This window comes from Callorhinchus milii, unplaced genomic scaffold, assembly GCF_018977255.1.
Source record: "Callorhinchus milii isolate IMCB2004 unplaced genomic scaffold, IMCB_Cmil_1.0 Scaffold15, whole genome shotgun sequence".
In the NCBI taxonomy this organism is placed as follows: domain Eukaryota; kingdom Metazoa; phylum Chordata; class Chondrichthyes; order Chimaeriformes; family Callorhinchidae; genus Callorhinchus; species Callorhinchus milii.
Genome location: NW_024704756.1, coordinates 2,105,407 through 2,166,354, shown reverse-complemented (window position 1 = coordinate 2,166,354; position 60,948 = coordinate 2,105,407). Strand labels below are relative to the sequence as shown.

The following is a 60,948-nucleotide window of genomic DNA, read 5'->3' as shown; positions in this document are numbered from 1 at the left end:
ATTATTACATCTGGAAAGTGATCCACCAATCACCGAGCAACCGAGCCAGTCCTCTGTCGTGGTCTTGGTAGGTTCCTGGTTCCTGAGCCAGGCAGGTCCACAGTATTCCCAGGCACTGCTGATGACAGCACAGCACAACCTGGATCATCAGCAGGACCTGGAATGGCAAACCAGTCACTGTGGGCAGGGATTCCTCCCACTCAGCTCCTGTTAACCCTGCAAGCCAAAGCCCTAACAGGTAGGGCTGTCCTAACTGGACAAGCAGCAGGAAAACTTGGCAAACAGTGGTATCGATGGCAAGCTCTGTAGTTTTAGATAGTGAGACTCAAGAAGTACCCCAATGCACGCTCTGAGGTCCCCAAACCTTGGCTCTTGCCAACCTGCGCCTAATACTTCCTGGGATTAGGGAAGCGGGATGCGTCCCTCTAGGGAGAGAGTGTGCATTCCTTTCCAAAAGTCTACCTCTGGAATCTCCATGTGTAGGTGGGATGTATTGCTCGGCTTCACTGGCTCCTCATCCTTCAGAGATTCGAGTACAACACACTCGTTCTCACCTTCAAAGCCCTCTTGCTCCTCCCTACCTCTCCGATCTCCTAACCCCATATCAGCCTGTCTGCTCCCTCCGCTCAGTGGCCACCGGCCTGCTTCCGGTCACCTACACTTCCCGCCTCACCATTGCATTCAGCATCTCCACACTCTGGAGCTCTATCCCGCAAAAAAGCCCTCTGCCTCACCCCCTCACTTGCCTCTTTCAAGTCCCTTCTAAAGACCTTCCTCTTCAACCCTGCCTTCGGCCACCCTCCCACCTCCAGCCCCTTGCCCTCCACCCTTCCTGACCCCAAATCCCAGCTTGTGTCCAAAATACCCTGACTGTCCAGCACCATGGGATGTCTTTCCGATGTGAAAGGGCGTCATAAAGTGTTGTTGTGTGGAATTCTCAGTTTGGTTTGGATGCTGTTAAGCATGGTAATGGGCTTCCTTCCGCGTCTGTGTCAGACACCCGACTCACCAAAATCGCAGAAAGGTTGTGGGTTCAAGCCTCACATCGGGACTTAGAATCACATAGTCTAAACTGACACTCCACTCTACAGCCCCATCCAAGCTATCTGTTTAATATTTTACATCCTTTTGTCCCAGCTCACACTCAGCAGCACAGAATATTCCCACCAGCCTGACTTCTCACCTTTAATCCAGGAACACATCCAAACACAGTACCTCTTCAACCTGTTACTCTCAGTTTCAATCTTTTTTCCAACAGCTGATTCTAATGGATAATTCCACTACTAAGCTTAGTATAGAAAAGATTTGCTGCCCTCCCTTCTTGCCTCTGACCTCTGATTTTCTTTAATGTACGCTAATGTCGGCTATCACGTTGTACTGTATTTACTTAACAGAAAGGAGGTTTCTGACGACAACATTAAAATTGTAAGCACGTTTAATCAATAAACATTGGCACATGCCTACTGCACATCAGGTCATTGTTTTGTCGGGTATTTAAATGTATTATTAAATATAAATCTCATTGTCTTCGTTCATGAAAGAAACATATCCGATGGTTTAAAAGCTGCAAAGAGGAGGCTGAGACAGCATCCAGTAGAGCTCCGGAAAAAGCAAGCAGATAAAGGGTCACAGGAGTAACAGGGAGAAGATTAAAATGAATGCCACTCTTATTAAGTGCCTGTAACATCACTGGATATTGAGTTTGCAGGACATCTTCATCATGAAATATTTTGAAATTGGATGTTTAGTAATAATCTTTCCATTTGATATAGCGCCTCATTATATCATTGAGACATCTCAAAGTGTTTCACAGAATATACTGTGAAGTGTAGTGTCTGCGAATTTCGTGGGCGAAACCCACACGATATTTTGTGGTACGGTCAGTTATTTCCTTGCTTCTGTATCCGGTCTTTGCATCATTCAATCTCAGTTCAGTTACAGGCGATGATCAGGTCAGTTACAAGTGAATTGCTCGTGTATTGTGGGTGAAACATAAGAGAAATAGAAAGAGGGAAAAGAGGAAGAAAGCCAAGGAAACAAATCGGGAAGGGCAATGGAACAGCATAAGGATCAAAGTGGAAGAGTGTGCCACTGAACTGCTGGGTGGTTATAAATGCTGTAAACAAGCAGCTCAGAACCTGAACAGTCACTACACAACAAAGTAACTCGGTTTGTGAGGCTCTTAAATATTGCCAGCATCAGAAACTATTATTGGTGTAGTATAATATAGTAGTATTCCTCTGCGGTGACATTGTAAATGGGATGTATATTGAACAGCGAATCAAGCAATTTCTACACAAATTGGTGGAGAATTCAGGTGTGGTCAGTGAAGTGGTGTCCAGGGTTCCAGACTCCTGTAGAATCAGAGGACAGGTTCCTCACAGTTCCTGGCCACCACTCTACATAATTTACGAATATTTCCTTGGGATACCATGCTAAAAGGATAGCTCAGGGCATTGCCTGAATAGCTTGCAATCCAACTCAGTCTCCCTCAAATACAGACATGTTGCAGTTCTGGAAAACAGGCCTCATACCAGAGCCCACCAATCACTAGGTATGGTCCTCAACAACCTGCCAGTGTAAACAGGGCCTGATTTGAAGCGACTTGGTGTGTTGGTGAACGTTTGACACAAGACATCTAGACGTTTGCTCGTGGTCTGGTCTTCAGTGCAAGGAGTGCTTTCCTATAGAGATCTACAGAACACAGGAGGAAACAGATTAGATAAAGTGCCTACCACAATCCTAGCACAGTTCCTGTTTATGAGGCTGAACTAATTCATTCACTTCATTCATGCTAACTAAAATAGCCACAAAGACAGCACTGCATAATACATCAACATTTCAGCAGAATGTGCACTGAACACCCTGGGACGAAGTCGAGGACACTGGGTATATAAGAACATAAGAATTGCTAGACAAAAGAAGAATAAGGTCCATCCAGTTCACCTTCCACCATCCTGGCAATCACATGCATCTGTCATGTCCCAAATTATACAATAAGATTATACATATAAGGATCAGCTTTTGATCTCTTGGGTTTGATAATCAACGTTGCATTTGATATAGTGCCTTATCACGTCATAGAGACGTCTAAAAGCGCTTCACAGAATATACTGTAAAGTGAATTGACTGTATATTTTGTGGGTGAAACACAGCAACCAATTGCGCACGGCAGCGTCCCACAAACAGTCATGCATGGATTGAGTGACCAAATTATTATCATTATTATATATTTTTTGAGGGGTTATTACCCCTGGAAAGCGATGCGCTATATGGACTAATAGTCATGTGCTTACCCAGAGGGGCAGTTAAATCCACGTTTCTGGAGAACATATCTGTGGAATCTGCCGAATTGATTTTATTTTTATATGCCACTTTCTTCTTTTTCTTCTTCTTTTGGTCAGAAGATGCTTTGTTCAGAAGATTGGAAGGAAACACATTGATAAGATCAATGGAGAAATTAGATCTCGCCACAAATGCTGGTCTTGAAGGGACCACATTGTTTTATTATCTTTGCCTTGGATTTCTCACAGGCAACATGATTTTAGAGATTAAAATTGACAGTTTAGAAATCCTGGTTAAAAAAACCCAACTAATGGGATTTGTATGGACAGATTTTGAATGAGCCAAGGTTATTAGGCTTGAAATACCATCTATAACATGCATTGGTTTTTGCTTTAACCTTTTCCTTGTTCATTGGAGAGAGGTACCAGCAAAGGCACCTGAGGTGGAATAATAACAATAATAATGCTCAAATGTGATATAGACCTTATCACGTTGTTGAGGCATCTCAAAGTGCTTCACAGAATATATTGTAAAGTGAATTGGACTGTATAAAATATATTGACTGTATAATTTGTCCTTTCAATATGAGTCTTCCTCCCAAATTGAAAGGTGTTATATCAAATATAATGATTATTGTTACTATTGAATCAAACCACTTCCCACTCACTGCCAGCACAGTTCTAAAACTTTAACCCCCTTCCCATTAAACAAAATTCAACACATTTCAATGGACTGAATTCTTTTCTGTTCCTTCCAATTATGCAATCTTCCAGTGGAGTTTCTTGGAACCCTTTGCTTTCCAATGGATGGATTGCTAGACAAAAGAAGATCAAGGTTCATCCAGTTCACCTTCCACCACCCTGGCAATCACATACACATTCCATGTCCCAAACTATATAATAAGGTTATAAATGTAAGGTTCAGTTTCTGATCTCTTGAATTAAAAGTGGCAAAGAGACAGCTTATGCGGTTATTACGGCTAAACCTGAACGACTACGCTGACAAACTGTACAAAATTATAAATAGCCCCTGTAATCCTCTCCGCTATGATCCTGTGAATCCTGTCACAAAAGCTTCCAATGAACCAAATCCATTCCCATTTGTTCTCATCACACAGAGCATTGCAACCTTTCCTGCTTAATGTTGAGAATTCCTTTGGACTAATAGCTTCCCATTCACTTAATTGCCTAGAACTTAGCTTTTGGGATGAGCAGAGGACGCCAAGTGTACCTGCATTGGATTCTAGATCCACAGTACTCGAGAGAAGCATTTTACTTTCTCTCGATGGGCTCTCCAGCAGAGCATTGCCTTCTGCCCGCTTGCTCTTTCTTTTCCAGGCTGTGGAGGAATTGCCCCTTGTGTCCACTCTGGAGCCCAGAATGGGGCTGTTCGCAGCAGAAAGCTTCCTCGTCTCCACCGTGGTCAGTGAACTGGTCCCAAACCTCAGCTTCATTTTCTTCTTCCTCCTCATCACCAACTTCTTGATTTTTTCTTCATTCTGTTGAATGAAAGAATGAAAGAACTTTCGCTGTTGGAGCTCCTCCCCACATCCAAAGGTCACTTTTTATAAGGAAACACAGCAGCCATTTCAGACACTGCAAGGTTCCACGAGAAATTATCTGAAGCATTATTGTCCAGGACACCGGGGGAAACTCCTTTCACTTTTCCAATAATGCCAACCCCAAAATTACATTGGTATCGTGCCTTTCACATCGGGAGGACGTCCCAAGTTAATGTCTCCTTGAACAATAACTACAGGAACTTGGTTTACCATTTCATATGAAGATCTGCATTTCCTTTAGCCAAAGTGTGAGCAAAGGTCCCAATATAGGCTTAACCTTCTGAACCAGAGGCAAGAGTGCAACCAACTGAATCATGCTGATGCAATGAAGAATTGTTTAACCTTGCGTTAGTGCACACAGCCTCTGTGGTTTAGTGTGTGAGGCATGGGGTGAGGGAGGGGTGGGGGTGCGGGCACACACACAATTTAGCTCAGTTTCCTGCATAGAATTTCCTGTAACCAGCATTGATGGAACCAACACAAACTCCGAAAAAGAAAACATGAAGATGTCCACCAAACCAAAATAAAATGTTGTCTCCTTTTTGGAAGGTTATTGGTGCTCGTCGACAAAGGTCGAGTCAGGATAAGCGGTTAGAAAGGGATTGCCATTGGAGAAGGGAAGGAACATACCTGTGCATTGATAACATTATTTATGTTCCTGGAAGTGCTAAGCTTTGAGCGAGGTAAAGTTTCAGGTTCTGTTGGCTGTTGTTTCTGCTGTGCTACTTTGGCTTTCCTCTTCCTGTGAAAGGTAAACAACACTTTTTTTCATGGAGACGCCTTACACGTGTGATCAGAATCTGAGCTGCAGGTTTCCTGGATTAAGTTTGAGATCCACCCACAATAAGTACTTGCACAAAGTTTCCACACTGTTTTGATCTAATATGGATTTGATACGTAGTAGAGCTCCCTTGACACTGACCATCCACACTCCCAGGTCAGTGATAGCACCGGTTAGAGACAGAGTAAAGTTCCCTCTATACTGTCCGTCCACACTCCCAGGTCAGTGACAGCAGATTATGTACAGAGTGAAGATCCCTCTACACTATCCCTAGCATTCTCAGACCAGCTATAGCACAGATTACAGAATAAACCTTTCTCTACACTGGTCTGGTCCAAAGTTATCTTTGAGTGTTTGTTAAGTGAATGCTCCAGAATAAAACAAAGCCCAAGAATAGGCCATAAGCTTGAATTCTTATGCAGAACTAAAATCAATGACTGATACTGGTGTAGGGATGCCCTTGTGTAAATGTTGTCCTCTGGCAGCTTATCCAAGTGGTTGTACATTGTATTCCTGTGAGAGCCTGGACTGTTTGACATTGATGGTGGTCTTGCTTGATCCTGTCTTCACAGGTAATATTTTCAGTGAGCGTTAGCAGATACCAATCATAGAAGGAGTCTTTCTCCTGCCCAGGGCTGGAATGCTAATCCCAATATTAGCAGCTTTTCTCTCATTGTTCCCAGAGCCTTGATTACCTAATTCAGCGCAGCTCGGGATTTGAACCCAGGACCTTGCTGGGTTGTATGCCTCAGAGATTTCCCGCTCCCCATAACTGTGAACCATGAGGTCTAAGCACCCAACTGCACTGTCATAGCGACAGACAGGTCACAGACACTGGATGGTGCCCAGCTGTCATGTGAAAAGAATTAAAACATTATCCTAAACTTGGAAATAAGTATTGCCAAAGAACACCAAATACCAAAGGCCTTCACATCCAGTGGATGTTCATCAGCAGCAAAATAAATCAACAGTGGAACACACACCAGGTTCCCATCTTCCCGTCATTCTCTCTAATAATAATTACAATCCTTACATTTTATATAGATATAGTGCCTTATCACATTGTTGAGACGTCTCAAAGACACTCAAAGCAGTGTCCCACAAAGAATCATGGATTAAGTGCCCAAATTATTATAATTTTAAGGGATTATTACCCAGGAGAGCGATCTACCAATTGACTAGCAATTGGGTTCCTACTTACTGCTAGGTAAGCAGAGACATGCGGAGTAAGGAAACTTGCCTAAGATTTCGCCCCACCCGGGAATCAAACCGCTCACCTCTCTCTCTGGATTTTCTTTGTTAGCGACGCTCCCTCCACTCTCTCCGGCTGCTGTCCTCGACCCTTCTCCCCCGTGCTGTCCTGGATCAGGCGAGTGCTCAGATGGGCGTAATCCCTGGCGATGGTCCAAAGGAGCCACCTCAGCCCCCGCAGCACCGTCCTGTCCAGCTTCTTCTCAGCGTAGTCCAGAGTCCCCGAACACGGCTCCTACACACAGAGAGGACAGATTGCCTGAGTTAGCGTTTACACAATCGCATTTGATAATAGCACCTTATCATGTCTTTGAGACGTCTCAAAGCGTTGGGCAGGTCATTGCAAGTCAAATGTTAACGGGAAGAAACGAGACGGTGAAAGCGTTTACAGAGGAAGCCTTCGCAACTTACAATGCGGCACATGGATTTGTTTTCATTGGCCAGTTTCCCCAGAGATATCTGCTCCACGATGTCCGACTCTGACAGGGCCTCAGCCTTGTCTTGTTTGTTCGCAAGCCTGAGCGACGAAGAGAAAAGAAGTTACTAGTCAGGCTGTGGAACATCGCTGCCAACTGACTACGTTTTCCTTCCTTGAGTAGCAAGCCCCATATCTGCACTGTTTGGGACCAGCCCTGTTGTATTCCGTACAATATCCATCCACACTCCCAGGTCAGAAACAGCACGGTTTAGCGACAGAGTAAAGTTCACAAAACATACCTCACCTGCAGCCTTGCTAAGGAAATTGTGGAAAAATAACTTTGTGCAGTTAATGGATATCTGCCTCTGGGTATCTGTGCATCAGACTCTAACTCTGGGTGTATGTGTGGACCTGTGTGTGTATTTCTGCCTCTTGCATGGATATCACACAAAATATTGCAGGTTAATGTAGAGTCAGAGGCACAGACAGTCTTTGTGCGGATACGCAGCATTGGACAATACTTTGAAAAGGCTCTGCAGATCCCAAACCCATCCTGTATTTCTGTAAATTCTCCTGTAGTGAGTGTTGCTCGTGTGTGGGCCCAGTGATTACAGCACTCCCACCTTGTCCTTACCAGGACCTGAAATTCTTCACGTTCATAGGCTCAATGTCCTTACAGGTTAAGGTTATGTGGAATTTGGAAACCAATTTGGGATCTGTGTTTCTGTAGTTATGCCAAATATTAGGCTGAATTTAAGAATCCTCCCAATTTTATGCCCATGACCTTAATAAGAACATCAGAAATCTTGCGGTCCTTGCGACAACAACAGCTACTTGCATTTATATAACGCCCCTCACACAGGGTAGCATCCCAGAGCACTTGCACCCCAATCAGCCACTACCAACTGGCTCGCTCCAGCCACACAACTAGATGTTTTTTAACAAGTCCGTCCGCCCTGCCCCGTACACTGGGCTGTTACCATGCTTACACCAGCACAGGCTTCCCCGAAATCTTGGGATGCTTCAGAACCTCTGAGAGGACATTCCCGGCTTCCGCTGTCCGTTTGACATCCGTAGAGTCAACGACAAAGACAACACCGTGCGTCTCCGCGTAAAAGTTCCTCCAGGAGGTTCGGAACTTCTCCCCTCCACCCAAGTCAAAGAGTGTCACCTCAAACCGGTCCAGCATAAGCTTACTCCTGGCAAATCCCAGAGTGGGAGTCGTGCAAAAGGGGGACTCTGATGGAGGCAAGAAGATGATTGTTTAGAAATGTATTCAGCTCCTTCATAGCTTGCTATTTTTATTTTAATGACGTTTAGTGTCAGTGATCAAGAATAGAAAACTCTTTCCATTTTTCTTACCTAATGTCATCATCAAACACTCGCTGGTCAGGTATAACATGAACCCAGAGCAGAGATTCCTGTACATCGTCCGTCCACACTCCCAGGTCAGTGACAACACGGGTTAGAGACAGAGTAAAGCTCCCTCTACACTGTCCATCCACATTCCCGGGTCAGCTACACCATGTGTTTACAGAGAGCAAAGTTCCCATTATTTCACTGTAATGAAATTGTGGGAAAATAACTTTTTTCGTTTATCTTGGAATTCCACATTCCCACCACTCACCAAAATACTGTTTCTAATGAGAATTGTAACAGTGAATATCTGTGATCCAGTCTGTAATAAGCAGGTTGACCTCTATCTGGCTCTGTGGCCAACCATTGCAGCAGCCCTAAACAGCTTGCTGATCGGATCAGTATTGGTTGGGATTTAATGGATTAAGGATGTTACGATGTGTGCTCTGCTTCCTCTTTGTGCATTGTTAAGACGGGTCTCCAAGGTGACCTGCTTGCAACGGGATGTTGGAATCAAGCCACCCTTCTGTGGCGGTCTCAGCAGTCTTGTTCCTGATCCAGGTGGGTCTGCAGTATTCCAGGGCACTGTTGATGACAGCACAGCCTGGACCATCGGCGGGACCGGGAAGGGCAAACCAGATACTGGGGGCAGGGAGCCATCCCACTCAGCTCCTGTTTATCCTGCAAGCCAAAGCCCTAACGGGTAGAGTGGTCCTGGCTGGGAAAGCTTGCCAGACAGAGCTCTCAATGTGGTTGTAGCTGGTTAGACTCCAGCAGTCACTCCAACAACACACTCTGCACCAAGATCATCGCTGGCGGGTTCACTCCCCGTACACTGGGCTGTTACCAATGGCCAACATCAGTTCACCACTGACATCACTTCCGACGTGTCCAAAGCAAGAAATGACATAGTTTTCAACCCGATGACCTGGAAGTCGGCCATTTTGTAATGCGCGGGAAGCTAAAATGGCCGAATGCCAAGTCATTAGATCTCTACCGACATCACTTCCGGTGCATGGAATGCACACAGGAAGTGATGTCGGCAGAGATCCAATGACCCAGAATAGCTTAATGCCTGGCTATCAACCATTTTAGTGCAAGAACCTCACTTGATTTAAGAAAAAAGTCAAAATTGCAGCATTCCTAAAGATATTCCTTTAATTAATTTAGGAATATTATTAAAATGTGGTTGGAAATCCCCCCCTCCCCTCTCCCCCGACCTCTCTGAATAGCCCCCAAAGAAGATGCTGGTTCCCTGCTTCTTGGATTCCAAAACCACTGCAATAAAAAGAGGGTTTGAGTGTAACTAAGTAACTTGCTGAGGGGATTCCAACCTGTTCACACAGTCTCGATTCTAATCTATTAATAATTTCGGACAGGAATAGATCAGCCTGTCTACCAATCCATCGGTTTCCCACTAGATCCCTTTGATGTCTCCGTCTCGAAACCAAATCAACCACAATCGTCTTAGGTGGCAGAAACTGGTTCATTTCCTATTTTTAAAACATTTGTAGCTTCTTGTTCCATATAGAACTGAACAACAACAACAAATTGCATTTGTACACCGCCTTTCACGTCAAGGGGCTGTCCCATAGTAATGGACAGTCAAGGATTTGCACCCGAGCTGGGGGTTGGGATCAGGAGGCGTGGAGGGCGGGGAGGGTAGGGGTAGGAGGGTGACTGAAGGCGCGGCCGAAGAGGATTCACACTGATACAGTTAAAAAATACAGGTGTCCTCCAGTTTCTATTCTCTTTTGTTCAAGCCACTATAACAATAAAAATAATAATCCTTGCATTTGATATTGCAGTTTAACACCAGGAGGATGTTCAAAGCGCTTCACAGCATTTACTGGAAAGTGTAGTGACTGTGTTTTGTAGGCAAATAGCAGTGTTTCACTTACCTTTCCTAATTCCTTTAAAGATTGTGGTTTTCCCTGCGTTGCCCAATCCTAGGATCAGCAGAGTAACGCTCCTGCAAGAGAGACAGAAAAAAAATGGACTCAGATCTGGGAGAAAGCCAGCCACGTACAAAGTTGTGGTCTGCAACTAAGGCGTTGGTGATCAGTTTAACATCAACCACACCTCTCAATTAAAGCTATAATAATCCTTACATTCAATATAACTTCATTCACGTCTGCAGGACGAGGCAAAGTGCTTCACAGGATGTACTATGACGAGTAGTGAGTCTATTTTGTAGTCGAATGCGGTAGCCAATGTCCCACAAACAGCCATGAACTCAAAAACAATTTTATCTGGGGGACTGTTGTCCAGGACACTGGGACTGGGATCTTTTTGAGTATCACAACAGGATCTTTTAAAATCCATCACAACAGGCAGATAGCACATCATCCACAGACGGATCCTCCGACATTGCAGCACATCCCCAGCGCTGTACTGGAGTGTCCGCCTGGACTGTGAGATCAAAGGCCTGACATGGGGGCTCGAGCCCCAAACCCCCTGACTGGGAGACAAGAGACTCCCACTTGAGCCAGGCTGACACGTAATTTATCCCAGTAATGGATTCCAATGAATGTGATTCACACGTCAATGAATACGGATATGTTCTGATTTCTCCCCGTTGTAATGGCGGAACAATTTCACTTTGAATAGGGCAGCTGAGCACCATCCATGGCAACCCCTGCCATTGCCTTCGCTGGGAGCTAATAAGTGTTAGCAATGCTGTTACAGCTATGGTCCTCTCCATCAGGTATGGCTGCCTGACATTGTTCGGATAAGAATTATTTATTCAGAATTATTTATCGATGATCAGTGAACAAGTTGAATCCAGGTTACATATTCAGCAAAGCTACACTGTCTAGCCAGCACTCCCAGATAAGCTGCAACACAAATTACATTTGCACAGCGTCTTTCACGTCGGGAGGACGTCCCAAGGTGCTGCACAGTTAGAGATTTGGACCCGAATTGGGGTTGGGATCGGGGAGAGTGGAGGGCAGGGAGAAGGGTGGCCGAAGGCTCGGTCGAAGAGGAGGGTTTTGAGATGTGCCTTGAAGGAGGCAAGGGAGGGAGCAAGGCCAAGAGAATGCGAGATGGAGTTCCATAGGGTGGGGCAGAAAGGCTGAAGGCCAGGCTGCTGATGGAGGAGTGGGCCGGGCGGGTGACGTAAAGCAGGTCACAGCCTGCATGGATTAGATAATATAATAATAATAATCCTTGACCATATCACGCCTTCGAGACGTCTCAAAGCGCTTCACCTCATATATTGTAAAGTGAATTGACGAAACAGAGAAACAAAATAAAGCTCCCTCTACACTGTCCATCCACACTCCCAGATTAGCTGCAGCACAGTTTAGATACAGAGTAAATCTTCCTCTACACTGTCTGTCCAGCACTCCCAAGTCCAGGGCTAATTTGCAGTGTGGATCTTTATACCAAAGTTTTCCACATATTCAAAACTAACAGGAAATTATTCTCTTCAGCAAAATCAATTGCATTCTGACTCATCTAAGCACAGACCTATCAATTCTTATAAGCTACTGTCTGTCTCTTAGGAACATAGGAATAGGAGAAGGCCATTCAGCCCCTTGAGCCTCCGCCATTCTATTAGATCAAGGCCCCACCATTAGCAGTTGGGCCTTCAGCCTCTCTGCCCCCATCCCACATTCCCTTTGCCTCGCGCCCTCCCTTACCTGTTTCAAGGCACATCTCATGACACTCCTCTTCGAATGCGCCACAGGCCACCCTCCTGTCCACCCTCCCTGATCCCCTCCCCACTTGCTCGGGTCCAAATCCCTGACTGTCCAGTGCCTTGGGACATCCTCCCGATCAGAAAGCCATTGTGTAAATGTAAGTTTATATTCTGTATCTCAACTCCAAATGCCCGTCTTTGCCCCATATCCCTTGATATCCTGACATAATAAACATCTATCCACCTCAGTCTTGAAATTTGAATGGATCTACTTAAAGGTGTGATATATGGCCAGACCCACCTGAGAGGCTCGTGAACCTTGCGAGCCCAGCTACAGCAGTTTGTGATGAGGCTGAACATGGCGGTGAGTGGGCAGGTGGTGCTGGAGGTGACAGAGAACTTCACACCTGGAACATCAGGGGACGTCACAAGGGAGAAGAGGAATTTGTATTTTTAGAGCATCTGTAACAACAACAACTTGCATTTACGAAAATAATAATGTAATCATAATATAACAATCCTTGCATTTGATATAGCACCTTGTTGAGAGGTCTCAAAGCGCTTCACATATTATACTGTAAAGTGGATTGACTGTGTATTTTGTGGGTGAAACGCAGCAGCCAATTGTGCCAATCGGTTTCCCACAAACAATCGTGGATTGAGTAACCAATTTTATTTATTTGGAGGGATTATTACCCCCGAAAAGTGATCCGACAATCGACTAACAACCGGGTTCCCACTTACTGTGAGGTAAACAGAGGCGTGTGGAGTAAGGAAACTTGCCTATGGTTTCGCGCTGCCGGGAATCAAACCCTGGTTCTCTCGCTTGTGAGGCGAGTGCTCTAACCACTACACTACAGGACAATTTATACGCATAATTTATATAGCGCTTTTCACAACAGTGGCATCTCAAAGTGCTTAAAGTTAAAGTTGAAACGATAAAATTAAAACATCTCAAAAGAACTTCACTGCTATTGAGTGTTGTTCCAGTTTTTGCTGTTGGCAAACATGGCGGTTACTTTGCACATATCAAGGTCCCACACACAGCGGTGAGGGGAATGAACAATTTATCTGCAGAGTTGTTGGCCAGGAAACTGGTAGCAGCTCCCTTCGCTGTGACACAAGTGTCAAGAGATATTTAAGGTCCACTCTACCCAGTAGGGGAATGCTTGTGACAGTAAATGAGCGCAGGCTCACAGATCCCTGTAAATATGGTGCCTTTAGCTCAGTGGTCAGAGCACTAGCTTCGCTAGTGGGTTTGATTCCCGGGGCGAAACATTGGGCAAGTTTCCTTACTCCACACGCCACTGTTCACCCAGCAGTAAGTAGGAACCCGGTTTTTAATCGATTGGCGGATCACTTTCCAGTGGGTAATAATCCCTTCAAAAATAAATAATAATAAATAAATAATAATAATTTGGTCACTTAATCCACGACTGTTTGTGGGACACTGCTGTGTGCAGTCGGGTGCTACATTTCGCCCGCAAAATTCACAGTTAATTCACTTTACAGTATATTCCGTGAAGCACTTGGAGACGTCTCAAAGATGTGATGAGGCGCTGTATCAAATGCAAGAATTGTTAATATAATTATTCATTTGAAAGCAGGCAGGTGACTTACCACACAGGTGAATCATCACTTACCATGGGGGCCTGTTTGCGTGGATCTCTAACACTGCTCAGGGTGGACATTGCAAGCTCGTCCTGTGTTGGGGTTGGGGACTTTACACCCACAACATCAGCAGTGTTCGTGCATGAGAGGCTGACAAGGTGATGTGCCCTCTCTTTAGCAAGCAATTCCTGTAATAGATGGGAAGATTGGTTACAATCATCCCTGCTTCTCCATTTGGCAACAGATACACCAGGGGGTGACCATCTCACTAACAACAACAGCATAAACAACTTGCATTTATATAGCGCCCTTCACGTGAGGTAGCGTTCAGCAATGCTTGATAGTGGCAGAGTCTGCCCCCGAGCCAGGGAGGTGACTGTAAACACAATCAAAAAGGAAGGTCTTTACGCGGGATCTGAAGGAGGGGGCAAGGCGGAGAGATTGAGGGAAAGAGTTTCGGGGAATAGTGGCTGAAGACACAGCCACCAATGGTGGAGCGGAGGAGACGAGGGACAAACAGGAGGCCGGAGCCGGCCAAGTGGAGGCAGTGGGTGGTGGAGTGGGGTGTAAGCAGGTCGGAGAGGTAGGGAGGTGCAAGGGCATGAAGGGATTTGAAAACAAGTGAGAGGATCTTAAATCGATCCGTTCGATAATTGTAGCCAGTGCAGCCTGGCAAGAGCTGGTGTGTCAAGGACCACATACTCTCTTCTCTTCACCAACTCCTTTTCAACCTCAACAACTACTGCCATTTCTCATTCTTTTTCTTTCTTAGTCACAACCAGCTCCATTCCTTCACTGACTCACTGGGTCTTTACTTCACTGACCCCAGGCCTCTCTCTGACTGTCTACCTCATTGGACGCCACTCATTCAAACATGGCAACAGAGAAGTTAAAGGAAGACATGAACTGCTTCAGTCTCTCTTCTCCATCACACTGGACTGCTAGATAAGAAAACTTCACCTTTAGAACATTAATAATAATAATCATCCTTGCACCTTATTATGTCATTGAGACATCTCAAAACGCTTCACAGAATATATTACAAGGTGGAGTGACTGTGTATTTTGTAGGAGAAACATTATCGAACCATAGAGATTCCAGTACTGGGGAAGCCATTCAGTCCTTCAAGCCTAAACTGGTGCTGATAGTCGACATCCCAATTCCCTGCTCTGGCGCAGCCCCTTTCCTACAATTTCTTTTTAACTTATATAAAATATTGTAAAAGGGTGAAATTTAAATTCCCAATTATTTGACATTGTTCCTCCACCTCACTCCTTCCCCTTTGGAACTCCATCCCACAGTCCCTTCACCTCACCACCTCTCTTGCCTCTTTCAAGACCCGTCACAAGAGCCTTCGGTCATACTCCTAGCCCTGCCCTCCACCCTCGTGATCCAAACCCCTAGCTCGGGAGCAAATGTGGTAACTATTATCTGCTGCTGTTAATGCACAATGGCATTTTAATATCTTTATTCCTTACACTGGAATGTGAAGTCTTATAGGGTATTGGTTAGCACACCTGCCCTGCAAGAGAGAGGACCCGGGTTCGATTCACGGACAGGGCGAAACCTGAGTCAAGTTTCCTTACTCCACCTACCTCTCCAACAGGTAAGTAGGAACCTAGCTGTTAGTCGATTGGTGGATTGCTTTCCGGGTTTTAATAACCCCTCTAATAACAATTGTGGTCACTCAAATCCACAAATATTTGCAAATCTGATCCCCATCGTTTCAATGAGTGCGATTAATGCCAACATAGTGAGGGAGAACAGGCAGGCGAGAGGGCAACATGCAGTAGCAATAAGAGTTTAATTGAGTTAAAGGACACAGAGTACTCACACAAAAAACAGTCCCAAAGTGACTGGGTGAATCGCTCTCTCCCCACACAACAGCCCAGATGTAACCACATTCAGAGTAAAGATGTTGAATGTTGGAGTACGGTGTTCAATTCAGTGGATGTAATAGTTCAGATCTCACAGATCTCAGTCGTTAAAGCTTATCTGTTGCAGAGAGTCACAGGCGATCCTCAGCCTGACAGCGACCCACACATCTACAGGAATACCATCCTGGCTCCATGACCCAACTGTGCAGCGCCTTGGGACATCCTCCTGACGTGAAAGGCGCTTTATAAATGGAATCTTGTTGTTGTTGTTGTTGTTGATGTGTTACTCGGGAGTTTGGGGATATTTCAGGTGGAATCTGATTCTCTCCAAACACTGCAATTCCTTACTCTCCGGATCGTTTTCTGCAGCCCTGCGTGCAATCTAATCTGGATTTGGATAATTCCTTGCTCTAACTCTGACCAGGTTAATCCTTTTAGGGGGAGAGGGAGAAGGGCAATGCACAGAAACAGCAGTGCAGTTTGGGAGCCGTAGTCTCTTTTGTCTCTGTGTGTCTCCTCCGAGTCCTTTGTGATTTGCCTGAGCAACTAGCCGCCATCAATTAAATTTTTACGTGAACTGATGTGTCAAGCATCACAGTGTAGAGGGAACTTTACTTTGTCTCTAACCCGTGCTGTCATTGTGTGGAGTGTGGACGGACAGTGTAGAAGGAGCTTTACTGAACTTTACTATGTCGTAACTGACTGGATAGTTGAGCCAGTGTAGAGGAAACTCTATCTTTGAAAAGGTACAATACAGTGTTTACTACACACATAGAAGAAACAATGGATAAAATGATAGCAAATTTATTGACTTCCAAATATAAAAATGAACAAAGCTACAATATCATCTTAAAAGCACAAACCTGGGAACATACTGTTCAAATATGTCAGTGTTTTACAAGCCAGAACAGCAGACCTCAAGTGCTTTATAAACACCAGAAGTGCTTTGGTTTCCTCTTCCACAGTGTTTATCTCTGGGCTGTGTAGAGTGCACTCTCCTCCTTCTGTACATATTTCTACTTGCCAATTGAGTTCGGATGAATTAGCAATGATTTTGTGGACAATATTAATAATCCTTGTGTTTGATATAGCGCCTTGCGATGTCTCAAGGCCCTCGACAGGTTATATTGTAAAGTGAATTGATTGTATATTTTGCAGGCGTAATGTGGCAGCCAATTGCACACAGCATCGTCCCACAAACAGTCGTGGATTGAGTGACCAAATCACCCTTCTCTGTACTAAAATGAGATTACACAAGGTATATTTAGACTGAGACGCCTGCAGGTCCAGAGTTATCACACGTGAGAGACACTGAGCCGATGAATAACTGGACGCGCCAGATCCAAATCAGTTTGCAATGCTTATAAATGTGATCTCATTGACATCTCTCTTTACAGTCAGACTGTACTAACGTCACTATTCAATTTAAACATGTATGGGACAAACCAGTTACTGAATACGGTGTGGATGATGTGTGACAGTCTACCACAACTTGTGCCATTGGATTGGGCAAAAGATCACTTCTCATCATCCACCTCAGCCATTGTCTGAGACACAGGTGTCCATCACCATCACCACAGTCTGTATAACCCCTGAGACAGTGCTCCAGGGCACCTCTTGTTAGCTCAGGGTATCCAGGGATATGGATCAAAGGCAGGTAATTTGAGTTGAGGTACAGATCAGCCATGATCTAATAGAATGGCGGAACAGGCTCGAGGGGCTGAATGGCCTCCTCCTGCTCCTATGTTTCCTATGCTTTCACAGCGCAGCCAACGCAGACCCTCACAGCCCCAGCAAAGGCACGAGTTGCATTTGAAACTAACAGAAGGGCACTTCGTTCTCTATTTAAGCCCAGTTTACAAATTACACACAACATACACGCACGTTTACATGAACATATCACTCTCCAGCTCAAAACAACAGAAACTTTTTCACATGGAGAGATTCGGGAATGAGAGAGCTTCGATTCCACTAAGGGAATAGAATTCCCAACATGTCCTCAGATCAGTGCTTAGAGAATCCCGGGATTTTGAGGTAGTTCCGCAGTTTGCTTGCAACAAAGGAATGGTTATCGTTTAACCTCTTAAATCCTACGAGTGGCTAAAGACACCAGGAGGAGTTCGCAGTTGAGGATCGCAACAAACTTTTACAATACATTACATGTTTAATTACATACATCACACAAGTCCTATCATAACAGTTAATATGACTCACACGACTTACTCGAAGTCCGAGTTACAGGCAAAGTGTATAAACCGTATAAAATCTGATTTAATCAATAATCTACACTGCGCCTGTGCAATTCAATGCAGCCAGTAAGCGCACATGCGGTGATTACATTTTGTGTGATTCAATTCAGCTGATCGATAAGTGTGCACAGGTCGATGGGTCTGGATGTCATTTTTCATGATTCAATGCAGCCGGTAAGTGTGGGAGTCGTGGAGGGTAGGGGAGGGGGTTATGAGTATGGAGAGATGATTAATGCAAAATAGAGCAAAGACATCGAACTGGTTTTTGATATGAAATAGGACTCGGGTGAATGTACAACTTCGGTGATTATACGATTTATAAAGATAAGACGTAAGCGAGTTTTACTGAATAGAATCAGATTACTGTTGATAGTAAGTTCACAGTGACAAATTCACAGATTTTTGCGATAAAAACAGAATTCCCTACAATTCCCTACTACAATGGGCAAGGACTTGGGATTCCTACATGCACATACACGCACACACACACATGTGCACACACAACACGCGTGCACACACACACACACATGCGCACACACACACACACACAAGCGCGTACACACACGTGCGCACATACACACACTCGTTGACGTAAGAGCTTCTCATTCTTCACATTCACTTGATTAAGGCTGTAAATGTGCTTGTTTTGGGTTCAGAATGTAGGAAACCCCTGAGAAGATCCAGTTCAGTTCGAATCATCGCTCCGCACCTCAGTGGTTGTTGCCCCCCCTTAATAGCTCATAAATGGCGGTGGTGATGCCCCAGGAGAGGCAGGAGCGCAGCACGATCAGAGAGCTTCCCCGGTAAACGTACAGCAGCTTCCCGCTACGAGAGGCCCACAGGTTCTGAGCGGAGGTGCGGAGGCTCTGAGTCCCGGCTCCCACTTGAGACTGGACGTTGGCGACCAGTACACTCAGTGGGTACAGAGCCAGGCAGATGGCCACCCCGTTCACACTGCCCGAGACGAAAGCCGAGATGCCAACGGGGAGACCCTGGTCCGACAGAGAATTCTTGATGGGATCTTTAAAGGTGAAATAAAGGGCACTGCCTGTGGAGTTCCTCAACAGGACGGGGAGGAAGCCTCGATAGTACCCGAGCTGGAGCGACCCCTTCAAACCGTATGAATAGAACTCCTTCAGGATACTCTGCACGTGGGGGAGTTTGGCCACTTTCCTGTGGTCCTGAAGAACGTTCTGGATGCGTTCAAACGGCGTGAGGACCAGGGCCTCGATGGCTCCAGCCAGACACCCTGCAGTGCTGCGCTGGTAGGACACAGGCTCCTGAGGGAACAGGACGGGCATGAGGCTGTCATAGCTGCCGTACAGTAAGGTGCCCTGGATGGTTTTGGACAGGAGAGGAGGGAGGATCCCGCGGTAAAACTGGAGCAGGCCTTCCTGGTAGAGCTGCGACACCGCCTGCCGGATGACGAAGCCGTGGATTTGCTGTCGGAATATGGTCTTGTGGACAGGGAAGGTCAGCAGTGTGGCCAGCCAGCTGGAGGCAGCTCCCAGTGCGCTGTTCCTCAACCACGTTCCCTCGGAGACGCCGGGCTCCACTTCCGTATTCGGGGGCATTTCCCAATCAATCTGCAAGAGGCCAGAATTAGGGAAAGTGCGTAAAAATAATAATACTATTAATAATCCTTCCATTTGATAGGGCTCCTTATCACGTCGTTGAGTCGTCTCAAAGTGCTTCACAGGGTTTACTGTAAAGTGAATTGACTGTATATTTTGTGGGCGAAACGGGATTTAAGATTAAATTGTCCGAGGTATAAAAGCTAATGGCATTCCTGGATTTATAACCAGGCAGATACACTACCAATGCAAAGAGGCAATACTAAACCTGTCTTGATTAGGGCAGAGGACTATGGAGTATTGTATACGGAACCCTATAGTGTAGTGGTTAGAGCACTCGCCTCGAAAGTGAGAGGAACCAGTTTCGATTCCCAGGCAGTGCGGGACTTTAGGCAGGTTTCCTTAACCGCACACCTCTGTTTACCGGACAACAAGCAGAAACCCAGTTGTTAGTTGCTTAGTGGTTCACTTTTCCAGGGGTAATTACGCGTCTAAAAAAAAATGATAATTTATTCACTCAATCCACGACTGTTTGTGGGACACTGCTGTGCGCAAATGGCTGCCGTGTTTCACCCACAAATATACGGTCAATTCACTTTACAGTATATTCTGCGATGCGTTTTGAGACGTCTTGAAGATTATTATTAAAAGACAGGGGAAGCATTAATATTTCATCTGAATATAATGGAAATCTCTGGGCACATACACTCTGCCCTGACCGGCAACAACAAACCTAACACTGTCCATGGATGGATCCTCGACCAACCTGGGTTGTGATGATCCAGTTCCGCACTGTGGCTCTTTGTCTGGTGCATGTTGCAGGGAGTGAAATTGTATATTGCTGTATTTCCATCCAGCCCCACATCTCACCGATCAACAGAAAAAACACCACAGGAATGCTCCCCAATGCACCGTAATAATAATAACCCTTGCATTTGATAAACTTTCGATCTCCCTGCTTCCCCCCCTGCCCTCCACCCACCCCGACCCTCAGCTCGGATCCATAACTCTGTCTGTCCAGCACCTTGGGATGTCCTCCCGACGTTAAAGGCGCTAAACACATGTAATTTTGTTGTCGTTGTAGTGTCTTATCAGTTTGTTGAGACGTCGCAAAGTGCTTCACAGAATATATACTGTAAAGTGGATTGACTGTATATTTGTAGGCAAAACATGGCAGGCAATTGTACACGGCAGTGTCCCACAAATAATTGTGGATTGAATGACCACATTTTTTTGGAGGGACTATTACCCTAAAATAAAGAAACTTGCCTAAGGTTTGGCCCTGCCCGGGAATCGAACCAGGGTCTTCTCTCTTGTGAAGCAAGTGCTCTAACCACTACACTACAGGTCTCCACTATAAAAATTATGTACTGTAAAAAGCATCAGAATCTGTAAAATAGTATGTTTTAAACAGATCTCAGATAGATCGGAGGGCAAAGGTGTGTGTCCACAGAGATAACAGCCTAGATATCTGAGGGGGGGGGGGCTATGTTCTTGCCAATTTATGGTACTTTTCTGCGTGTGTATGGGGGTTGGGTGGGGAAGATAACGATATACAAAGCATCACAAATAAGGGGTATTATTTTCCCCAACACAAGCGGGATCTGAAAGAAAGATTTCTGCATTGCAATGTTAATTTGAGATTAACACACAGATTAAAACACACACACACACAGGGATCTATCCTCTTTTAAAACCAATAAAAGTACAATTTCAAAAACATTACTCATTCAACCGGCCTCTGTTACAGGATGTGGCTCCATTTAACCTTTCAATTTGCACATGCAAACGATTATATAAAAAAAGTGACCCCACCTGTTAATTTCTCTGCTTTCAACTGGCAAATTGGCTTCACTGCAATTTATCTGAAATTAAAAAAAAATTGCAGATTTAGTCCCTATATTTCCCAGCCTTTGTTAGGTTTATAGCTCTCGCTCTCTCGCACACACAATCACACACATACACACACACACAAAGACATCTCATCATTAAAACGATTGGCAGCAACTCCCCATGTCATCTTCCATCTCATTCCCCACTTCGTCTGTGATTTGCATTGACTGACACAGCAGTGGCTCTCCTGGTTGGGTTGAGCGGCTGTCAGTCAGTCAGTCAGTCAGTCCAGACCGTCACACAAAGGCAGCTACACTCGATCCATTCTGCTTCTGTGAATCTTTTCTCTTCTGCATAATGTTTGTGGGTATTTCGGTTCAATCGTCAAACAACACAGGAAACCAACTTCAGCTTCACAGTGACAGAATCCTTACAGAATTGCAAGAGCAATTACTGATTGATTACAAGAGTGATTACTGATTTGGCTCTCCCCAAAATTAAATAAGTGAGAGAGAGAGGGAGAGAGAGAAAGAGAAAGAGTGCTAACTTCATTCCAGGGAAACGTACATGTGGAGGTGGCAGTACATACAGTATGTGGAACTCTCAGTCTAGTTTGGATGCTCTTAATAATAATAGTAATCATTGCATTTGATATAGCGCCTTATCACGGCTTCACGGAATATATTATAAAGTGGATTAACTGTGTAATTTGTGGGTGAAACACAGGAGCCAATTCTGCACAGCAGTGTCCCGCAAACAGTGGTGGATTGAATGACCAAATTTTTTTTGAAGGGATTATGACCCCAGAAACCGTTCCATAAATCGATTAACAACCGGGTTCCTCTTACCGCTAGATAAACAGAGGTGTGTGGAGTAAGGAAACTTGCCTAAGATTTCGCCCTGTCTGGGAATCAAACCCGGGTCCTCTCGTTTGCGAGCTGAGTGCGCTAACTACTACGCTACAGGACTCCATGATGAATGGGTTAAGCAGGGGGAATGGATTTTCACATGCATCAGAAACACAGCTGAACACAAAATAAATTCTGCCTATCAACTCAATACATTTAATAAATGGAGATATCTAATCGCCCAGGCTTGAAATTCACATTTTTTTCTTTGTCTCTGTCCATCTCTCCATTCTCTCTTTTTTTTCTGTCCACTCTCTCCACTCAGCGGGCTCCGGTCTGCTCCATGTGTCCCGACCCGCTCTAGCATCAGTGGCCGGGCTTTCAGCCTCTCTGCCCCCACACTCTGGAACTCCATCCCACAGTCCCTTTGCCTCACTTCCTCCCTCGCCTCCTTCAAGGACTGTCTCAAGACCCTACTCTTCGATCATGCCTTTAGTCGCCCTCCCACCTCTCTGCCTTCCCTCACCCCTACCCCACCCCCATGCTCAGGTCCTGACCTCCGACTGTCCAGTGCCCTGGGACTTCCTCCCGACATGAAAGATGCTCTATAAATATAATTTTGTTGTTGCTGTTGTTTCATGTCGGGACATATGACTAATGCAACAATGCAGCACATCCCCAGCATTGCATTGGAGTCTCAGTGTATGCAAATTCAAAGACCCAGAATAAGGTTCGAGTCCATAACCTTCCACCTCAGATGCAAGAATGCTACCAACTGTCCGTCTGCACCTGTATGTACGAGTGACCCAGTCATAATAATAATCCTTGCATTTGGTATAGCGCTTTTCACGTCTTCTCGATGTCTCAAAGCGCTTCACAGAATATACTGTAAAGTGAATTGACTGTATATTTGTGGGCGAACGCGGCTGCCAATTACGCACAGCAATGTCCCACAAACAGTCGTGGATTGAAAATGACCAATTTATTATTGTTTGGTTTTGGAGGGATTATTATCAGTCGTGTGGAGTAAGGAAACTTGCTCAAGGTATCGCCCTCTGCCTGGAATTGAACCCAGGTGTCTCGCTCGCAAGGCGAGTGCTCTAACCACTGAGCTACAGGACTCCAGTCATGAAGAGAACGGTGTCCAATATATTAACCACTGGTTACATGTGACCAATTGCTGTTTGTGTTATGTGAAAGAGGAAATTGATGCCTATGTACGTGAACTTGCTGCAAGAAAGTGGAAGTAGTCAAAGCAGTGGTGGCCTCATGTTTCTCCTGTCTTCTCACACTCACATATGAGTGGGTGACAAACCAGATTAATCCAAATGCAAATTTTGACAAATTAGACTGATTTTTACACACAGCTCAGTGGTTTCATGAACCTGTCAGAGACCTGCCTCTAACTAGCAATGTGTAACTACGCCCCGAAACTCTGGAACTCTCTCCCTCGATCCCTCCACCTTACTCCCTCCCTCCCCACCTTCAAATCCCGCCTAAAGAACTTCCCTTTTTGATGGTGCTTATGGTCACCTGCCTCCTCCTTGTTGTCAGACTCCGTCATTGTGAAGCACTCCAGAATGCTACCACTCGTGAAGGGGCCCTATATAAATGCATGTTGTTGTTGTTGTTGTAATGGTGGATGTTACGTACTCAGATTAAATAAATGGGAACTGAGATGCTTTCTCCTTTCCATCCTTTAGATGAGATGTTAAACCGAGGTCCTGGCTGCCTGTTCAGTGGACGATAAAGATACCATAGCGCTATTCAGAAAGGAGAAGGAAGTTTCTCCCTTACAAAGTAGTCACACGTCATCTTGGTCTTTGCCTGAAAATCAGCATTGAATTTTCTCTCTTGTTCTGCGGTTATAAAGCGCTCCGAGACATGGCCCCTTATGAAGAGTGCTCTATATTTGCAAGTAGTTGTATCAAGGAAAATTCAGTCAATTCACTTTACAGTACATTCTGTGAGTCATCTCAACAATGTGATAAGACGGTATATCATATCAAATAAAAGGATTATTATTAGAAACGCAGTTACCAGAACCAAGGCAATAGGCAACTTTCTCCTTTGTATTTTACATCTCTTGGTATAGTCTGAGAACAAAAGTTTAGTTCATATCGAAGGTATCAAAGATGCTGATCATTACGTGACCATGAGTTCACCAACACTTTATTCTACATTTAAATAGTCTTTGGCGATACAGTACCCGAGACACTATCCCGTGTGAAGAGCCCTATATAAATGCCAATCGTTATGTGGTGTGTCAATTGTGCACAGCAGTGTCCCACAAACACTTAGACAAAGAATTACACCAATACTTTAAATTTGGTTGGTGAAATCAATAAAAAAAGTTTGTTATATTTTATAATGAAATTAAAATATTCAACTGTAAATAATCTTTGTATTTGATACAGTAGCTCATAATTGTTGAAACATCTCAAAAAACTTGTTTTTTTTCTGGATAATGTAGCAACAGTATTTTTTCCTGTAAAGTGTAGTGACTCTTATTTCCGTGAAAGTGACAGCACACTCCACAAGTGAACGAACAAATATTTATCTAAGTAACTATTAGGTCAGGAAATGGGAGGGAAAAACTTCCTTCTCTTTTCGAATGGTACCAGGGTATAAAAAGTCATGAGATATAAAGTCACCTGAACAGGTTGACGAGACCTCAATTTGATAGGAAGGATGTTAAGGCATTGGAAAGGGTATAGAGGAGATTTACGAGGATGGTACCAGGAATGAGGGACCTTGATTATGAGGAAAGGCTGGAGAGGTGAGGATTATTCTCATTGGAGCAGAGAAGGTTACGAGGACCTAATAGAGGTCTTCAAAATCATGAGGGGATTCGATAGGATGGAAAGGGAAAAACTGTTCCCACTGGTGGGAGTGTCGGTAACTCGAGGTCACAGATTCAAAATAGTCTCTAAAAGAAGCCGAGGGGAGAGGTGAGAAGAAATGTTTTCACGCAGCGAGTTGTTCGAATCTGGAACGCATTGCCTGAAAGGACGGTCGAGACCAATTCGATAACTACTTTTAAAAACGCGGTGGACGGGTATTTGAGGAGGACGGGTTTGCAGGATTATGGGGAAAAGGGCTGGGGAGTGGGATTGACATTAATTGCTCTATTCAAAGAGCCGCACAGACTCGATGGGCCGAATGGCCTCTTTTTGCACTGTACGCTTCTATGATTCTATTGATTACGAGCTCAGAGTCCTGGTGTGGGACTTGAATCCACAACCCTGTGACTCAGGAGGCTGCAGTGTGATCAACTGAGCCTGGCTGACACCTTGTTGCTCTCCTGCACCTTAGGAGTCTGTTTGAACTGTGTACGAGTGCGCAGGTCTGCTTCCCCAACTGTGTGGTTTATGACCGATATTCAGTACAAACTGTAAAAAGGGAAAGACTTGTACAGTGTATAACAGAACAGCAAAAACACACAGACATTTTCACAGCTCTGTTTATTGTAGCGAGTGAATTTAAAACAAAACGTAAAAACCTCCAGTTTTTCCTTCTGTAGAAACAAAACGAAAACGGTTCTGGACAATGATACTTTTCCTTTCAAAGTAGGATTACCACTTCATAATGTGTAGAAATTGCTTTCCTCGTTACACATACACACAAAACACAAGGCTCACCACCAGTTTCATCCGGACAGGCTTAAAAATTGCATGTGAATGTTTTTGTGATCAGTAATATGAGCAATAGAACATAATTATTTCTACATGAAAAAAAGGACCTCTTCTCCCTCTCAACACTCAACTTACTCCTTTCTGGCAGCTATTTGTGCACAGCAGCTACAAGCGAACAATGTAGACAGCTTACATTATAGATGTCTACATGTCCTACCAAGTTGTCGGAAAAAAAATTTGGGGAATTAATTTTTAATTTGTGTACAACTGTCGACCTATCAAAAGCCACATCCTGTACCACACTAGCTTCAGATTGAAGCTTATAAAGCCCCAGCGATTCTAAGAGAATCTGCAAAATGAGTGCCAATAACTTAAGAGGCCAGTGTCTAAGTGTCAGGTTGAGTGTGGTAGGGTATGATAGGGTCCCAATGCGTCTGCACGTATCTGAACCCAAACCCTGTGCCTGCGACGTCAGCAATTTAATCCACTTGCCAAAAGAACCAGGTTGCATGTTATGCTGTTTGAATGTTATGCTGTATCCGTGTGAAATTCACAGAGAACAGGTTAGCCACTTTACACTCCACAGCTCAACTGGGTCCTGAAAACTCAGGTCAACGCTGGCCACAGGAGTACAAGCAGTAATATCAACAGAGATTGGATCTTCAAAGCTCTAAGCTTCTATATACTGAGGAGAGTTGGACTTGAAGAACACAAGCCCACATACGACCCAAATCAAGTAGCGTTTAGTAGCATGATTATGCTACACGATACTTCTACATAAAACATTGCAAGAAACAAAAAAACATTACGAGAAACAAAAAAGGCATGACTTTAGTACTGTACAACCCTTGGGTCAGCGAATTTCAAAAACCACACCTATGTTCAGCTTCTTGCTTGTAAATGTTACTGCCTAAGGCGGTACAAGAAGTATTCCCCATTACCAGGGCTGCTGAATCTACTATTCTGTTCTCTTTGCCTCACTTTACGTATTTCCAAAACACTTAACTTTCCTGAATGCGCATAAAACCTAGGCCCAAGCCAGAGCAAGACTTCAAATGATTTTGCCACCAGTGGCACAGTGGCACCTGTAAAGCGAAGAAAAAATATAAAACTGCAATTCTTTTGCGAGACTATTTGTAAGCAATTGGTAGATCAAACCCTTTGTTTGCACAATGCATGACCATATCTTTCTACATCGTAACTCAAACTGAATGAGGACAGAATTAATGGCTCATAAAATACACGCAAGGCAAAAATAAAAGTTAAGTCAAGAGAAATGAAATATTGACTGGATTTGAATAGCTCAAATTTGTGTTATTTCAACTTAACCACTGATTTTCCTGGGAATGCAGCAAATTCTAACAACAATTCTAACAAATTCTGCCAATGTAAAACGGTGGCAATTTTACACTGTGAAGTCCTTCTGTAAAGCTGGAGAAAAACAGGTGTGCAGTAATATTGGAACCCAGAGAAGAAGTCAGAATACACACAATCTTATAAAGCAATAACTAGGTTTCCCTTCTGTATGGAGGGCTGTGTAACATACATTATAGAGGTTACATCTAATTACCATATACACGTTTCCACTTGCAATATACAACCACTTTTTTAAATTGTAAACACCCAATACAATGATAAATGTCCATCCAAAATGTCTGTCCTGACAGATCAGATAGAAGTTGACCAGATTTTGAGGCAGTGGGTGGCAAGGAGTCCTTTGTATCAGAGGTGGAAGGAAGAGGATTTTGGTAGACAATCCCAAGCTGAAGCAGGAGAAATTCCAGACGTTACAAAGGTACGTGACTGAACAGATAGGACACGGATTCGCCGTTGTGTGTTCTGCGGATCGCCTCCGCAAGGATCATGGAGATGTCGATCACCTAAAGGAAGAAAATAAAACAAGAGTTAGATTTGCATTGTGTAGAGCGATCAGAATTTAACTTTAAGTCCTGCTAGGAACAGCACTGGATACCAAAATATTACATCAACTAAAACTTAACCCACTTATAAACTGAAACGACATCTGATGTGGGAGCGACTGGATGAGCAAAATCAGACGACTGACATCTCTGTGAAGATGACTTTGAGCAAAGTTTCCTTCTGTGGTGCACTGACTGGCTAATTTTGATTTCTTTTTAACCCTTAAGAACGTATGTCAGCCTGGGGCAGTGGTAGCACTCTCATCTCCAAGTGAGGTTGTGATTTCAAGCCCCACGTCGACATACTGACATTGTGGGTGCCCTGTATTGTCAGAGGTGCTGTCCTTTGGAGAGACGGTAAACCGAGGCCCTGTATTCAGGTTTGACATTAAATATCCCGTGGCACTATTCGAAAAGAGGCTTTCTGCTGATGTCCTGGCCAACAATCCCCCAAATAAAAATGATCACTCACTCCGTGGCTATTGTGGGACATTGTTGTGTGCAAACTGTCTGCAGCGTTTTGCATACAAAATACAGTCAATCCATTTCATAGTATGTCCTGTGAAGTTCTTTGAGACGTCTCAAAGATTTGATAAGGCACTATATCAAACTACATTATATTATTATTATACTGCAAGTGAGCTAATCAGGACAAGACTGGATAAGGTGCTATAAAAAAGTGCAAGCTTTCTTAAAATACTCAGAGGCTTCAAACTCAATGAAATCTGACATGCTGGATATTGATTTCTCTTTTTCTCCTCTTGGCATTGATTGATGGTTTTCACTTAGCATTGTTAATACTCTCACAACAACGGTCTTGTAGTACTCCATTTTCGCCACCAGATTGCATCAAGACACTTCAGTACATTCAGCGGTTGAGCTGCAGGAGTTGCTTCTCTGTGCTGCAACTTCTACTCCTAATATGTAGATGAATACTTTCAGAATCAACCCAAGGAATCAAGACTCACTTTGGTAATATGTAAACCCCAATTAAATACCCATCCCCAGCTTGTAACTACTGTATTTTACAAGCCTCTTGTGCTGAACTTGTAATTATCCATCTGAACCCATGTGGTGCTGGCACCACATGAGAACCGCTCACAGTATTTAAACAAAACCAGAACACATAAACAAGACATTAAATGGAGTGCTAACAGACTAATGTTGTAGAGTGGGTTTGCTACAGATCAATCCCTTCGACTAATCGTTCTGGCTTAGCACACGTGCCAAAGCTATTTGCTGCGTGAGCTGGAATCTGAATCGCTGTGAGCTGGCTTTTACATAGACTGCTGATTCAGCTTCAGAACCAAGTCATGGTCCTGCGTGTAATCTCAACAGCAATTTATAATCATCTTGAGCCTTTTACATCAGGAGCACATCTCGCAACACCTTAAAGGTCAGTGGGAGCCCGAGCTGGGAGGGGAGGAAGAGGCCAAAAGTGCAGTCAGAGATCTGTCAGTGGGAGGGGCGGTGAACACTGAGAGGGAAAAGAGATCAGGGACGTCGGAAGAGAGATCAAGAGGGTGGCGTGAAGTGCCTAAAGACTTGCCTGTTGATAGTGGACTGCATGCCACCCCTTCCCTCTATTTCTCCCTCTCCCTTCCCACTTCCTTAACACCATTTTGATTCCCTCCCACCCGCGCAGCACTGACTCTGAGTCAACTGTGGGAAGCACTTTGAGATGGCCAACTCATAGTACGTTTCTCAGTCTCTTATGTAAGAAGGCGAAAATATTAACAATCTCACCACTTACGAATTTTCCAGTTATAATAGTTTCATCAATAAATTACTTAAGATGACACTATTTGTACTGCACAGAATATAAAGGAATGAAGTGTAAAATAAATAGGAAACTAAAAAGAACAGAAGATGACAACAACTTGCAATTATACCGTACTCTTCACACAGAATAGCGTGTCAGAGCGCTGCACAGTGGCTGGCTCGGTTGGACGCCAAGCAAGGGAGAAGGGAGAGGTGACCATAGGTGCGGTAAACGAGACAATGGGATTTAAGGAAAGTGTGAGGCGGAGGGATTGAGGCAGGGAGTTTCAGAGGTTAGGGAGAAACTAAATATAAAGTTACCAGTTTCAAATGAAAAAAGAACATACGAATTACTAGACGAAAGAAGACCAAAGTCCACCCAGTTTGCCTTTCATCATCCTGGCAGTCACATGCATGTGTCATGCCCCAAACTATATACTGTATCCTATGATATTATTTCTTAAAAGAAACCTTTCTAATTTTTGTTTGAAAGAATCGCCACTTTCTGCTTCCCTAGGCAACAATCTCACTAACACTAAAAATGGGAAGAAGATGTATACACGTTTACACAAAATCCCGTGTGGTATGTCGAGTTTAGAAACGGGAGTCACAGATAGACAGGTTCCAAAATGATCAAAAGTCAATATATTAAAGCTAATTTATGCAGTATTCCAGAAGAAATTTCAAAATAGTGAATTTCAAGAGGAGTCTAAATCACACATAATAAAGGATGCCAGCTATAGTCACGGTTGACAGTCAACTGTCAAAGCAAGTCAAAAAACACAGTCAAATTTATTCCAGTCTCCTCTCAAAAACCATCAATGCAGGGCTCAGCTAGAAATCTGCAGTCACTTTACATTCTGCCTGAAAAGCTTTAGTACCTTGTGTTTTGGAAGACATGTAACATTTTGGAGCATGGATAAATATAGGTAAAATATAGCCTTCCTTACATGGCTGACTTGTGTCATTTACTCTCAGAATGCTACTAATCAGGAACAAATATGGAGTAAATACAGACTGAAAGGATGGAATAGGAGAAAGCAACAATGCTTCACATGTGTGCCCTCCTTTGAGTTCGACCCCCAATTACAATTGAATTCACATTCCTTCGAGAAAGTCACACTGCTAACTTGCATTTATATAGTGCCATTCATATAGGATAGTGTCTTGGAGCGCAGAGGTATCAATAGACTCACACTCTCTCTCACCTAGCTATATAGCAGCTTCGAACTGACACAGCCCCCGAGTTTGTTTGTGAAGATAACAATTTCAGCAATAAAATAAATCGGCCAGTTCTGTCAATTATACAGTAAAATATCGTTTTCCAAACCAAAGAAGTGGATACACTAAGATGGTTATCATAGAATCATAGAATTGTACAGCACAAAAAGAGGCCATTCGTCCCATCGAGTCTGTGCGGCTCTTTGAATAGAACAATAAATGTCAATCCCACTTCTCTGCTCCAATGAGAATAATCCTCACCTCTCTTAGCCTTTCCTCATCATCACCGTCCCTCATTCCTGGTACCATCCTCGTAAATCTCCTCTGTACCCTTTCCAATGCCTTAACATCCTTCCTATAGTGTGGTGCCCAGAACTGGGCGCAGTATTCTAACTGAGGCCTAACCAGTGTTTTATATAGGTTAATAATAACCTCCTGACTCTTGTACTCTATGCCCCTATTTATAACGTCTAGAATCCCATTTGCCCTTTTTACAGCCTTATCTACCTGTCCTGCCACCTTCAAGGATTCATTCACCTGCACCCCTAGGTCTCTCTGTTCTTTTACCCCCCTTAAGATTGTATTACCAGCCTATATTGTCTCCCCTCTTTCTTTCTACCAAAATGCATTACTTCGCATTTCTCTACATTGAAACTGATCTGCCATGTGTCTGCTCATTTTACCATTCTGTCTATGTCTTCTGCAGTCGGCTCCTATCCTTCTCACTGTTTACCACCCCATCTAACTTTGTGTCGTCCGCAAACTTGGAAATGGTACTTGCTATACCCAAGTCCAGATCATTTATGTATATTAAGAAGAGCAGTGGTCCTAATACCGATCCCTGGGGGACGCCACTGTACACTTCCCTCCAGTCAGAAAAGCAGCCGTTCACCACAAATCTCTGCTTTCTGTCTCCCAGTCAATTCTGGATTCGCTGCCACTGTCCCTTTTATACCACGGGCTTCTATCTTTCTTACAAGTCTTTCATGTGGCACTTTGTCAAATGCCTTTTGAAAGTTCATGTAAACGACATCAACTGCACTACCTTTATCCACCCTCTCCGTTACCTCATCGAAAAATTCTATTAGATTTGTTAAGACAAGATTTGCCTTCAACAAATCCGTGCTGACTGTCCCTAATTAACCCATATTCTTCTAAATGAAGATTTATTCTGTCCCGGATTATAGTCTCCAGGAGTTTCCCCACTACTGATGTTAGACTGACTGGCCTGCAGTTCCCAGGTTTGTACTTCTGTCCCTTTTTGTACAGGGGAGTCACATTGGCCACTCTCCAGTCCTCTGGCACCACTCCTGTGTCCAACGAAAATTGAAAAATTGTAGCCGAAAGCCTCCGCTATTTGTACCCGTCCCTCCCATAGTAACCTCGGCTGCATCCCGTCCGGACCGGGCGACTTATCACCTTCAGCCCAGTCAACCGTTTCAGTACTTGCGCTTTGTTTATACTTATCCTATCCATTTCCTCTCCCTCTCCTCCGATACTGTGGCATTTGGTGCATCCACTTCTTTTGTGAAAACAGATGCAAAGTACTCATTCAGCACATCAGCCATGCCCTCTGCCTCCACAATAAGATTTCCGCCTTCGTCCTTAATTGGCCCCACCCTACCTTTGACTAACCTTTTTTCCTTGATACGTTTGTAAAACATTTTAGGATTCCTTTTAATGTTACCCGCTAACCTTTCTTCGTATAATCTTTTTGCCCCTCTTATTTCCTTTTTCAAACCTCTTCTGCACTTCCTATATTCGATTTGGTTGTCTTCTGTATCTTGGGTTTGACATACGCCTCCTTTTTCTGCTTCATTTTAGATACAATTACCTTCATCATCCAGGGAGGTTTGGAAGCCCTACTTTTCCCTTTTGTGGGAATGTATTTATTCTGTCCCCGAGCTATCTCATACTTGAAGACTTTCCACTGCTCTTTGGTTGTTTTACCTGCCAATCTTTCTTTCCAGTCCACCTTGGCTCGGTCCCTTTTTAACTCACTGAAATTTGCTCTCTTTCAGTTGAGTATCTTCACCTTAGACGGTTCCTTGTCTCTTTCCATATGCACTTTGAATCTAATGTTATGATCACTATTTCCCAGATGCTCTCCCACTGAAACTTGCTCCACTTGTTCTACTTCACTCCCCAGAACTAGATCCAGCGCTGTTTCCTTCCTCGTTGGGCTGGAAACGTACTTATCAAGAAAGTTGTCCTGTATGCATTTTAGGAATCTTTCTCCCTCCTTGCCCTTTGCGCTGTTGTTTTGCCAGTCTATATTGGGATAAAAGTCCCCCATTATCACAACTCTATTGGCCTTGCATCTGTCTGAGATCTGCTTGCAGATCTGCTCATCTATTTCCTTCCCACTATGAGTTCTGTACCTCAGTGGTTAGAGCACTCGCTTTGCAAGCGAGAGACCTGAGTTCAATTCCAGGCAGAGGGCGAAACCTTGGGCAAGTTTCCTTACTCCACACAGAGCCTAATAATAATCCCTCCAAAACCAAAAACAATAATAAATTGGTCATTTTCAATCCACGACTGTTTGTGGGACATTGCTGTGCGCAATTGGCTGCTGCGTTCGCCCACAAATATACAGTCAATTCACTTTACAGTGTGTTCTGTGAAGCGCTTTGGGACGTCCTCCCGACGTGAAAAGCGCTATATCAAATGCAAGGATTATTATTTGGTGGTCTATAGTATACCCCTACCAGTGTAACAGCTCCTTTTTTATTCCTTAACTCTAACCAGATAGATTCTGTTTTGGCACCTTGACCCTTTCCATGCTATAACTGTATCTTTGACTAACATTGCCACACCCCCTCCTTTTTTTCCTTCCCTATCTCTCCTGAATACATTGTCGCCAGGAATATTCAGCTCCCATTCCTGTCCTTGCTTGAGCCAAGCTTTTGTTACTGCTACTACGTCGTATCCCCCTATGACCACTTGAGCCTGCAGCTCACCAATCTTGTTTGCTAAACTCTGTGCACTTAGGCACGTGCACTCCAAGACCGACTTGACCTGTTCTGCACTTCCCCCGTTTTATTTCTCCATTTTCTAGCTCTTCTTTTTTGCATTCCCTTCCCCCCTCAAAACTAGTTTAAACCCTCCCCAACAGCATTAGTTAGCCTGTCTGCAAGCACATTCGCCCCAGCCCTGTTTAGGTGCAACCCATCCATATGATACAGGTCCCACCTGCCCCAGAAATGGTCCCAATGATCCAGAAACTTGAAGCCCTCTTTTCTGGACCATTTCTCCAGCCAAGCATTCATATACTTGATCCTGCCATTCTGGTACTTATTTGCCCGAGGCACAGGGAGCAATCCAGAGATCGCCACCCCAGGGAGGCAACATACCATTCTTGACTCCCGTTTTCTGTTACAAAAACGTTGCTCTATACCTCTCACTGTTGTATCCCTGATGACAACAGCATTACTCCTGTTACCTCTGTCCCCCTGTTCCACCAATTGGTTTATACTGTGCTCCCTGGAGATAGCCACACTCTCAATGTTCAGTACCGAGTACTGGTTTGAGAGTGCTACACTATTGGGGGCATTCTGCCTAGCCCGTCCCCTCTTCCTACCATGCCGGACAGTCATCCAGTTATTTTCCATCGGAATCCTCGGTGCATGGGGTGGGGTGACCACCTCTTGAGGCGTCTGGTCCATCAAATTGGACCTCTTATATGGAAATGTAACTGCTCAAAAGAATTAGGAAGCTTAATTTACAGTCAGAAATCACAAGTTTGAGAATTCCACAAATTAAGACTTCACTACAAACAGTAATCACGTATTAGAATCGCACGTTCTACATGAGCAACTTGAATGAAAGTAGTCATTTACGCCCATATAATTCAAGTTTTGAAGTTAGTTCTATTATATATATATATATATATATATAGAGTTCTATTCAATAAATAGCAAAGCAGTTTTTTTTAAATCTGTGTGATTAAAATTCAATTTACAACTATTCAGCTATTTGCTGGAGCCCAGCCAATGTAAATACCAGTGTAAACTGTAAGTGTAAACTGTTGGACCAAAGTGAGACAAACAATGGTTTTCGGGGAAAAGAAAGCAGAAACTTTAGGTTTTTATTAGATATTATTAGCTGAGAGTATAGAGTACAGTAGCTCACTGTATTCCAGATTCTCAGCTCTAATTCGATAAGATTGTAATAATCTCCTGCCTGTATCCAACAGTTGGCTATCTCTAAGTGTTTCTATTATATAGTAAACACTCACATAAGTCGTATCAGTCTGAAATGCTGTACACTGTCCAGTGCCTTGGGACGTCCTTCTGATGTGAAAGGCGCTATACAAATGTAATCTTATTGTTGTTATTTGGTTTGCCTTAAGCAAAGTACGAGTGGCAGGCATTTCAGACCCGAGCTGGGGTCTTGGGGGAGAAGGGAGGGGAAGGGAAAGGGGGTAACCAATGGCATGGTTGAAGAGGGGGGGTCTTGAGGCGGGACTTGAAGGAGGATAAGGAGGGGGCGAGGCGGAGTGATTGGGGGATGGAGTTCCAGACGTTGTGGGCAGAGTGGCTGAAGGCTCTCCCGCTAATGGTGGGGTGGGTGGGTCGGGGACATGGAGCAGGCCATAGGAGGGAACAGACAGGTTGGTAGGCGGTTAGGAGGTCACCGAAATAGGGTGGGGCGAGACCATTGTAGTTGAGGACCAGGATTTTGAACTGGATCCTCTGAAGGATAAGGAGCCAATGGAGTCGGGCAAGAATGGGGGAGATGGGGTCACAGAGTTTGGTGCAGGAGAAGACGCGGGCTGCAGAGTTCTGGATTATCTGCAGCCTGTGGAGGGAGGAGTTGGGAAGGCCGACAAACCGGGCGTTTGCATAGTCGAGCCTGGAGGTGATGAAGGCGTGAACAAAAGTTTCAGCAGCCTGAGGGTGAGGTAGTGGCGGAGTCAGGCGATATTACGGAGGTGAGGGAAGGCAGAGCGGGTCATGGCTTGGATGTGGGGAATAAAAGACAGCTAAGGGTTGAACAAGACACACAGGTTCCTGACTGGATTGGTGAGTTGTAGTGTGCAACCATGGAGGTTGATGTTGCCAGAGCCTGAGGTGCAGAGGCACTGGCGCGAGCCAATCAGGAGGGCCTCAGTCTTGTTTACATTAAACTGTAGGAAGTTTGCCCTCATCCAGGACTTATGTCTGACAGGCAGTCTGTCAGGACAGCAATGATCCTGGAGTTGAGGGTGGAGGCAGAAAGATAGAGTTGGGTGTCATCCGCATACATATGGAAGTTGACCCCATGTCTGAGGATGATGTCACCAAGGGGGAGCATGTAGATACTAAAGAGGAGAGGGCCAAGGACAGAGCCCTGGAGGATAACAGACATGACAGTGCGGGGGCTGGAGGAGAAACCGTTAGAGGCAACAAAATGGAGACAGTGAGAGAGATAGGAATTGAACCAGGCAAGGGCAAAGCCACAAAGGTTAAGTAAGGAGGAGATGCGATGTATGAGAACGGAGTGGACCACAGTTGAAGGCAGCAGAGAGATCGAGAAGGACAAGGGGGCAGAGGGAGCCCTGATCACAGATGTTCAGAATGTCATTAGTGGCAATTATACGAGTAGTACAAAGAAATCTAAGTGGTTATGACAGGAAACTGGATAGGACTTAGGCGATTATATGATTTATAAAGATATTATGCCATTTTTACTGTACTTCTAACAGTTGCATTATTGGAGGTGTCACGGCACTTCAAAATCAATACCCCGTGAAGCGAGCACAGTATTCACCTTTACTTACATTTGATTCACAGCAATTTCTAGGCCTAGATATCTAAATATTTCCCCCTTTTACTGGGCTATACAGTTCCCCCATCTTAAACACACCATTCCCCATGTACCTGTATTTTAGGACAGTGTTTCATTTTGTCCTCTTGGGGTATTGTATTGGTGACGACCACAGCTTCAAAGCAGGCGTTGTTGATACGAGAGATAGCAGGGCCAGAGAAGATTCCGTGCGTGAGTATAGCGTACACTTTAGTAGCTCCAGCAGACAGCAGCCTGTGGTGTTCAGAAAATTAAATAAAAAAAAGTCCTCCCATAGTTTTTTTTTTAAAAAATGGAACAAATCCACCAATTCATTGAATTTTACAGACCTCCGCTGTATTAAGCGCTCTGGGATGCTACCCTTTCTTAGACCCCTTGCCTTGCAAGCGAGAGAACTTGGGTTTGATTCCTGGCATTGCAAAACCTTAGGCACGTTTCCTTACCCCACATGCCTCGGTTTACCTAGCAATAGGTAGGAACCCAGTTGTTAGTCGATTGGAGGATCGCTTTCCTGGGGGAATAATCTCTTCAAATTAAAACAAATGTGATGAATCAATCCACGGTTGTTTGTGGGACTCTGACGTGCGCAACTAGCTGCTGTGTTTTGCCCACAAAATATAATCAATTCACTTTACAGTATATTCTGTGAAGCACTTTGAGACGTCTCAATGTGTTAGGGGTTACGTCAACTGCAAGGATTATTATTATTTTTTGCTGCCGACTGCTCGACAGTCCTTCCTCCAGTACTGAAGGTCAGCTGGACTCACTTGTCTGCAGCGTGGCAAATTGTGCCGCAGGTATCCGCCATGTCGTCCACCAAGATAGCCACTCTGTCTTTCACATCGCCGACTAGGACCATTCGGTCAACCTCGTTTGCTTTTTTGCGCTCCTTATGGATCAGAGCAAAATCCACGTTAAGCCGATCAGCTATAGATGTAACTCTGAAAATGGAAAAGACATTGGTAGTGGCGGTGAGGGAGGAGAATGGAAGTGGAGTTACTTTGAGTTGTTTTTGACAAGAGAAAAACATCAAAAAGGACCTTATGTAATATTCAAAAATAACAAAGATTGACCATAAATAAATCTCTGGCATTGTTCTGCTCATTTCAATTCATTATGAAATTACTTTTTGCCTCGACAGTGAACACCTGCGTGTCTGTTCAGACGGACTTTAAGACTCTTATAGCAATACTTGAAGAGAGAGGTCCCACGGCCACAGTGCGTGACCCAATTTGTGCAAATTCATCACAGATCCTTGATGTTATTGAACAACGTTCCTTTGGCAACTGGGCTGAAATTATCCAAATCCATGATTTGAAATTATCCACCCAGGGAGACAGACAAGATTGCAATCTCACCTCTCTGCAGTGAACTCAAAATCAAGAGCCAAACTACCTCACTGAAAAGTGAACCCCCCAACACCGCAAACTCCCCTGATTACATGGACTGGTTTGGTGGGTATCCAACCGCTCTGGGAAGCTGCCCTGCGTGAAGGATTCTATATAAATGCAAAGGTAACAACGTCCCACAGCTGGTTTCCCCCAATCCACCCTATACCTACCTTTTAGCTCCACCGGCATCAGGAGAGACTATGGTGCAGTTTTTCCATTCTAGAATATTCTCTCTAATCCACTTGAGTACTGCGGGTTCAGCATACAGATTGTCCACTGGAATATCAAAAAAACCCTGCCAGAAAGAGCAAGAGAGGTCATGCTATTGACTCGTAAAAAAGTAGTTCACCATACTACAAGACCACAAGAAAACTGACGAGTTACATTGGAATCAACACACTGAACCGATGAGGACTTCACTCTTACTTGTGTTTCTTGCAGGAAAGAAGAGCAGCTTACCTGTATCTGAGAAGCGTGGAGGTCCATCGTAATGATATGGTCTGCCCCAGCCACAGACAACATGTTGGCAACCAGTTTTGCTGAAATCGGGGCTCGACTCTGAGAATAAGACCAAGACGGCATTAAAACATCCCTGGAAATAGCTGTAGTTTGCTAAAAGACGGGAAGAGGAAGCTTTTTATTAATATTTGCCTCTTGTAGTGCTCCTTGAAAACATTTGCCAGTTAGTGCATCAAAGGTTCAACCAAAGATTCATGAATTACAGCAATGCCATCACCAGGATTTTCATAGCAAGATTTTCTAATGGAGACATATGCAGGATTTGAAACACTTGGCTGTGCTTTCTTGCTTGGCTGCTGAAATGGCACTACTAGCAGTATTACAGTGATAAGATGGCCCACTGTTACTGAAGTCCTGGCCAAAAATGTGAAAGGATTAGGTTGCTGCAGAAGAAATCAATCAATCAGAAACTCAATTTAACAACAACAAGAATCAGTGCATAATGATGGAACAAACACTGACTAGGAACAGCAAGTGCAGCCAAATCAACGTAAAAGCAACCCAAAGAATCTCCAACAACATTCTATCTTTATTAGACAAGCGACACAAATACGATAATAATAATCTTTGCATTGAATCCGCGAAGCAAACACATGTTGGACAGGCAGCAGTAGCTAAGATGATTTTCTCAAAATTATCAAAGGCAAAATGAGAAATGTAGCTCTGTAAATAGTAACATCTCATAATTAAAAGTAAATAACTGTTGGAAGCTAAGTGTTAAAGTGCCAAAAAAATCAAAGCAAAATTTCTGAAACAAAGCAGCATTATCAGAACTCATGGCTTTGTTGATGCTGGTGAATGAATTATTCGCAATGACTTTGTAAAGAGTTGCAGTGGTCTTTGAAGTGATTTACATAGTTGGGAGTTTTACAGAACATCATTACATTAGAACAGATTTGGTCCGAGGCCAGTTGTGCCTTTAGGTACAATTGGTAATGGCCACACAATTTTCTAGCTACCGTACAACTCTTTCATGTGAACTATTGGAACAATACATTCATCAGAGTACAGTTTTCAGAAAATATTAATAGGTCCTTGAAGACGGACATCACACATAAAACACATTAACAGGATCACAAAAAGGGCCTTCGGCTGAACTGAACTCAACAGTCATGCTACTGTCTGCCCAGTTCAGTGCAATGCAGAAGATTAATCCTACCTTATCTTTCTTGTCTTGCCTAGCATAAGGGAAGCATGGGATGACGGCTGTGACCCGGCAGGCAGAGGCGATCTTGCATGCGTTGATCATGATGAGCAGCTCCATCAGATTGTCATTGATTTCGCCACAACCGCTCTGTACAATGTAAACATCTTCACCTCGAACGCTCTCTCCAATCTCCACACTTTTTGGGGTGGGGTGGGGAGGGGTCAGGGAAGGAAAAGCGAGCCAGAAGAGAAATAAGAAGTGAGAAACACACTTCAATCAACTTGTAATTTTAAGAATACAAAGGTTAGCACTTTACAAGTAGGTGGGTGAAGGGGTGACTGACACCAATATTGGACAATCTGAAAGGTGAGAAATGGAAATGGTACAAAAAACATTCAATGAGATAGGTTGACTACTTGTCAACATTTCATGTTGGAACCAGAGTGACATTTCAACCATTCACAATCTTCTGTCTATAATCTCCCACTATTGCCTTCTTTTGTCTTGCACCATCAACACCTCTGATCTCGTCATCTTCTGTCCTCTACCTAAATGTTTCCTTTTTCTTTCCCCACCCCTTTTCTCTGCCTGTCTTTATAATCTGCTCCCTTCCAACTTCCCCCAGTTCTGACGAAAGGTCATAGACTTGAAACATTAAGTAATTTTCCCTCTCTCCATAGATGTTGCCTGACCTGCTGCGTGTTCCCAGCGACTTCTGTTTTTATATTTGATATTTTGAGGCATGTGATGCTTAATAAAAAAAATTAAACTTTTACTAAAGAGAAGCTGGTGAAAATTAGTGCAGCAACCAGCAGACTGCAATTTCCCCACCTCAGAGTTTGACTTTTCAGTTCATGGTATTCTCCTTAACATATTACTGAAATGCTCAATCCACTCCCACTAGTTTACACAAATTAAGCCTTAGCCTAGTGGATAACTCTGGCTTTAGCCTTCCTGCGTCAGTGACAATCTCAGGAGTAAGCAAAATAGCATTAATGATGCTTAATGATGTTCTTTAATGTAGCAAGGCTCAGCATTTTCCTGGTTTTATAAGTTCCTTGTGCCAGCATCTTCACATCTCCTCTAATACAGCTTCTCCTCCTGACATGGACAACTGCTGTATTCCTCAGAGCTCTATCCTCCTTCCTCTGCTTTTCCTCATCTACACAATGACCGAAAAGGAGAAGAGTTCCTGGCGAACAACCTGCTGGTATGGGGCTCACTTCCACATGCATCTTTCTGCCTTTATTCCTTGGCCCCAGGAACACTGGCATTTGACAGACTGCTGTCAGACATCAGGTCCTGGATGAGCTGCACACCTGGACATCTGCACAAACGGCTTCTCCTCCCGCTCTCACCCGGTTACCTGCGGGTAACCCCAAGGATCCATCCATGGCCCTCTCCTCTTTCTGATCTACATGCTCCCTCTTGGGGATGTCTCCGTAGACATGGGGTATATTTCCACACATATGTAGATGACACCCAACTCTATTTTTCCACCTCTCTTTGTGACCCCCAGTCCCTTGGTATTCTGTCAGCTGCCTGTCAGATCTCAGGGGCTGGATGAGCGCAAATTTCCTTCAGCTGAACGTTGACAAGATAGAAGCCATACTCTTTGGCTCTCGTCAACGTCTAAAATTTCACGATTCTCACCTCCCTGACCTCCCCGGCTGGACTATTCTAACGCCCTCCTCGCTGGCCACCCCTCCACTACCATCCATAAAATCCAGATTATTCAAAACTCTGCCGCCCGCGTTCTCACCCGCACCAAACTCCGCTCCCCAATTACCCTAATCCTTGCCAGACTGCATTGGCTGCCTGTCCAAGAAAGGATTGACTTCAAGATCCTCACCTTTGTCTTCAAATCCCTCCACTTCTCTGCACCCACCCCCCCACCTCTCTGACCTCCTCTCTCCTTAAAGCAATGCCCACTGCCTTTGTTCCTCCGGGTCTGGCCTCCTCCTTGTCCCCTGAATCGTCCATTCCACCCTCAGCAGCCGTGACTTCAGCCACTACGCCCCGAGGCTCTGGAACTCCCTTCCTCACTCCCTTTGCTTCCTCTCTTCCTATTTTCAGATCTCTGCTGAAGACCTTTCTCTTCGACTGCGCCCCTCTCTGGAATTCCATCCTATAGTTTCTCACTCCTTGTTGTTGAGACTTGTCTTAAGATCTATTTATTTCATATGTACTTTTGGCCATCTTCACCCATCCCCTCAGCTCGTCCCTGTCTCTCTTGCTCCCGCTCCCCAGCTCAAGCCTCCTGTCAGCTGTGTGCCCTCCACCCTCCCCCACGCTCGGGACCGTAACTTTGTCTGTCCAGCTCCTTGGGACACCCACCCGACGTGAAAGGCGCTATATAACTATAATTTTGTTGTTGTTGAAGCGCTTTAAGACACCTGCCAATGTGAAAGTTGCTATGTACTGAAAATTGTTGCTGTTTGCAAGAGAGATTGAGAATATTGATCAGATCACTGTGCACACACGTGACACAACCTGAAGAAATTAACAATTCTTGGATGCTTTTTAACTAAGAACTCATGTGCTTGCAGTCTGGCGACCATAAGAATACGAGACTTGCACATAATAACAGTGTCTATAAAAAAACCTTATGCACAAGCAATCTGGCCTCCATAAGGTTAATTGAACAAACTCAAGTATTGGTTTTGTCTATCATTGAAACAGTCCTATTCTGTTCATTCCACATGCTGCTGGAATGAACCTTTGTCCAACCAAGTAGATGAATGCAATGTTGGAAAAGCGTCATTCTGCTAGTAACCAGCAAGCCAGCTGTATCTAACCTGAAACTTCAGGACAAGAGCCGTGAAGCTGCTGAATAAACTCTGGAAATCACTTTGTAAACAAGTTCAAAAGGGTCCAAAACCCAAGTGCTAATCAGTTTATGTGGCAACTAACTAACTGCAGTCCCAACTCATGTAAACAACTAGTAGCGCGTGCACACACTCGTGCGGAGTGCCTGTAATTTTCTCTCCATCGCTTTCCAGAGGCATTCAGTATATGTAAAGCAAAACATTGCACTGAATAATTGCAAATGTTCTTTTGTTCCGTTTACTGTACCCTTTTAAAAGCTCAAATCAAAACCTTAATCACTACCAAATTGCTGCCTTTCCAAACCAGGCCTTGCTTATGATAATGAAGTAACAGGTGTTCCTGGATCTACAGCCTTGGAGTGTTTGAATAAACAGGGTTGCAAGACCATAAAATGCACCTCAAACATCCCATTGCCAGGATTTGAAATACTGTGGACTGAATGCCCCATTGCAATTGGTTTATCTTTTACTGCAACATGCCATACTCTGGCTTCTGTCCCCACTCTAAATTTGAAGTGGAAGCACTTTGAGATTTCTGCACCTGAAAGCCATATAACTCTTCATTGTGGCTAATCTCCACATTTTCCCAAACTGATGTGTGCTTGAGCCCATCTCTTCAGAAGGGTCTTATCTGGAAGCAATTTGCAAGCTTATCTTACCTTCTCTATAGTCTAGAAGATAATAATACTTACATTTGATATAACGCCTCATTCATATTGTCTCAATGCAGATTATACTGTAAAGTGGATTGATTTGTGTATTTTGTGGGTGAAAAATAGGTATCAGTTTTTCACCACTTTCCACTTGCTTATCAAATGAGTTTTTTTTAATTTTCCATGTGTTTCCTAATGATACTGTTCCACTGCTGTTATCAGCTCCTAATAATTTCCCCAGTGATCATTCTTCAACAACAATTTGCATTTATATAGCACGCTGCATGTAGGATAATGTTGTGCACTTTACAAATACGGGGTCAGACACCAAGCAGAGGAGAGAGGGTAAGTGACTATGAATGCAGCCTAAGAGGTAGGTTTCAAAGCTGAATTTAAAGGCGGATGAAGAAGGGTGAGATGGAAGTAGTTGCAGAGGTTAGAGGCACAGGATCTGGAAGCAAAGCCGCTGTTGGTGGAGCGGAAGGGGGTTGGTAGAGAAAAACACGCAGCATGCCTGATAAGCAGAGGGGGCGAGCAGAGGAATGGGATAGAAAAAAAAATCGCAGTGGTAAGGAGCTATTACTGCACAAAGGCATTTGTGGACGAAATTGAAATCAATTGACTCTGAGCCAGACGAGGACTGATGGACATGCAGTTTGGTGCAGGCGAGGCTACAGGTGGCAAAGTTGTAGCTTATGTATAATGGAGCTACGGAAACCAGAAACGAGTACATTCAAAACATCCAGGCGGGAGGTAACTCATTTTGGATAAGGGTTTGGTGGCAGTTGTTCTGAGATGTGGCAGAAACGGGCAGTGATGAAGTAAAGCAATCTTGGTCAGGGACTGGGTGCAAGGGAGAAAGGAGAGCTGAAGATTGATCCAAGGTTGCTTCCCAATGATTTGGTGTATTTGAGAGAGACTGGGAAGGATGATGAGTCAATGCTGGGGGGGGGGGGGCGGAGGGGAGAAGAGAGGAGAGGAACGAAAGAGTGCAGAATATTTTGAATATGAAGGTTGTAGAACACCCCATGGGATCCATTTACTATAGCAGCACTTTCATAGCTGACAAAGAAGTTATTTGGCAGAAATTACAGACTTCAGTCACAAACTCCAACACCAGGGGAAACTGCAACTGTCGGTAACCCTGGAGAGTTCAGGGTCACTTTGCCAGGGGCTGACATTTGAGGACATTTTATTCCTGTGGCTAAGAATCTGCACTGTTTGGTCGTTGCTCAGGAGTCCTTCACAAAACAGGAAGTGACATTTTGCTAGCTGACAAATACCTTTCTGTATTCAGTAACTCACTACTGAACACAGGATAATCCAGGTCCTTGTTGCTGAGTAAATTACCGTTAGACGTCTCAAGTTACCGTCCAACAAAACCAGATGCAGTAAACACCATTAGTCTAATTTCACAGTTGATTTCCCTCAGTACATAGAAACTGAAATGCACACATTATGATTAACAAGACTTCATCACATAAGTTCACCAGTACCTGTAGTATACTTCGTAATTCAATTACAATCTGCATCAGAACACAATTACTCAGCTAATTCCATAACACTATTCACATAGTGAACCCCGAAAGAACTGGTCCCCTAGTTCTCAAAAGGCAAAAACTAGCAGCAGCACCTTTCATTGTAAAATAACATATGGAAACAGAAACCATTTTTAATAACATCTATAGACAAGAATCAGTTTTTCCATTTGAGAACCCAACACAGTTCACCAGTCATTCCAAGACTTCATCGCATAAGTTCACCAGCCACCTGTATACTTAGTAAACTCAATATTGTGCCTTTCACATCAAGAGGAACATCTCAAAGCTCTTCACAGTATTTACTGTAGTGCGTATTGACTATTTTGCAGGCAAATGCAACAGCCAATTTGAGCTTAGCAATGTCCCACAAATAACTATGAAGTGAATGACCCATTTTATCTTAGGGATTCTTGGTCAGGACAAAGGGTGAAACTCCGTTCTTTTTCGAATAGTGCCATGGGATCTTTAACACCCATCTGAACAGGCAGACCTGACTTTAAACGTCTCATTCAAAGGATGGCATCTCTAACAATGCAGCAAACCCGCAGCACTTTGTTATCGAATCGGCTTTCACCGCCCTTTCAGCAGGCAATGTATTCCAGATCCAAACAACTCACTGTGTGAAAAAATTTCTCCTCACCTCCCCTCTGTTTCTTTTAACATCTATTTTAAAATCGGTGTACTCGGGTTACCAACCCTCCCACCGTGGAAATAGTTCCTCCTTGTTCACCCCAATGAATCCCCTCATAATTTTGAAAACGTCTATTAAGTCTCCTCTCAACCTTTTCTGCTCCAAGGAGAATAATCCTCGCTTCTCTCGCCTCTCCTGATAACTGAACTCTCTCATTGCTGGTACCATCCTGGTACATCTCCTTTGCGCCCTCTCCAATGCCCTGACATCCTTCCTAAAGTGTGGGGCCCAGAACTGAACACAGTCTCTCGCTGAGGCCTAACCAGTATTTTATATAAAGGTTCATCATAACTTCCTGACGTGTATTCTATGCCCCTATTTATAAAGCCCAGTATCCCATATGCTTTTTTAGCAGCTTTATTTTCCTGTCCGGCCACCTTCAAAGATTTACTTATATGAACCCCAGGTCTCTCTGTTCCTTCACCCCCTTTAAGATTGTACCATCAGCTTATATTGCCTCTCCTCATTCTTCTTCCAAAAATGCATCACTTTGCATTTCTCTATATTAAACTTCATCTGCCACATGTCTGCCCATTTTACCAGTCTGTCTATATCCTCTGCAGTCTTCTTCAATTCCCACTATCCCTTTAATACCGTGGGCTTCTATTTTGCTCACAAGTCTCTTATGTGGCACTTTATCAAATGCCTTTTAAAAATCCACCTTCATCCACCCTCTCCGTTACTTCATAAAAAAATCTATCAGGTTTGTTAGACATGATTTGCCTTTAACAAATCCATGTTGGCTGTCCTTTATTAAACCTAAATTTTTCTAAATGAAAATTTATTTTGTCCCGGATTATAGTCTCTAGAACTTTCTCTACTACTGACGTTAGGCTGACTGGCCTGTAGTTCCCGGGTTTATCCTTCTGCCCCTTTTTGTACAGGGGAGTAACATTTGCAACCCTCCAGTCCTCTGGCACCGCCCCGGGGTCCAAAGAGGATTGAATGATTGTGGCCAGAGCCCCCGTTATTTCCACCCTTACATCCCTCAGTAACCTAGGATGCATCCCGTCTGGGTGGCTTATCTTTCTTGAGCACCGACAATCTTTTTAGTAGCTCATCTTGGTTTATTATCTTATTCAATTTCTCTCCTCTCTTCCAATCCGGTGATATTGGCTGCATCCTCTTCTTTTGTGAAGACAGATGCAAAGCGCTCTCCGTTACTTCATAAAAACATCTCTGTCATGTTTGTTAGACATGATTCAGTACATCAGCTGTGCCCTCTGCCTCCACAAGAAGATTTCCTCTTTGGTCCCTAATTGGATCCACCCTACCTTTTATTTTTTATATGCTTATAAAATACCTTAGGGTTCCCTTTTATGTTACCCACTAATCTTTTCTCATACAATCTCTTTGCCCCTCTTATTTCCTTTTTCAGTTCTCCTCTGTACTTTCTCTAATCTGTTTGAGTATCTTCTGAGTTATGTGAGTTCAAAGTCCTGACATGGGGCTTGAACTCACAACCTTTTGACTCAGAATAATCCTAGAACAATAGAAATACTACTATTGCTAACAAAAGAAATATGAAGAAGTGTCCCTGGAGCGATGCACGCCACTTACACAATTCTGGAGAGCAGTAGGCGTAGAATGGCAAAAGCCAAGGCTGAGTGAGCATTGAGGCATCTGTTCTGGCGTATAACCAGCTAAAACTGCAAAGCTTGCTGTACAGCATCCCTCTCTCTCCCCAGTCTATTTTTGTTGCCATTGAAAGGGCATAACTGGCCAGCAACAAGCCCAAATTAATTTGGGTAAAGTGTTGAGTTTTATTCCTACTCTCACCATTTGGTACCTTTACAAGACTTACAATATAATGGAAACATCTACCCTATTAACAACATTTAAGATGACATGTTCTCAAACCAGTAATTATTTACACCTTTCAAGCTTAAATGAAACCTTCACTCCAGAAAACGGTACTGACAGACTATTTTACTTCTTTCACCAATCTTTCTCCTCGCTTAAACAATTCTGCTAAGTAAAGCCAATTGTAATATCCAAACATTTTCATATCAATCATGTGAAAAAAACAGATGAGCAGACACCAACATTCTCCATTATACAAACTAGGATAATTTTGTTGATTCAAGAGGACAAACCATATCTCATTTTTTAAAGTTATCCCAACACAGACGTTTTATTTAAAAACACCACTACCTACAAAGCATGTAACATCGAGGAAAATCCTGCTTTATAATAATAATCCTTGCACTTGATATAGTGCCTTATGTCGTTGAGACATATCACAGCGCTTCACAGGTGATTTAATTATGTTTCCTGGGTGTACAATGAAACCCGCATAAAGTATGTTTTATACTACATGTATTGGCATCCGGTTTGAACCCCGGCTGTTTCCCAGTGAAACAAGCACTCATCACTTACAGAATGCCCCACAAACTAGCAATGAAGTCTGAGGCCACAAGTAAGTGGGGATTGTAGGCCCTGCCCTAGATTTTTGTGATGAGCTATATTATTGATTTTCTTTGCATCAAACCTTCACCTCAAGCTTGAAGCAGTCATCCAAGGGTTCAGTATACTAAATTCAAACTTCAAATTCATCAGGGCTCACAGGAGCTATTTTAGATAATTATATATTATATGATTATACAGTGGATAATTAGCTTGTTACAACTCTTCTCAGCATAAGACTAACATTTGGGTAGTAGGATAGCAACAATTCTTCCTGCAGATGTGCATATGAAATGGCCCGGGCAATACCAAATTTGATAAGCATACAAGATTTATGGAGGTACATTTTTAAAGATAAATTGACAAAGATTTGCTAATAAGAATAAGTTAAGACTTGTTAAGAATAAATTCAGTTCAATCTACAATACTGCAACTTAGAAGAGCCTACCTATTGTTTCAAGAAATCTAACCAGACATTTATGACTTGGAAATACAACCTTAAGAATCAGAATTGTTCAGTCTCCTTAATGTAAGAGTGAGGCTTTCTCCTGTCATATAAAGCTGTTAACTAGGTATACAATGCGCTTGGATTCTCTGGACCCTTGAGAATAACTGCACCTGTACTTGGCGTATTGCAAACTGCTTCCACGTTTTTATATGGAAAAGCTAACTAGATGTTAGAAGCCAGATTCAGTTTAACCCTTGGAGGTGTTATGGTCTGGAATGCATTGCCTGAAAGGGTGGTTGGAAACAGATTTAATAACAACTTTCAAAAGGGAATTGGATAGATATTTGAAAAGAAAAAAATTGCAAGGATGCGGTAAGTGGGACAAGTTGGTAGCTCTTCCAAAGAGCCGGAACAGGTCGATGGAAAGAATGGCCTCGTTGTGTGCTGTAATATTCTATGATTCTGAGTACTGGAGCTCACAGTTATTCAAACTGCAAAATAGTCAATTCCCGATTCAATTACAGAATCCCAGGGAACAAAAAACAAGTCCCAACTCGGTTCATAAATCACAGAACAAAATAAAGAGCCAACTCCAGGCATACTCAAATAATTAAAACGCATAGCCTGCCAGGGATTCGAGTTCACATTTATCATACCTGCTAAAATGCATCGTTTTCAAATAACTGGCTACTCAAAACTAAATCCAAACATTTTCCAGTGGGACCAGTAAACAACCCTTCCACTGATCTGAATTTGTTCCAACTGGTTTTCTAGAATTTGCATTAGAACACTGTCTTCCACATGACAGTATCAAAGAAACACCAACTGGTCACAGACGATGAATAGAAAAATAACCCTTGTATTTGATTTAGTGCCTATCATGTTGAAAGAATGTCTCAAAGCATGTCACAGGATTTTACAGTAACAAGCTATGACCGTTTTTTGTAGGCAAATGGGGCATCTGATTTGCCCATAGTGAAAAACAATAAAACTCACATAAGTTGGGACTATAACATTTAATAGGATTTACATGAAGTACTAGTTACAGGAAAACTGTATAAATTGTATAAAATGAGATTCAATCAATAATCTACACTTCCAGGCATAATTCAATACAAGCGAAGCGGTAAGCACGCACGCAGTGTCAGGTCAAGACTATGTTTCCCGCAATTCAATGTGCATTGATCTGTCATTGCATGCACACTTAATGGCAAGCATTGAAATTGTATAGAATCATGGGAAATTAAGTTCTTCTGCACACGTGAAGACTATGCTTTCAATAAAGCCGCCCGGTAAGTGTGCATTTCTCGACAGATCAGGAGGTAATTTCCTACGATTTAATGCCAGTAAATGTGTGAGTAATTGAGGGTAGGCGAGTGGCGTTACGAGATAATTTGTTTATAAAATACAACTAGTGCAAAGATATCTAAGCGGTTTTAATAGGAAAGTGAATGGGACTCAGGTGCATGTACAACTTGGGTGTTACTGTACTCTCTTATCATCGAATTACTTTTTGAGGAAATACTTCAACTTTCTTATTGAAAATTGCTTTGCAGAAGCACTAGAAATCGGTCATCTATGTAGCCATGGCAAAAATAGTTTGCCTGTTTAGAAGAACAATTAACCTATTAAATGCAAAGCTTCCACCAGTAGTCTATGGGTAAAGGCACTGAGACAAACAGACAAACATTAAGACAATATGTAGCATTGAGACAAACAGACCAGACGGCCACTGGCTTGAATTCCACTCTGTATTGAGTTAGCAGATCTCAGTCCAAACAACAGTTGGAGTTGTACAACTGGCTCCATGGTTAATCAGGTAGAGTTACAGTGACCTCCGCTAGAATTTGTTAGCAAATGAGGACAAATGCGAGTTCATCACCCGCTTAGTTGAATATTTTACTTGCACATAATATCTAGCTTCGTACATTAAGAACAGCCAGTTGAACCACCTAATGCATGGTAGCCAATGAACCATTTCCCATCAATTTTGTTTTGCCCACAAAATATACAGTCAATTCATTTTGCAGTATGCTGTGTGAAGTGCTTTGAGATGTCTCAATGACATTATAAGGTGCTATAAAAAAATGCAAGAATTATTAGGATAATAGGGAGGTGAGGGGAGAAAATTGGCCAAAATTAGTTCATTAAAATTTACAACTGAAATCATAAAATAAACAAAACACCAATTCAGTCAACAAATTTGGGCACAAAAACCTGAATTGCATTGCATTACCCGAGGACAGGATCAGGCTATATCCTTTCAACACGTCCTCAACAATGCAAGTGGTGATCCATTAAACATAAGATAGCTTGAGCAATTATTAGAATACATTTGATAGGTCCAAAGTTTGTCATTATATTGAAGTCACATTGCATCATTCTGAAGAATGCATACTCAGCTATTAACAGGGTTTTATGTATCAACTTGATTAAAAAAAATTTAAACTAGTCAATCGCACGGCACTTCTCAAATATACAATCTATCAAAATCCTGAGCCGTCCAATTTAATTTTGCTGCACCAATGTTTAGTATTGAATGGTTAAAAGAAATAAGTCAAATGTATAAAATATATTTCAAATGTTCAAGCAATTTATACAAAAGAGTCCAATATAAATTTATTCTCTGAATCTATCCAAATGAGTTAATCATAGAATCATACAGTACAGAAGGAGGCCATTCGGCCCATGTATCTGTGCCGGCTCTTTGAACAGAGCTATCCAATTCAATCCCACTCCCCCGCGCTCTCCCCACAGCCCTGCAAACTTGTCCTCCCCAAATAATTATTTACTTCTCTCTTAAAAGCTATTATCGAATCGGCTTCCACCACCCTTTCATGCAATGTATTCCAGATCTAAACAACTCACTGTGTAAAAAAATTTCTCCTCACCTCCCTGATGTTTCTTTTAACAACTACTTTAAATTGGTGTCTTCAGGTTACCGAGCCACACGCCAGAGGAAATAGTTTCTCCTTATTCATCTTATCGAATGCCCTCGTCATTTTGAAAACATCTATTAAGTCTCCTCTTAACCTTCTCTGCTCCAAGGAGAATAATCCTCGCTTCTCTAGGCTCTCCTGATAACTGAAGTTCCTCATTCCTGGTACCATCCTGGTACAGTGGAGTCCTGTAGCTCAGTGGTTAGAGCACTTGCTTTGCAAGCAAGACACCTGGGTTCAATTCCAGGCAGGGCGAAACCTTGGGCAAGTTTCCTTACTCCACACGCCTAATAATAATCCCTCCAAAAAACCCAAAACAATAATAAATTGGTCATTTTCAATCTACGACTGTTTGTGGGACATTGCTGTGCGCAATTGGCTGCCGCCTTCGCCCACAAATATACAGTCAATTCACTTTACAGTATATTCTGTGAAGCGCTTTGGGACGTCCTCCCGACGTGAAAAGCGCTATATCAAATGCAAGGATTATTATTATTATTATTACATCTCCTTTGCACCCTCTCCAATGCCTTGACATCCTTCCTAAAATGTGGGGCCCAGAACTGAATACAATCTCTCGCTGAGGTCTAACCTGTGTTTTATAAAGGTTCATCATAACTTCCTGACTTTTGTATTCTATTCCCCTATTTATAATCTTTGTGAAAAGTGCAGTACAAGACCATTCAGAATCCTTACTGAGCAAGAAGGTACCCCCCAAAAAACAATAATTCTTATTTGTTATAGTGCTTTTCACGTACAGTTGACTGAATTCTACCTGGGTTGATATTCCCTTAAACCAACAAGGCTTTTTGTAGGAATTCAGAACTTGTTGCTAAAAATTATTGTATTTGAAACTCCATTAACCTCTCGTGAACACCATTTGGACTTATTTTAAATGTATCGGTTGGAAGAAATCCCTCTGAACACAAGATAAACACATTTAAATGCAGTGGTTTAAAGCATGGTTGAGCCGAGTGGCCCGTTTCCATGCTGTACATCCATTGTAATCTTTGAGGCCGCAGCTCAGCATGCTACAAAGTTCAGAACTGCTGTACGTGGTTTAAACAATTCAATCTGTAGGACCTTGCCCGTTTTAATGGGAAAGCGTCAAAACTATCTTATTCATTAGATCAATGTGCAAACCTCAAGCAAGAAAAGCACAAAACTAAAAGTCTTGCTAAACGTACCCAGTCCTGCTCAGGTTAGAGTGAACTGTGCTTCCAGTTGGCTGAAGCTAAAAGCAGCAATGTGTAAGAGGAGCGGGCAATTAACAGATAATAACAATAATAATCCTTGCATTTGATATAGTGCTTTCTATGGCTTCTAGATACCTCAAAGATGTTTCCAACGCTCCAACTAATAGAGATGAAGCTGGCTTCGCCCCAAAATTAAATTAAACCACATTGTTCAACCGGACTGGCTGCATTACAGAAATATGAATGACCTTCACCTGTGCTGTATGTAGTCTGCTGATTTGTGTTCCACACATCCCAAAAAACTTTCATTTGTATTATCCATGCCTGTGAGCATTTCAAGACTTGAACCCACCCTTTTAGATTTTGTACTGACATTTTTTTTTGATTTCAGAAAAATCCCCATTAGTTACTTTGAGACGTCACAAAGACGTGATAAGGGCTATATCAAATGCAAGGATTATTAAATTAGTAATAATAATCCTTGCATTTGATATAGCGCTTTTCACGTCTTATTGACGTATCAAGGCACTTCACAGAAGACTGTAAAGTGAATTGACTGTATATTTGTGGGCGAAATGCAGCAGCCAATTGCGCACAGCAATGTCCTACAAACAGTCGTAGATTGAAAATGACCAATTTATTATTGTTTTGTTTTTTGGAGGGATTATTATCAGGCGTGTGGAATAAAGAAACTTGCCCAAGGTTTCGCCCTCGCTTGCAAGGAGAGTGCTCTAACCACTGAGCTTCAGGACTCCAATTTGCCTTGGTACATATGACATTGCTAAACTGATCAGCATAGCATACAATAACAACGTAGCCGTTTTTAAATAAGCATAGTACAAAAAAAGCAAAAGGCAAAATACTGCAGATGCTGAAAATCTGAAATAAATTTCTGACAAAAGGTCATCGACCTGAAATGTTAACTCACTTTTTTCTCTCCCCCTAGATGCTGCCTGACCTTCTGTGGGTTCCCATCAACTTCTGTGTTATTTTAGTATAGTAAATCGATTTTACATTCAAGTGTAAATCACCTCTTCTTCCCATAATAACATGGCTCGGAGGAGGCAAAATTCAGTCATCCATGCATTAGAAACAGGACAATGATAGGAATTTGATATTGCTTAATCAGAACCATGGTTCATTGCAAACGAATGTGCTTTCAACAATTGAAATACACGATTTTTAGTGGTCGAGTCAGTTGTACCCTAAGAGGCACAGACTCTCTTTTTTGCCAGACCAACACTGAATTCTGCTCGCTCTGCTAAATCTGCCCTGGTTGCAATTTTGGAAAATTCAACAGAAATAGGAACAATGGAGAAACTGGTTTATGCATACCCAGATATTTGTTACATTTACCTGTGGCAGAGAACGTTCACCATGCAGACCAATGGTAATAATAATAATCCTTGCATGTGATTATAGTGCCTTATCATGTCTCAAAGCGCTTCACAGAATGTACTGTAAAGTGAATTGACTATAATTTGTGGGCGAAACGTGGTAGGCAGTTGGGCACAGCAGTGTCCCACAAACTGCCGTGGATTGAGTGACCAAATTATTATTTTTTTGGTATGGAACTCACACTTCTGACCTGGCCTGGAAGCTGGATGAGCCTCTAAGGGCACTTCTTGAACTCGACCTCAGAACAAGTGGCGCCCATGACCAAAGACACACAATCTGCCCCAATTTGTCACCATGTATCATTCATTGTATATGGTACACTGAAAATTGAGACAAGCATAAAGAAACTGATGCTGTCGTGCAATGCTACAACAGCACCTGAAAAAATACGCCAAGACAAGCTGAAACTGTACACATCAGTAGCTGACAGCACATAAAGAAAGGCTTTTAGTTAATTTGCTAGTATTCTCTGCACCAGTGCTTTAATTACTATCCACAAACACTGGTCAGCACTCACTAACCTTGGCCTATTAACATCTAATCCAATCAAATTTTGGCTGGACATAAACCCTTCAGATAACAATTTCCAAGATAAGATGACCCTGAAGCCAAACACCGACTTCTAACCCATGAGAAAACAGTAGACCATGTAAAAACAGTCAATAAAGAACTTTGCTACATTGCAAGACCAATGAAAGATGAACATTAAAGGTTAAGTAATTTCCTAAATCAAAGATGAAAGTGTAGAAATAATCAAGAAATCGTAGCAAACATCAACAAACCTACAGAAAATTAATAATACTTTTGATATAGCACCTAACAAAGTCGTTTAGATGTATCAAAGTGTTTCACATGATTTTACTGTGAAATGTAATGACTGCATTTACCAGCTAATTTGCATATAGCAACATCCCACAGCTACAAAGTGAGTAATCAATCTTTTTTGAGTGGATTGTTGACCAAGACACCGGGAGAAACGCTCTTCTCAAATAGTGTTATGAGATCCTTGACAACAACAACAAATTACATATGTATAGTGCCTTTCGTATATATAGCATATATTTGTGTAGCACCGAGCAGGGGGTTGGGATCAGGAGGGTGACTGAAGATGAGGTCGAAAAAGCGTCTTGAGGCATGCTTTAAAGGAGGAAAGGGAGGGAGCAAGGCAAAGGGACTGTGGGATTTAACGTCCACTTGAATAGGCAGATGGAACCATGGATTAATGGGTCAACCGAGGGATGGCACCTCTAACAGTGCAGCACTGCCCCAGCACTGGATTGGAGTGTCAGCCTGGACTGTATTTTGAAGTCGCTGTTGGTCTCTCTCTTTCGGCACTATTCCCATCTCCTTTAAATCCACATTGTAACTAATCAAATTCACTTCCTCATAAAAATCTACCTGTGTTCCCTCCAAACTCTCCAACATCCCTATCATCTCCAACCTTGCCCTTCCTATTCAAAATCATGGAATAAGTCTTCCCTCGCACCGTTCTATCCACTCCAGTTTCTGCCCTGCTCACACCCTAGAGAAGGCCCTTGTCAAAGGACTAATGCCATTCTCTCTCTGTGACCAGGGTTCCCACTACCTCCTCGACCTCTCTACTTGGTTTTGACATAGTTAACAATTCCATCCTGCCTCTCTTCCCTCATCTGCCTCTGGGATCAAACGCTTCTGGTTCTAGTCCTACTTGACCCACTGCTTTACTTCATCTCCTCCAACAGTTTCTCCTCCCACCCGACACAGTCATCTGCAGACTACCTCAGCCCTCTCTTTTCTTCATTAACTTGCACCCTATTAGCAATATCATCCACCGACATGGAGAAATCGACCACAGGATGACACCCACATTTACTTTTCCACTTCTATTCTTGACTCCAGGTCTACCGATGTTCTGCTTGCTTTCCTATCTATTACCAAAACCCGGATGAGCCAAAGTTTCTTCCAATCCTAATATGGATAAAACACAAGCCATTCTCCTCGGCTCCCAGCAACTCATCTTTTCACTGGCTCTGACCTACTGAACCTCTCCAAACAGGTGTGTAGACTTGGCATCCAGTTCAACCCCAGTTCTCCTCGCTACCTCAGATCTGGTCAGCGTTTAAGCCTGCCTTCCTTCACTTCCCCCACATTGTCTGCTGAAACACTCAGACCCACCTTCATCAACAAACCTTTCCAAATCATTCGACACTGGTCTCCTGAGCTGCAACATTCACAAGATGCAACTCATCCAAAACTCTATTGACTGCATCCTCACTCGCACCAAATGATGCCCCATCACCCCATTCCTCGCCAGTCTCCAATGGATCCCTATCTTCCAGAGGATAGATTTCAAGGTCCTAATCCTTGGCAACAACAACTTGTATTTATATAGTGTCCCACACGTATGGTAGCATCCCTGAGTGCTTAGGCAACCCCTTATCTCTCCAATCTCCGCCTGCCCTACTCCTCTGCTCAGCTAACTAGAGCTTGATGCACATCGACCACCATCACCACACCACCATCCATGGACAGGCTGAGATTTAGGTTCCTACACCACATAACCTCTACCACTCAGGGTCTCCCCTCTTTTTCTCAGTCCCACCACAAATTCTATTGCTCTGAATATGCTTATGGCCACCTCCCTCTATCTCAGTGTTCAAACCCGTCCTTGAGAAGCGCGTATATCAATGCAACTTGCTTTTATCAAGCAGTTTGTAGCAATTGCTACGAACTGCTTGATAAAAGATACAGCAATATACAAATTAAAATTGAATAGGCCGTACAGAAGCATCTGAACCTGATAGCACTTCTCATTTCTGTGGATTCAAACCTCATGACATAGCTTGAGCTATGTTTAGGTTGAATCACCAATACTGGGGGAGCACTACACTGTTGGAGATGCCAACTTTTGGTTGAGTTATTAAACTGTGGTCCCAAGTGCATATAAAATACACCAATCCGCTATTGGTTCTTCCCATTGTCCTGACAAGTAATCCTGCAGATAAATTGATCATTTGCATTTATATAGTGTCCTTCATGCAGGTAGTGTCCTGATACGCTTAATTACCTGAGAAGTAATTTTGAGATATTTCAATATTATACATTTCAATGTTATGCAAGGATTATAATAGTTCAGGTCAAAGTATGCAGAGTACAAAGTGATTAGCCAGTCATAGAGTAGGATTTCATTCCACTAAATGTCTTTAAAATCAATTCAAGCAACATTTGTCTACAGATCACTTGCAATGGCTTTTATTTTAATTTGGTCACTCAATCCACGACTGTTTGTGGTATACTGCTGTGCGCAATTGGCTGCCGCATTTCGCCCACAAAATATACAGTCACTTCACTTTACAGTATATTCTGTGAAGCGCTTTGAGATGTCTAGAAGACCTGAAAAGCGCTATATCAAGTGCAAGGATTATTATTATTTTTCTTAAAAAAACTAACTCCTACCCAAGAGGACAACAACAACAAAATTACATTTGTAGAGCGCCTTTCACGTCGGGAGGACGTCCCAAAGCACTGAATAGTCAGATGTCAGGGCCCAAGCATGGGGGAGGGGTGAGAGAAGGCAGAAAGGTGGGAGGGAGATCAAAAGCACAATCGAAGAGAAGGAGGCAAGGGAGGAAGCGAGGCGATAGGACCGTGGGATGGAGGGTGGGGGGCAGAGAGGCTGAAAGCCCGGCCACCGATGGTAGGGCGGGAGACATGGAGGAGGCCGGAGCCTGATGAGCGGACAGGTTGGTGGAAGTCAGCAGGTCAGAGAGGTAGGAGGGGGCAAGACCACGGATGGCCTTGAAAGTGAGGACGAGGATCTTGAACTCGATCCTCTGGGGTATGCAGAGCCAGTGGAGTCAGGGGAGGGTGGGAGTGATGGGGTCGCGGGGCCTGGTGCGTGAGAGTACACGAGCTGCAGAGTTTGGGATGATCTGCAGCACTAATTGCATTTTATCACTAGATGTTGAAGGTAGCTCAAGTTAACTCGGACTGAGACTTGGTTGATTTAAAGAAAGTACACACCAAGAGGTTCACTGGATTAAAAAATAACAAATGGCGGCACAAATAAACCTCTCACATGACAAAACTAAATCCAGTATCGAACACGATTGTGACTGCACAAAATGCCAGCCAGTGCCAAGAACGATTGCCATATATGTAGTTTTCTCAACATTTACTACAAAAAGAAATATATTTATGTTTATAAATATGCCCTAAAAAAGGGCATAACAAAAATTACATTTAATCCAAAATTCAGCGCAAGCTAGATATTTCAGCATAAAGAATTCTATCCATTTACAGCTGTCTACTGGGAAATAAACTTGGATCCATATTCTTAAGAGCATTTCACCAGGTTTCACATTCAATAGCAAATAGAGGGTTTGTTAAGGCTATGGTTTAAAATTATATTGTGGTTAGGTATTCCACCAACATCAACCATTTTAAATCAACAAGAGGATCAGATCTGACCAAAATCCTCTGGTCTGTATGTTTATAGTTAATTGAGAACATGTATTATGTTGAAGGAGGAAACATTTAGCTTACTCACTTTTGCAAAGGAGACTTGCTCTGTAATTATAAATGGGGGAGGGAAGCAAATTGTTTTTATTAAATCTCACTTTTTATAAATATGGTGTTCAAAATCTCTCATGTGCAATTCCCTGATAACAACTACCCCATCCACAAGAGCAAAACAACCCTCTTCCACTCTCCTTGAAAACAAATATTAATTTGGTCACTCAATCCATATGTTTGTGAGACAATGATGTGCACAATTTGCTGCCATGTTTCGCCCACAAAATAGACAATAGACAAAGTAAATTCTGTGAAGGACTTTGAGATGTCTCAACGACGTGATAAAGCGCTGTAGTAAAATGCAAGGATCATTATCTTATTAAGGAAAAGTAGGCAGGTAGCCACATGGAACAATGAGAAATTGCTTGAAATAAAAGGCTTAAATCGCATTTTCGCGCCCCCACCCCGCAAACAATGCAAACCAAGTGAGGAATAAATGGGCGTAGGCTGCCTTTTTGGGAGATTCGCTGCAGACAATTTCCCAAATTGTGTTACGTGTCTTAATATTAATTCCCCCTTTCAGCGCTCTCGACCAATTTGAGTTCTAGGGCAACGTGCAGCCTTGGGGAGGGCGCGCGGGCCGCTGGGAGTTGTAGTCGCGGGAGGCAGAACGCGGCGACAGACGGCCGAGACTCCAGAGGGGGAGAAACTACAAGTCCCGGCGTGCCCCGCGAACACCTCGCCTCTTCCAGCCGCCACCACGCGCCATCGCAGAGGGAGACGACCACCCGCCACCTGAGGGCCTCGGCGGCCGAGCGGACTCCCACTCACCACGTCTCCTGGTTGCTGAATTTCTTGGTCACCACTTTACCGAGCTCCAACCCCAGGCGGTCAGCGATCTTTTGCGATAAATCTTGGTGAGAGCTCCCGCTGAATATCTTAATGTTAGGCATCTTTCCGCAGCGCGTGGTGGTGTGCGATTTTTTTTAGTTTAAATATATATATGTGTGTGTATTTAAGAAAAATAATAATTTACAAATAAATTAAAACGGTTTTAACAAACTCAGTTTCTACTCTCCGCACACCACCACCACGTTGACTGTCAAAGCTACTCGCTCCTGAGGTAAAGTGCTGACGCTACGTCGCCATCTTTGGAGGAGACGGACTGGTAGGCGTGCCCGCGCGCATGCGTGGTTCCGTTCAGCTCCCGCCTTCCGCGCGTCCGCCACTCGCGCCCTCCTTTCTGATTGGCCGGGGCGGCTGTCCCTCACCCTCCCAGGCGTCGCTTCCCGCGCGCCCCCCCCCGCCGCGTGCACGCGCCGCGCCAGCTCCTGCTTTGCGCGGGTTAATCGCTCCTTTTCGATTGGTCGGGGCCCGGGACCCGCCCCACCCCCCCCCTTGGCGCCGCCCCACCCCCACCCCACCCCCCGCTTCGCCGCGAGTCTATTGGTCGGTTTGCCGGGGGGCGGGGCCGAACCGCCCAGGTTTGTGTCGGTCATTGAGTGGAGCACCACGTGGGTCCCGCCCGGTGTCTGCGGCGCAGTCAGCGCGTGGCGGCGTCCACAGGGCGCGCGCGCGAGTGTGTGTGTGTGTGTGTGGGGACGGGAATGGGTTGGAATGTCTTCCTTAATAATAATAATAATCCTCGCATTTGATATAGCGCTTTTCACGTCGGGAGGACGTCCCAAAGCACTTCACAGAACACACTGTAAAGTGAACTGACCGTATATTTGTGGGCGAGATATGTTTAGGAGGTTGACGGGTGACCTGACTTGGGCTTTGGAATCATAAAGGGATTTGATAGGGTTGATACAGAGAAAGCGGGAAGAAATGATGTTTCAACTATGTAGAGCCTTGGTCAGACCCGATCTAGACTACTGTGTTCAATTTTGGGCTCCTTGGGAATTATATTGGCTCTGGAGGGGGTGCAGCGCAGTTTCATCAGAATGATACCAAGCCTTAAAGGATTAAATTATGAGGACAACTTTGTCTCTATTCCCTTGGGTTTAGGAGATTGACCGGTGACCTGACTTGGGTTTTTAAAATAATAAAGGGATTTGATAGGGTTGATACAGAGAAACTATTTCCTCTGGTGGAGAATCTAGAACAAGAGGGCATACAGTGGAGTCCTGTAGCTCAGTGGTTGAGCACTCGCTTTGCAAGTGAGAGACCTGAGTTCAATTCCAGGCAGAGGGCGAAACCTCGGGCAAGTTTCCTTACTCCACACAGAGCCTAATAATAATCCCTCCAAAAAAACAAAACAATAATAAATTGGTCATTTTCAATCTACAACTGTTTGTGGGACATTGCTGTGCGCAATTGGCTGCCGCGTTCGCCCACAAATACAGTGTGTTCTGTGAAGCGCTTTGTGACGTCCTCCTGACGTGAAAAGCGCTATATCAAATGCAAGGATTATTATTATTATTATAATCTTAAAATTAGAGCTAGGCTATTAAGGAGTGAAATCAGGAGGCAGTTGTCCACCCAAGTGAATCATAGAATCGTACAATTATGCAGGACAGAAGGAGGACGTTTTGCTGGCTCTTTGAAAAGATTTATCCAAATCAATCCCACTCCCCCGCTCTCCCCATAGCACTGCAAACTTTTCCTCCCCAAATAATTATCTACTCTCTTAAAAGTTGTTATCGAATTGGCTTCCACCAGCCTTTCAGTCAATGCATTCC

General features: G+C 43.5%; 3 protein-coding genes across 4 annotated transcripts; all 3 read right to left on the bottom strand.

The window, feature by feature from the left end:
* Positions 1-6,900: 6,900 nt before the first annotated feature.
* Positions 6,901-12,658, bottom strand: LOC103179257 (ADP-ribosylation factor-like protein 13B). The gene is made up of 5 exons (XM_007894452.2): positions 12,600-12,658; positions 10,554-10,624; positions 8,286-8,535; positions 7,290-7,395; positions 6,901-7,113 (listed from the first exon to the last, which is right to left on the bottom strand). Exons 1-5 carry the CDS (start codon positions 12,656-12,658, stop codon positions 6,901-6,903), a joined length of 699 nt encoding a protein of 232 aa, XP_007892643.2.
* A 5,951-nt stretch (positions 12,659-18,609) lies between these two features.
* Positions 18,610-21,644, bottom strand: LOC103177084 (solute carrier family 25 member 53). The gene is made up of 2 exons (XM_007891045.2): positions 21,425-21,644; positions 18,610-19,621 (listed from the first exon to the last, which is right to left on the bottom strand). Exon 2 carries the CDS (start codon positions 19,607-19,609, stop codon positions 18,746-18,748), a length of 864 nt encoding a protein of 287 aa, XP_007889236.1. The 5' UTR covers positions 19,610-19,621; positions 21,425-21,644; the 3' UTR covers positions 18,610-18,745.
* A 4,091-nt stretch (positions 21,645-25,735) lies between these two features.
* On the bottom strand, positions 25,736-59,420 carry prps1b (phosphoribosyl pyrophosphate synthetase 1B). 2 transcript variants are annotated; one of them, XM_007891043.2, is made up of 7 exons: positions 59,096-59,420; positions 39,683-39,866; positions 38,464-38,616; positions 38,175-38,299; positions 37,381-37,554; positions 36,688-36,847; positions 25,736-27,805 (listed from the first exon to the last, which is right to left on the bottom strand). In XM_007891043.2, exons 1-7 carry the CDS (start codon positions 59,215-59,217, stop codon positions 27,713-27,715), a joined length of 1,011 nt encoding a protein of 336 aa, XP_007889234.1. In that variant the 5' UTR covers positions 59,218-59,420; the 3' UTR covers positions 25,736-27,712. The 2 variants fall into 2 exon arrangements, with proteins under 2 accessions (XP_007889234.1, XP_007889235.1); XM_007891044.2 differs by having other exon boundaries at positions 38,464-38,562; positions 59,096-59,419.
* Between the last annotated feature and the right edge of the window lie 1,528 nt (positions 59,421-60,948).

Bases quoted from the DNA above. Each gene is read 5' to 3' on its own strand.
- LOC103179257 (XM_007894452.2), bottom strand. From the start codon at position 12,658: ATGTTCAGCCTCATCACAAACTGCTGTAGCTGGGCTCGCAAGGTTCAC. The intron at 8,536-10,553 runs GTAAGTGAAACA...TGCCTCCATCAG, and splicing joins CTTTAAAGGAATTAGGAAAG to AGTCCCCCTTTTGCACGACT. The intron at 7,396-8,285 runs GTAAGCATGGTA...TTCGTCGCTCAG, and splicing joins TCGGGGAAGCCTGTGCTGGT to GCTTGCGAACAAACAAGACA.
- LOC103177084 (XM_007891045.2), bottom strand. From the start codon at position 19,609: ATGCCCCCGAATACGGAAGTGGAGCCCGGCGTCTCCGAGGGAACGTGG.
- prps1b (XM_007891043.2), bottom strand. From the start codon at position 59,217: ATGCCTAACATTAAGATATTCAGCGGGAGCTCTCACCAAGATTTATCG. The intron at 38,617-39,682 runs GTAGGATTAATC...CCCGTCTTTTAG, and splicing joins GGCAAGACAAGAAAGATAAG to CAAACTACAGCTATTTCCAG. The intron at 38,300-38,463 runs GTAAGCTGCTCT...TCTTTCTGGCAG, and splicing joins TCCACGCTTCTCAGATACAG to GGTTTTTTTGATATTCCAGT.